This window comes from Panthera tigris, chromosome B4, assembly GCF_018350195.1.
Source record: "Panthera tigris isolate Pti1 chromosome B4, P.tigris_Pti1_mat1.1, whole genome shotgun sequence".
In the NCBI taxonomy this organism is placed as follows: Eukaryota; Metazoa; Chordata; class Mammalia; order Carnivora; family Felidae; genus Panthera; species Panthera tigris.
The window spans coordinates 33,587,726-33,648,673 of record NC_056666.1 but is presented as its reverse complement, the minus strand read 5'-3'; the positions used below and the strand labels follow the sequence as shown (position 1 = coordinate 33,648,673).

The following is a 60,948-nucleotide window of genomic DNA, read 5'->3' as shown; positions in this document are numbered from 1 at the left end:
AAGTGCCCCTATGCATCAGCATTCCTGTATCCCTTGGGTAAATTCCTAGCAGTGCTATTGCTGGGTTATAGGCTAGATCTATTAATTTTCTGAGGAACCTCCACATTGTTTTCCAGAGTGGCTGCACCAGTTTGCATTCCCACCAATAGTGCAAGAGGGTTCCCGTTTCTCCACATCCTCTCCAGCATGTATAGTCCCCTGATTTGTACATTTTAGCCACTCTGACTGGTGTGAGGTGGTATCTCAGTGTGGTTTTGATTGGTATTTCCCTGATGAGGAGCGATGTTGAGGATCTTTTCATGTGCCTGTTGGCCATCTGGATGTCTTCTTTAGAGAAGTGTCTATTCATGTTTTCTGGCCATTTCTTCACTGGATTATTTTTTTCGGGTGTGGAGTTTGGTGAGTTCTTTATAGATTTTGGATACTAGGCCTTTGTCCCATATGTCATTTGCAAATATCTTTTCCCATTCCGTTGGTTGCCTTTTAGTTTTGTTGATTGTTTCCTTTGCTGTGCAGAAGCTTTTATCTTCATGAGGTCCCAATAGTTCATTTTTGCTTTTAATTCCCTTGCCTTTGGGGATGTGTCAAGTAAGAAATTACTGCAGCTGAAGTCAGAGAGGTTTTTTTCCTGCTTTCTCCTCTAGGGTTTTGATGGTTTCCCGTCTCATATTCAGGTCCTTTATCCATTTTGAGTTTATTTTTGTGAATGGTGTAAGCAAGTGGTCTACTTTCATTCTTCTGCATGTTGCTGTCCAGTTCTCCCAGCACCATTTGTTAAAGAGACTTTTTTCCAATGGATATTCTTTCCTGCTTTGTCAAAGATTAGTTGGCTATACATTTTTGGGTCCAATTCTGGGTTCTCTATTCTATTTCATTGGTCTATGTGTCTGTTTTTGTGCCAATACTATGCTGTCTTGATGATTACAGCTTTGTAGTGGAGGCTAAAGTCTGGGATTGTGATGCCTCCCGCTTTGGTCTTCTTCTTCAAAATTACTTTGGCTAATCAGGGTCTTTTGTGGTTCCATACAAAATTTAGGATTGCTTGTTCTAGCTTCGAGAAGAATGCTTGTGCAATTTTGATTGGTATTGCATTGAATGTGTAGATAGCTTTGGGTAGTATTGACATTTTAATATGTATTCTTCCAATCCATGAGCGCAGAATGCTTTTCCATTTCTTTGTACCTTCTTCAATTTCCTTCATCAGCTTTCTATAGTTTTCAGCATACAGATCTTTTACATTTTGGCTAGGTTGATTCCTAGGTATTTTATGGTTCTTGGTGCAATTGTGAATGGGATCAGTTTCTTTATTTGTCTTTCTGTTGCTTATTAGTGTATAGGAATGCAACTGATTTCTGTACATTGATTTTTGTATCATGCGACTTTGCCAAATTCATGTATCAGTACTAGCAGAATTTTGGTGGAGTCTCTCGGGTTTTCCATGTATAATATCGTGTCATCTGCAAAAAGTGAAAGCTTGACTTCACCTTTGCCAATTTTGATGCCTTTGATTTCCTTTTGTTGTCTGATTGCTGATGCTAGATCTTCCAACACTATGTTAAACAACAGCGGTGAGAGTGGACATCCCTGTCGTGTTCCTGATCTCAGGGGGAAAGCTGTCAGTTTTTCCCCATTGAGGATGATTTTAGCTGTGGGCTTTTCATAAATGGCTTTTATGATGTTTAAGTATGTTCCTTCTATCCCGCCTTTCTCGAGGGTTTTTATTAAGAAATGATGCTGAATTTTGTCAAATGCTTTTTCTGCATCAATTGACAGGATCATATGGGTCTTATCTTTTATTAATGTGATATATCACATTGACTGATTGCGAATATTGAACGAGTCCTGCATCCCAGGAATGAATCCCACTTGATCATGGTGAATAATTCTTTTTATATGCTGTTGAATTCGATTTGCTAGTATTTTATTGAGAATTTTTGCATCCATATTCATCAGGGATATTGGCCTGTAGTTTTCTTTTTTTTACTGGGTCTCTGGTTTAGGAATCAAAGTAATGCTGGCTTCATAGAATGAGTCTGGAAGTTTTCCTTCCCTTTCTATTTTTTGGGACAGCTTGAGAAGGATAGGTATTATCTCTGCTTTAAATGTCTGGTAGAATTCCCCAGGGAAGCCATCTGGTCCTGGACTCTTATTTGTTGGGAGATTTTTGATAACTGATTCAATTTCTTCACTGGTTATGGGTCTGTTCAAGTTTTCTATTTCTTCCTGTTTGAGTTTTGGAAGTGTGTGGGTGCTTAGGAATTTGTCCACTTCTTCCAAGTTGTTCAGTTTGTTGGCATATAATTTTTCATAGTATTCCCTGATAATTGCTTGTATTTCTGAGGGATTGGTTGTAATAATTCTATTTTCATTCATGGTTTTATCTATTTGGGTCCTCTCCCCCCCCTTTTTTTTTTTGAGAAGCCTGGCTAGAGGTTTATCAATTTTGTTTATTTTTTCAAAAAACCAACTCTTGGTTTCATTGATCTGCTCTACATTTTTTTAGATTCTATCTTGTTTATTTCTGCTCTGATCTTTCTTATTTCTCTTCTTCTGTTGGGTCTGGGGTGTCTTTGCTGTTCTGCTTCTAGTTCCTTTAGGTGTGCTGTTATATTTGGGTATTTGGTATATTGGGTATTTGGGTATTTGGTATTTGGTATATTGGGTATTTGGTATTTGGTATATTGGGTATTTGGGTATTTGGGATTTTTCTTGTTTCTTGAGATAGGCCTGGATTGCAATGTATTTTCCTCTCAGGACTGCCTTCGCTGCATCCCAAAGTGTTTGGGTTGTTGTATTTTCATTTTCATTTGTTTCCGTATATTTTTAAATTTATTCTCTAATTTCCTGGTTGACCCATTCATTGTTTAGTAGATGTTCTTTAACCTCCATGTATTTGGAGGTTTTCCAGACTTTTTCCTGTGGTTGATTTCAAGCTTCATAGCACTGTGGTCTGAAAGTGTGCATGGTATGATCTCAATTGTTTCATACTTATGAAGGGCTGTTTTGTGACCCAGTGTGTGATCTATCTTGGAGAATGTTCCATGTGCACTCGAGAAGAAAGTATATTCTGTTGCTTTGGGATACGGAGTTCTAAATATATCTGTCAAGTCCATCTGATCCAATGTATCATTCAGGGCCCTTGTTTCTTTATTGATCCTGTGTCTAGATGATCTATCTATTGTTGTAAGTGGAGTATTAAAGTCCCCTGCAATTACCACATTCTTATCAATAAGGTTGCTTATGTTTGTGATTAATTGTTTTATATATTTGGGGGCTCCATATTCTGCGCATAGACATTTATAATTGTTAGCTCTTCCTGATGGATAGTCCCTCTGATTATTATATAATGCCCTTCTTCATCTCTTGTTACAGCCTTTAATTTAAAGTCCAGTTTGTCTGATGTAAGTATGGCTACTCCAGCTTTCTTTTGGCTCCCAGTAGCATGAAAGATAGTTCTCCATCCCCTCACTTTCAATCTGGAGGTGTCCTCAGGTCTAAAATGAGTCCCTTGTAGGCAGCAAATAGATGGACCTTGTTTTTATCCATTCTGATACCCTATGTCTTTGGTTGGTGCATTTAGTCCCTTTACATTCAGTGTTACTATTGAAAGATAATAGAGTCATTGTGTTTAGAGTCATTGTGATGTCTGTAGGTTTCATGCTTGTAGCGCCGTCTCTGGTACTTTGTGGTCCTTGCAACATTTCTCTCACAGAATCTCCCTTAGGATCTCTTGTAGGGCTGGTTTAGTGGTGATGAATTCCTTCAGTTTTTGTTTGTTTGGGAAGACCTTTATCTCTCCTGTTTTGAATGACAGACTTGCTGGATAAAGGATTCTCAACTGCACATTTTTCCTATTAATCACATTGAAGATTTCCTGCCCTTCCTTTGTGGCCTGCCAAGTTTCAGTAGATAGGTCTGCCACTAGTCTTATGGGTCTCCCTTTTTAGGTTAGAACCTGTTTATCCCTAGCTCCTTTCATAATTTTCTCTTTATCCTTGTATTTTGCCAGTTTCACTATAATATGTCGTGCAGAAGATCGATTCAAGGTACGTCTGAAGGGACTTCTCTGTGCCTCTTGGATTTCAGTACCTTTTTCCTTCCCCAGATCAGGGAAGTTCTTGGCTATGATTTGTTCAAGTACACCTTCAGCCCCTTTCTCTCTCTCTGCCTCTTCTGGAATTCCTATTATATGGATATTGTTCCATTTGATTGCATCACCTAGTTCTCTAATTCTCCCCTCATATGCCTGAATTTTTTTATCTCTCTTTTTTCACAGCTTCCTCTTTTTCCATAATTTTATCTTCTAATTCACCTATTCTCTCCTCTGCCTCTTCAATCCGTGCTGTGGTCGCCTCCATTTTATTTTGCACCTCATTTATAGCATTTTTTAGTTTCTCATGACTATTTCTTAGTCCTTTGATCTCTGCAGCAATAGATTCTCTGCTGTCCTCTATACTTTTTTCAAGCCCAGCAATTGATTTTATGACTATTATTCTAAATTCTTTTTCTGTTATATTGCTTAAATCATTTTTTGACCAATTCGTTAGCTGTCAAGTTTCTTGGAAAGACATGAAGTGCCAGAGGGCATCAGATGGGGGTCCAGCTGAGAGTTGTGTGTGGAGAAGCTTAGGCAGATATATAAGCCAGAAGCTTGTTCCCTTGCTGGGACTCGTGGAAATGAAGATAAAGATCTCCATCCCACATTGATCACATTCCCATTGGATGGAAATATTGAATGCCCTTTGGTCCTGGCTGCAGCCATCTCTTCTGACTCCCTGTTGATTCGTCCTTAGGAGGCTTGGAGCTGACACTTAGCAGGCACCCATGGGCAGGCATAGGGTTCTTACTCTGTCCCTTGCTTATTTAGAGCTATCAGCATCAGATATCCCAAAAGATAATATTCTTCATATCCGTGGCCCTACTGGTTGCCTGTTTGTAACAAAGGGTGGGGGGAGTGGAGCCAGATCGCCTCCTTGCGCTGCCTGATTGAAGTGCCTTCCTTCTGAAAAGCAGTTCACACAGGAGCATTAGGCTCCAGAAGTTGGTCAGCACAAAGACCCGGTTACAGGAAGAGGGCAGCAAAAAGCCCGTCTCCACACTTTGGGACCACAGCTTGGGGCACCTCCCAGCTACAGCACTGTCACTGCTCACTCCATTCAATGATGTGAATAGCAACAAGAGCCAACCAAGTCCCAGGGCCCTCTAGGTCTCTCTGAAGGAAGACAGCAGGCCTGGAGCTGACAGGGCTCCCAGATGGAGACTTGAGAAGGTGTTTTTGCCGAAGCATTCTAGTGTTCTCCTTCTAACCGCCAGGTTGCCAGGAACAGGCTCTGGGCATTCCCACATCCATAGAATTTCTCTTCCATGCCCTTAGAGCTCTGGCCGTCCTTATTCACCTTGACCTCTTGGGAAAACATGGTTCTTCCCGCAATCCATTCAGAATCAGTGTTTCAAGAGTCCTATCCTCTGCCTTCCATCTGGTAGTGTGGTCCAGTCCTTGTGATGGGGGTGTGTGAGATTTTGCCACAGGGCTCCTTCAATAATTCTTTTTGTTTCAGAAGTATGAGGCCATTCTTGTGCCTTCAATGCTGAGGGCATTTGAAGGACCCCAGCAGAGGATATTTGGTTTGTAGGCAGGGCCAGAGATTTGGGCAGGGAGCTGGCCTCATTCTGTGCCAAGGACATCCCCATTCCCACTGGAATTGCTGAGTTTGGGCCATCCTGGTGCCCACTTCTTTTCCCTTGCTGTGTGTCTCCCAAAGCATATGTTTTCTCCCTTAGGGGCCATGGAGCCATCACTCACTCAATTGGCAAACCTGGTTTGGCTGCAATCTCACACTCTGTTCCTGGGCTCAGTGAAAGCTACCAGGCTCCACTCTACCAAAGGAAAGGCCTTTAGACCCTGCATATTGGGGCTTGGCCTGCTGTGCTATGGAGGGTAAAGGGGAGCCAGCTGGCCTCACTGTCCTGGATGACTGAGGTGCCTTCATCCTGAGAAGCAGTTTGCACATGGACAGTAGGAACCAGGAGGGGCTCTGCAGTGGAAGAGCCCCTGCCAGGAATGAGGGAACCAAGGTAGTGTAGCAGATTCCTGAGCAAGACCCCTCAGGTCCCCATAGTTACAGCACAAACACTGCTGCCTCCCTCACCTAATGGAGAAAATGGCACGGATAGTCCAAGCCAGAAATCCCTGGCTCCTAAAGAAAGTCGGCTGGGTACTTGCTGACAGAGCACCCAGGTGGTGTCCTTCAGAGGGCTCCCTAGGCCTAAGCCCACGGGTGTTTCTTATTCCGGATTCTCAACTTTCTCCAAATCTCATGTGTGGTGATGATTTCTGGCAGTGTGTGTCTCCATCACCACTCTTGAGCTTTTTTGATGAAAGAGGGTTTGCATGGACACTATTCAGGGACAGTGTCTCAGAGTAACATTCACTTGTTTCAGCTTGGGTGTTTGCTGGTGTTTGTAATAATGATAGAGGTATTATTGCATTGGGCCCTTCTCAATTTGGCTTCAGAAAGATGTGGCCCTGCCCATACCCAGAGTGTGTGAAGATGTCCAGGGAGAATCCTCATGGGTAGGCAAAGCCTGTGGCTGGGGGTGAATCACGCCTCCTGTGTGGGACAAGGAGAAGAGAAAGTCATGGTCTCTTTCCTCATTTTTCCCCATGCCTGTTTGAACGCACAGAGTTGGCTCACCTTGTAGTCGTTCCTGTCCCATTGTTGCTTTGCTAACTTGGTCTCAGTTCACACACGGTTACCCTAATCTGTGTATGTCTCTTACACCAACCGAGGTCCCAGTTGAGGAGTGATTTTCCAAGCCTTTCCTGACCCAATGCAGGGCTCCCAGAGGTGATGTCCCAGAGGACAGGTAGCCCACTGTCCCTGAACCCCTGGTGGGGGGCAAGCTACAGTATCATGCAAATGGGTACCACATGGACCCCTGTCCCTAATGGATGGAACTACCCTCAAAGGAAATAACAGACAGTTTGTGCATACACACCATGATCCTGGACCTCACCAGTGCACCAAAATGCTTTTGAATAAATAGAGTACCAAGGCCTCGTTCCCACAATCATTTCATCACATGTAAGCACATTCTTCATATGTCCCAGCCAACATTGCCCCTCTCTACTAATATGGGCAGAAGCACACCAGAACCAACGTTCCGCTCTATTTCCTTTTTAAAAAGTTTTTGTACATTTATTTGTTTTAGAGAGACAGAGTGAGAAAGAGCACAAGCTGGGGAGGGGCAGAGAGAGAAGCAGACACACAGGCTCCTGGCTCAGAGGAAGCGTTCAGCACAGAGCCCGATGCGGGGCTCCAACACACAAACAGCAAGATCATGACCTGAGTGACAGTTGGTCACCCAACCGACTGAGACACCCAGACTCCACCCGCCTCTATTTCTTCAGTGAGAACGTGGACTTCTCATTCACAAGGGGCATCCTGTGGAGAACTCCTGTAACCAAAGGTCCCAAGGGCACTTGTGATTCCTTACCAAGGCACATTATGAATACATTGTGTTGATCAGGTTCTTCTGATCATGAAGAACTCTGGCCCTCAGTGCATCCACTTTCATGATATTGCCTTATCATGCATCAGGGTTTATCTTCGGGTCCATAAAAACTCAGTCTTTCAGAGTACTGTGTCCGGCTGTAGATGACCAATGAGGCCAGTACTTGTGACTTTGGGACAGGTGGAACCAAAGGGTCCCTGGCCTTTTGGTTTGGGGATTACATGGACATCCAGAGCAGTAGGGCTTTGGAAGGGGTCCAGTCAATAGCTGTTTGTGTGGAAGTTGGGCCAGACATGTTAGCAGGAATCTGGCCCTTTTGGTGGTCCCAGGGGGAAATGAAGATAAACATCCCCATTCCACATGACTGCATTCACATATGGTGGAAATATTGAATGCCCTTTGGATCTGGCTGCAGCCATACCCTCTCCCTTCCTGTGTTTCTTACTGCCTCTTCATTCACTCTTAGGAGCCTTGGAGCTGGCATTCACTAGGCAGGAACCCAGGGACAGGTGTCGGCTTCTCCATCCCGTGCTCAGTACCAGCCATGAGCATTGGATATCACAAAAGAAGAATAGCCCTCCTATCCCTGGGCTTGGTGCTTGGCTGTTTGTAGCCAGGGGCAGGGGGGAGGGGGCAAGCTCACTTCCTTGATCTGCCTGATTGAGATGCCTTCCTTCTGAAAAGCACACAGTTCACACAGGAGCAGTAGGCTTCAGAAGCTGGTCACACAAAACAAGGCTTGTACTGAAGAGGAACCAATGGCCCTCCCCACACTTTGGAGCCACAGCTCTGGGAACTTCCAAGCTACAACACTGTCCCTGTTCACTCCAATGATGGGAAAAGCAACAAACCAAGTCCCAGTGTTCTATATGTCCTTCTGAAGGAAGAAAGCTGTCCTGTTGCTAACAGAAGTCCCAGAAAGAGACTCTAGAAGACACTTTTGCCTAAGCCTTCTGTTGTTTCTTCTCACAGCCAGCCAGGTTACCAGGAGTTGGTGCTGGGCACTCTCTTCTCCATATAATTCCCCTTACAAGCTCTGAAGCTCTCTGGCCCTCCCTATCTACCTTGACACATCTTTGATCTCTCATAGAAACAAGGCTCTTGTGCAATCCACTCAGAATCAGTGTCTCAAGTGTGGAACCTCTGTCTTCCCCTGGGAGTCTGATCCACTCAGAATCAGTGTCTCAAGTGTGGAACCTCTGTCTTCCCCCTGGGAGTCTGATCCAGTCCTTGTGACTGCAGGAGAGACATTGCCATGGGGCTACTTCATTAATTTATGGGAATTAAGAAGTAAGTATACAGCCATTCAGAGCTCGGGGATTTGAAGGGCACCAGAGGAGGAGGTCTGGTGTTTAGGTTAGCCCGGAGATTTGGGCAGAGAGCGGGCCTCATTCTGGACAGACGCAAAAGAAGCAAAAACATAGTTCCAACTGGATCCCTATTCCCACCATAAATGTCGAGCTTTGGTCCACCCGGTGTCCATTTCCTTTCCTGGCCGTGTGTCCGACATTTTTCTTCTACCTTAGGCACCATGGAACCATCACTCACTCAACTGGCAAACCTGGCTAGGCCACAGTTTCCCACCCTGCTCCAGTGTTCAGTGAGAGCTGTCAGGCTCTGCTCTACCAAAGGAAAGAAGGCCTTGAGTCCCTGGGTGCTTGGTGCTTGGACAGTTATTATATGGAGGGTGAAGGGGAGCAAGCTTGCCTCACAGACCTGGATGACTGAGTTGCCTTTATTCTGAGAAACTGTTTGAACATGGAGATGTAGGAACTGGGAGGAGCGGGGCTAAGCATTGAAAGAGCCCTTGCCAGAAATTAGGGAACAAAGTCCTTGTAGATTCCTGAGAAAGAGCCCTCAGAACTCCATAGCTACAGCTCAAACACTGCAGCCTCCCTTCCTGATGGGAAACGTGGCAGGTATAGACCAAGCTAGAAATCCCTGGCTCCTTAAGAAGGAAGGCAGGCTTCTTGCTGACAGGGCTCCCAGGTGGAGTTCTTCAGGGGGTTCCCTTTGGCCTAATCCCACAGGCCTATCTTATTCTGGTTATGGCCTGGTTGATAGGAGACTGCATTGGGTACTTCATTCTTGTCTTTCTCCAAATCTCATGTGTGGTGAAGAACTCTAACAGTGTATGTCTCCATCACCACTCCTGAACTTTCCCGATGACAGGGGGTTTGCATGGACACTATTCAGGGACAGTGTCTCAGAATAACATCCACTTGTTTCAGCTTAGGTGTTTGGTAGTGTGTTGATGGTGATAGAGGTATTGCATTGGGCCCTTCTCAATTTGGTTTCAGAATTATATGACCCTGCCCATACCCACGGTGTGTGAAGGTGCCCTGGGAGAATGCTCGTGGCTAAACCTGAACCGACATGGCTCATAGGCTAAACCTGAACTTGGGAATGGATCCCACCTGCTGTGTGGGTCAAGGGGTAGGGAAAGTCAGGGTGTCTTTCCTCGGAGTACCCCGTGCCTATTTGAAGGCACAGCTTTGACTCACCCTGGAGTCATTCCTTTCCCATTGCTGCTTTCCTAACTTGTTCTCGGTTCACACATGGAGAACCTGTGTCTCTCCCCTGTAACAACCGAGATCCCCGATTTGAGGGTGAGTTTCCAGCCTTTCCTGACCTGAGAGCATGGCTCTCAGAGTCTCATGTCTCACAAGACTATTCCCCCATGTCCTAGAACCCTTGTTGGTGGGCAATTTACAGTATCACTGGAATGGGTAGCCACCTGGACCCCCATTCCTAATGGATGAAGCCACCATTAACGGAAAGAACAGACAGTCTGGCAAAGTACAGCATGCTTCACAACCTGATCAGTGCACAAAAGGCCCTTTGAATAAATAGTGCACCAAGACCTCATTCCTACTTCTTGCTCATTGCATGGAAGCCCATTCTTCATCTCTCAGATCCACTCCTGACCCTCTCGATGGTTATGATGGGAGAAACCCACTAGAAGCCAAAGTTTCCTCTGTTTCTTAAGGGACAATGTGGGTCTCCTGCTCACAGGTTCCAACGGTTATCTTTTGCAGAACTCCTGGAGTCAAAGCCCATAAAATGTGCTTGGGATTCCTGAGCAAGCCAGCTTGTGAATACATTGTTCTAGTCAGGTCCTTCTAAACATGAAGATCTCTGGCCCTCGTTTCCAGTTTCATGACATTGCTTTATCATCTGTCAAGGTTCATCTTGGGGTCCAAGCTCATGCAGACTTTTAGAGTGCTATTACTGACTTGCAAATACCATACAGGGATCGGCCCTTGCGACTGTGGGACAGGTGGAGCTAAAGTGGCCTTGGCATTTAGGTTTCCGGTCTACGTGGACATCCAACGACCTAAGGGCATTGGAAGGGGTCCAGCCAAGAGCTGTGTGTGCGGACGCTGGGCCAGATATATTAGCAGCGAGCTGTGCCCCTTGCTGGGCCTAGTGGGAATGAGGAAAATCATCTTCATTCCACACTGATCGCATTCCCACTGGATGGAAATATTGAATGCTCGTTAGTCCTGGCTGTAGCTCTATCCTCTCCCTTCTTGTGTTTCTGCCTGCCTCCTCATCCACAGGAGTGTTAGAGGTAGCACTCAGCAGGCAACCTTGGATGGGCATCGGGTTCCCACTCAGTTGCATGCTCAGTTATAGCCATCAGCATCTGATAGATATCCCAAAGGAGAATGAGCCTCCATACCCTGACCTTGGTGATTGGCTGTAGGCAGGGGTGGGGGGAGTGGGGCCACCTCGCCTCTCTGTTCTGCCTGATTGAAGTGACATCCTTCTGAAATGGAGACCACACAGGAGCTGAAGTTTCCAAGAGATGGTCAGCACAGAAAGAGGCTCTTACGGTAAGAGGGCACCACTGCCCCTCTCCACACATTGGACCCACCTTCCAGCTATAGCACTGTCACTGCTCACTCCATTCAATGTTGCAAAAAGAAACAAAAGCCCAAGCAGGCCAAGGGTGCCCTAGGTCCTTCTGAAGAAAGAAAGCAGGCCTGGTCCTGACACAACTCCCAGATAGAGACACTAGATGGCGCTTTTCATAAGCTCTCTGGTGTTTCTTCTTATAGCCAGGTAGGTTGCCAGGAGCTGGTGCAGGGAAGTGCCTTCTCCATAGAATTCCCTTTTCAAGCTCTGAAGAGCTCAGGCCCTCCTCATCCACTTTGAGGCATCGTTGCTCTCTTGTGGCAACCAGGTTTTTCTCAAACTCTGTTCAGAATTAGTGTTTGAAGAGTCCTGTCTTCAATCTTCCCAGTCCTTGCGATTGGCCCAGTCCTTGCGATTGTGGGAGAGTTTTTGCCACAGGGCCTCTTCATGAAATCACTGGGTTCCAGAAGTATGTGTCCATTCTGATGCCCAGGGCATTTGAAAGGACCCAGTAGAAGATGTTTGGTGTGTATACTGGCCAGAGATTAGGGCAGGGAGCTGGTCACCTTCTGGGCCGAGGGCAAATGAAACAAAACAGCATTCCAAGTGGATCCCTTTTCCCAGTTGAAATGGTGAGTTTGGCCCACCTGGCGCCCATTCCCGTCCCCTTGCTGTGTTTTTGAGAATGCATTTTTTTCTCCGTTATGCACCATGGAACCATCCCTCAGTCATTTGACACCCCTGGGTACGCCACAAATTCTCTGTTTCACCACAGTGTTGTCTCACAGAAGTGAGTGTATGGCACTTTCTTCATAGGCCCAGCATAGGTTTTCAAACACTTCCAACTGAGCCAGTGAGTTTCAAATGCACAAAGTTTTATAGGGGTCTAGGGGCAGTTGGTGAGGTAATGACGGGTGGCTTCAGCCAATTGGCTGGGGAAGGGTCGTGGCCTCGGCTGATTGGCTGGGGAAGGATCGAGGCCTCAGCCGATTGGCCAGAGAAGGGTTGGAGTCCCGTTTCGCAGGTTGCCGGGTGTGATTTGATCGGGAAGTTTGAACGGGTGAGCGGGAGATTACTCAATGGGAGGAGGCGTGGTCTGAGGTTTCTGTGATTTTCCCGGAAAGGGGCCATGTCAGGGACATAGTCACTCAAGGTAGAGGACACAGAACAAGATGGAGTCGGCGGGCGTAGGTCCGCTCTTTCAATCCCACTTGCCCCTGTGACGTTCCTGCCTTCTGAGAAGATCAAAGTTCATGACCACTGTTCTTCCTTATATAGTCAGCGGACTCTGGAAACAGAACCCAATTCCACAGACATGGCTGCTAGCCAGCACAAAGAAGCCAACATTTAGGTAGATCGCGAGTGCCTCTACCCACTGAATGGAAGAGTAAGGCAAGAGCAAGAAGCCTTCCTGCCCAATCTTGGTCAGGATGCAGTGTTCTTGTGACTGGTGCTTCTTTTCATTCCAACCCCCCAGGTGTTTCCTTATTCTCAGGACAGCAAGCTTGCCTAGGAAATGGTACTCCTGTCAGCAGTCACAACCTCCCTCCATTTTCACCTGAAGTGAACAACTTTGACCCTCAGTGTTTTTCTTCTGATTTATTGTTGTTAATGTGATTATTATCCTTATTAATGTGAAGAAAGCCTGTTTGTATACCAAGGGTTTGGGCAAAAGGTAAACTCAAGTGTCAAGTTGACAAGGAGACTCATATGCTAAGGACTCACAGATTACAGGAGGCCTATTGTCAAGCTAAAGTGGTTTTTCCCTCTAGCAAAACATTTACATTAAGACAGAAGGCAGTTCTTGGAGACCCTTTGACTCAGCCAGCCTCAAGTATTTGCCAATGGGCTGCAGGGAACAAGGAAATGAAGTTTTCTTTTTTTTAATGTTTATTTATTTTTTTTTTATTTTTTTATTTTTTTGATTTATGATTTGCAAATATTTTCTCTCATTTTGTGGATTGCTTTTTCACTTTATTTTTTTTTATTTTTATTTATTTATTTATTTATTTTTTAATATATGAAATTTACTGTCAAATTGGTTTCCATACAACACCCAGTGCTCATCCCAAAAGGTGCCCTCCTCAATACCCATCACCCACCCTGCCCTCCCTCCCACCCCCCATCAACCCTCAGTTTGTTCTCAGTTTTTAACAGTCTCTTATGCTTTGGCTCTCTCCCACTCTAACCTCTTTTTTTTTTTTTTTTTTCCTTCCCCTCCCCCATGGGTTTCTGTTATGTTTCTCAGGATCCACATAAGAGTGAAACCATATGGTATCTGTCTTTCTCTGTATGGCTTATTTCACTTAGCATCACACTCTCCAGTTCCATCCATGTTGCTACAAAAGGCCATATTTCATTTTTTCTCATTGCCACGTAGTATTCCATTGTGTATATAAACCACAATTTCTTTATCCATTCATCAGTTGATGGACATTTAGGCTCTTTCCATAATTTGGCTATTGTTGAGAGTGCTGCTATAAACATTGGGGTACAAGTGCCCCTATGCATCAGTACTCCTGTATCCCTTGGATAAATTCCTAGCAGTGCTATTGCTGGGTCATAGGGTAGGTCTATTTTTAATTTTCTGAGGAACCTCCACACTGCTTTCCAGAGCGGCTGCACCAATTTGCATTCCCACCAACAGTGCAAGAGGGTTCCTGTTTCTCCACATCCTCTCCAGCATCTATAGTCTCCTGATTTCTTCATTTTGGCCACTCTGACTGGCGTGAGGTGATATCTGAGTGTGGTTTTGATTTGTATTTCCCTGATAAGGAGCGACGTTGAACATCTTTTCATGTGCCTGTTGGCCATCCGGATGTCTTCTTTAGAGAAGTGTCTATTCATGTTTTCTGCCCATTTCTTCACTGGGTTGTTTTTCGGGTGTGGAGTTTGATGAGCTCTTTATAGATTTTGGATACTAGCCCTTTGTCCGATGTGTCATTTGCAAATATCTTTTCCCATTCCGTTGGTTGCCTTTTCGTTTTGTTGGTTGTTTCCTTTGCTGTGCAGAAGCTTTTTATCTTCATAAGGTCCCAGTAATTCACTTTTGCTTTTAATTCCCTTGCCTTTGGGGATGTGTCGAGTAAGAGATTGCTACGGCTGAGGTCAGAGAGGTCTTTTCCTGCTTTCTCCTCTAAGGTTTTGATGGTTTCCTGTCTCACATTCAGGTCCTTTATCCATTTTGAGTTTATTTTTGTGAATGGTGTGAGAAAGTGGTCTAGTTTCAACCTTCTGCATGTTGCTGTCCAGTTCTCCCAGCACCATTTGTTAAAGAGACTGTCTTTTTTCCATTGGATGTTCTTTCCTACTTTGTCAAAGATGAGTTGGCCATACGTTTGTGGGTCTAGTTCTGGGGTTTCTATTCTATTCCATTGGTCTATGTGTCTGTTTTTATGCCAATACCATGCTGTCTTGATGATTACAGCTTTGTAGTAGAGGCTAAAGTCTGGGATTGTGATGCCTCCTGCTTTGGTCTTCTTCTTCAAAATTACTTTAGCTATTCGGGGCCTTTTGTGGTTCCATATGAATTTCAGGATTGCTTGTTCTAGTTTCGAGAAGAATGCTGGTGCAATTTTGATTGGGATTGCATTGAATGTGTAGATAGCTTTGGGTAGTATTGACATTTTGACAATATTTATTCTTCCAATCCATGAGCAGGGAATGTCTTTCCATTTCTTTATATCTTCTTCAATTACCTGCATAAGCTTTCTATAGTTTTCAGCATACAGATCTTGTACATCTTTGGTTAGATTTATTCCTAGGTATTTTATGCTTCTTGGTGCAATTGTGAATGGGATCAGTTTCTTCATTTGTCTTTCTGTTGCTTCATTGTTAGTGTATAAGAATGCACCTGATTTCTGCACATTGATTTTGTATCCTGCAACTTTGCTGAATTCATGTATCAGTTCTAGCAGACTTTTGGTGGAGTCTATCGGATTTTCCATGTATAATATCATGTCATCTGCAAAAAGCGAAAGCTTGACCTCATCTTTGCCAATTTTGATGCCTTTGATTTCCTTTTGTTGTCTGCTGATGCTAGAACTTCCAGCACTATATTAAACAACAGCGGTGAGAGTGGGCATCCCTGTCGTGTTCCTGATCTCAGGGAAAAAGCTCTCAGTTTTTCCCCGTTGAGGATGATGTTAGCTGTGGGCTTTTCATAAATGGCCTTTATGATCTTTAAGTATGTTCCTTCTATCCCGACTTTCTCCAGGGTTTTTATTAAGAAAGGGTGCTGGATTTTGTCAAAGGCCTTTTCTGCATCGATTGACAGGATCACATGGTTCTTCTCTTTTTTTTTGTTAATGTGATGTATCACGTTGATCGATTTGCGAATGTTGAACCAGCCCTGCATCCCAGGAATGAATCCCACTTGATCATGGTGAATAATTCTTTTTATATGCTGTTGAATTCGATTTGCTAGTATCTTATTGAGAATTTTTGCATCCATATTCATCAGAGATATTGGCCTGTAGTTCTCTTTTTTTACTGGGTCTCTGTCTGGTTTAGGAATCAAAGTAATACTGGCTTCATAGAATGAGTCTGGAAGTTTTCCTTCCCTTTCTATTTCTTGGAATAGCTTGAGGAGGATAGGTATTATCTCTGCTTTAAACGTCTGGTAGAACTCCCCTGGGAAGCCATCTGGTCCTGGACTCTTATTTGTTGGGAGATTTTGGTAACTGATTCAATTTCTTCGCTGGTTTTGGGTCTGTTCAAGCTTTCTATTTCCTCCTGATTGAGTTTTGGAAGAGTGTGGGTGTTTAGGAATTTGTCCATTTCTTCCAGGTTGTCCAATTTGTTGGCATATAATTTTTCATAGTATTCCCTGATAATTGTTTGTATCTCTGAGGGATTGGTTGTAATAATTCCATTTTCATTCATGATTTTATCTATTTGGGTCATCTCCCTTTTCTTTTTGAGAAGCCTGGCTAGAGGTTTGTCAATTTTGTTTATTTTTTCAAAAAACCAACTCTTGGTTTCGTTGATCTGCTCTACAGTTTTTTTAGATTCTATATTGTTTATTTCTGCTCTGATCTTTATTATTTCTCTTCTTCTGCTGGGTTTAGGCTGCCTTTGCTGTTCTGCTTCTATTTCCTTTAGGTGTGCTGTTACATTTTGTATTTGGGATTTTTCTTGTTTCTTGAGATAGGCCTGGATTGCAATGTATTTTCCTCTCAGGACTGCCTTCGCTGCATCCCAAAGCGTTTGGATTGTTGTATTTTCATTTTAGTTTGTTTCCATATATTTTTTAATTTCTTCTCTAATTGCCTGGTTGACCCACTCATTCGTTAGTAGGGTGTTCTTTAACCTCCATGTTTTTGGAGGTTTTCCAGACTTTTTCCTGTGGTTGATTTCAAGCTTCATAGCATTGTGGTCTGAAAGTATGCATGGTATAATTTCAATTCTTGTATACTTATGAAGGGCTGTTTTGTGACCCAGTATATGATCTATCTTGGAGAATGTTCCATGTGCACTCGAGAAGAAAGTATATTCTGTTGCTTTGGGATGCAGAGTTCTAAATATATCTGTCAAGTCCATCTGATCCAATGTATCATTCAGGGCCCTTGTTTCTTTATTGACTGTGTGTCTAGATGATCTATCCATTTCTGTAAGTGGGGTGTTAAAGTCCCCTGCAATGACCACATTCTTATCCATAAGGTTGCTTATGTTTATGAGTAATTGTTTTATATATCTGGGGGCTCTGGTATTTGGCGCATAGACATTTATAATAGTTAGCTCTTCCTGATGGATAGATCCTGTGATTATTATATAATGCCCTTCTTCATCTCTTGTTACAGCCTTTAATTTAAAGTCTAGTTTGTCTGATATAAGTATGGCTACTCCAGCTTTCTTTTGGCTTCCAGTAGCATGATAAATAGTTCTCCATCCCCTCACTCTCAATCTAAAGGTGTCCTCAGATCTAAAATGAGTCTCTTGTAGACAGCAAATAGATGGGTCTTGTTTTTTTATCCATTCTGATACCCTATGTCTTTTAGTTGGCGCATTTAATCCATTTACATTCAGTGTTATTATAGAAAGATACGGGTTTAGAGTCATTGTGATGTCTGTATGTTTTATGCTTGTAGTGATGTCTCTGGTACTTTGTCTCACAGGATCCCCCTTAGGATCTCTTGTAGGGCTGGTTTCATGGTGACAAATTCCTTCAGTTTTTGTTTGTTTGGGGAGACCTTTATCTCTCCTTCTATTCTAAATGACAGACTTGCTGGATAAAGGATTCTAGGCTGCATATTTTTTCTGTTTAGCACACTGTAGATATCGTGCCAAGCCTTTCTGGCCTGCCAAGTTTCAAAGGAGAGATCAGTCACGAGTCTTATAGGTCTCCCTTTATATGTGAGGGCACGTTTATCCCTTGCTGCTTTCAGAATTTTCTCTTTATCCTTGTATTTTGCCAGTTTCACTATGATATGTCGTGCAGAAGATCGATTCAAGTTACGTCTGAAGGGAGTTCTCTGTGCCTCTTGAATTTCAATGCCTTTTTCCTTCCCCAGTTCAGGGAAGTTCTCAGCTATAATTTCTTCAAGTACCCCTTCAGCACCTTTCCCTCTCTCTTCCTCCTCTGGGATACCAATTATGCGTATATTATTTCTTTTTAGTGTATCACTTAGTTCTCTAATTTTCCCCTCATACTCCTGAATTTTTTTATCTCTCTTTCTTTCAGCTTCCTCTTTCTCCATAACTTTATCTTCTAGTTCACCTATTCTCTCCTCTGCCTCTTCAAGCGGAGCCGTTGTGGTTTCCATTTTGTTTTGCATTTCGTTTAAAGCGTTTTTCAACTCCTCGTGACTGTTCCTTAGTCCCTTGATCTCTGTGGCAAGAGATTCTCTGCTGTCCTGTATACTGTTTTCAAGCCCAGCGATTAATTTTATGACTATTATTCTAAATTCACTTTCTGTTATATTATTTAAATCCTTTTTGATCAGTTCATTAGCTGTTGTTATTTCCTGGAGATTCTTCTGAGGGGAATTCTTCCGTTTGGTCATTTTGGATAGTTCCTGGAGTGGTGAGGACCTGCAGGGCACTTCCCCTGTGCTGTGGTGTATAACTGGAGTTGGTGGGCGGGGCCGCAGTCTGACCTGATGTCTGCCCCCAGCCCACCGCTGGGGACACAGTCAGACTGGTGTGTGCCTTCTCTTCCCCTCTCCTAGGGGCGGGATTCACTGTGGGGTGGCGTGGCCCGTCTGGGCTACTTGCACACTGCCAGGCTTGTGGTGCTGGGGATCTGGCGTATTAGCTGGGGTGGGTAGGCAAGGTGCACGGGGGGCAGGAGGGGCAGGCTTAGCTCGCTTCTCCTTAGGTGATCCACTTCAGAAGGGGCCCTGTGGCAGCGGGAGGGAGTCAGATCCGCTGCCAGAGGTTTGGCTCCGCAGAAGCACAGAGTTGGGTGTTTGCGCTGCGCGAGCAAGTTCCCTGGCAGGAACTGGTTCCCTTTGGGATTTTGGCTGGGGGATGGGCTGGGGAGATGGCGCTGGCGAGCGCCTTTGTTCCCCGCCAAGCTGAGCTCTGCCGTCCGGGGGCTCAGCAGCTCTCCCTCCCTTTGTCCTCCAGCCTTCCCGCTTTCTGAGCAGAGCTGTTAACTTATGACCTCCCAGACGCTAAGTCGCGCTTGCTGTCGGAACACAGTCCGTCAGGCCCCTCCGCTTTTGCCAGCCAGACTCGGGGGCTCCGCTTGGCCGGCGAGCCGCCCCTCCGCCCCGGCTCCCTCCCGCAAGTCCGTGGAGCGCGCACCGCCTCGTAGCCCTTCCTACCCTCTTCCGTGGGCCTCTCGTCTGCGCTTGGCTCCGGAGACTCCGTTCTGCTAATCCTCTGGCGGTTTTCTGGGTTCTTTAGGCAGGTGTAGGTGGAATCTAAGTGATCAGCAGGACGCGCGGTGAGCCCAGCGTCCTCCTACGCCGCCATCTTCCTGGTCTCCCTCTAATGTTTATTTTTTGAGAGGGAGAGCAGAGAGGAGGAGAGAGAGAGAAAGAGAAAGAGAGAGACAGAGAGAGGAGGAGAGACAGAAGGGCGAGAGAGAGGAAAGAGAGAGGAGAGAGAGAATTTTCTCGAGGAGAGGGGCAGAGAGAGAGGGAGATACAGTATCAGAAGCAGGCTCCAGACTCTGAGCTGTCAACACACAGAAACTGTGAGGTTGTGACCTGAGTGAAAGTCTGAGGCTTAAGGGACTCAGCCAGCAAGTTACCCCAGGAAATTCAGTTTTATATGTATGACATTTCCTTCTTGCCTTTGCTCTATACATCACTGTGGAGGGCAGGGTGATGTTGGGGCTCCAGGACTCTGAGTCTATAGGATTCTGGAGATCAGACCCCTGCCTTTTACTTGTAATTTATGGTTGGAGGCTCTATCACTTTAACCATTTGTTTTCTGTGATTCCCTTTGCCCTTGGGCAGCCAGGAGTGTCTGAAGAATGTCATCCATATCCCACCCGGGGTGGTCAGGTAATGCTAGTTTGTGTTTGGCCCTCAGCTTTCCCTCTGCCCCCTCATGAAGCAGATGGGTGATTCCCATTTACCCAGCCCATGGGTGCTTGTTCTTTCTGAAAACAGCAAGCTTGGCAGCAGATTGTGCTCTTCTCTTTATTCCCAGAACTATCCCATTCTCATCTGAAATGAAGATCTTTAGCTTTGTGTGTATCCCTTCCCATCCCCTTGCTCTTTTTTTAAAGTCCCTACTGTGGGGATTGCAAGGCCAGAACTAAAGAGAAATGTCCCTTCATGTTAATTGGGGAACCTGAGCAAGTCATCCTGACTCTGGCATAGATAGGTTGGGCAAAAGGCCCTTGGGACTTGCCTTTAAGGAATACTTTGTGAATGGGGCATCTGGGTAGCTCAGTTGGTTAAGCATCTGACTTCCGCTCGGCTCAGGTCGTGATCTCACAATTTGTGAGTTCGAGCCCCAAGTCAGGCTCTGTGCTGACAGTTCAGAGCCTGGAGCCTGCTTCAGAGTCTATGTCTCCTCTCTCTTCCCCTCCCCTACTTGTGCTCTCTCTCTCTCAAAAATAAATAAATAAATATAAAACTTTTTGAGGAATACTTTGACAAAAAAAAAATAGGGCACTTGAACTTGCCAGAAAAATTGTTGTTGTATAGGCAAAGCCAGAGATTTGGGAGGAAGCATCGTCAATTGTGGGGAGAAGAGCAACAGAGCTTGTTTGTTTCTTCTCAGATTTTCTGGTATCCCCAATGATAACCTGTGACTGACCTTGTGGGGTTTTGCATTGATAGTTACCCAAGCTGCCTCCCTCTCCTGGCTTCTTGAGATGACTTCATCTGGAAAAACAAATGGTGCCCAGATGGGAATTTAACTTCCAAGAAGTGGTCAGGGCTTTGCCTCTTCAAGCAATACTTCCACAGAGCCTGATTCCAAACACCTAAATGTCAAAACCCATTACACCAAAACCACTGGTGACTATCCATTGTAGGTCAGAAGAAATCCACTCGGTGCCACAAGATTCTCATCCCTTTCTCAAGTCCCAAAGGAAGAATTCTTGCAAGACTGGTTGCCAGGGCAGGCAGTGGAGGGTTCCTTTGCCCCAGCCAAGAGGTGTTTCTCATTCCCAAGACAGCTTGCCAAGAGAGTGTGCTGGTCACTTCCTTCTCAGATTTCTTCTATTCTTTGATAATGAGAACTTAGGCAATCCATGTATCCCTCTCTATCATTTTGCCCTTTTTCAAACGAGGTCTTCCCTGTGAGACATTCACAGCCAGTGTCCAAGAGAGATCTCCTCTTTGGACTGGGCAGTGGCATTGAGCTCAGCTTCCTCAGGGATAGGTTGAACAACGGGGCCCCTTGAGACTTGCCTTTCCTAACTACTGACAAAAGCAGGCCCAAGAGATTGCAAGGTGCCGAGTACAGAATTTTTACCCATAGGCCAAGACCAGAGGAGCTGGGAGGGAGCTGGCCTCCCTTGGGTGGCCAGAAGGAGCTTAGCTACTCATTTCACTCTCAGCATTAAGCTGTCTTCATCTGCAGTGAAGACCTTGGGCCATTCGGGTCTGCATTCCCATCCCTTGGCACTCTACCTAGGCATTCACTGTGGGGATTCAAGGTCAGAATTTAAGGGCCACATCCTCTCTCAAGTGGGGAGTCAGGCCACATCCTCCCTACCTGGAGAAAAGCTGGGCAACATGGACCCACAGGCCTTGCTTTTCAGCCTTACCTTTGGCCACAAAAGTTTGACATAGGACATTGGAGGGAGCCGAACACAGAATGTTTGCATGTAGGCAGGGACAGAACAGTGGGATGCAGCCAGCCTCAGTTCTGCAGAAAGGGGAAATGAAGCTAGGCACCTCATTCTATGTTATATCTTGTATCTCTCCAAACATAAAGAATTCTGAGCCTCCATATGTTCCATACCTTTGCAGATGTTCTAACGAGGTTTAGGGTCACAGGAGAAATGGGTCCTCACTCACATAAAAATCCCTCAGGGATGAATGGAGACCTCCCTGTCACTGCCTGCGCTAACCAAGAGCAATCAGTTTCTGACATCCCAAGAGAAAATTGCTCTCCTTGGAAAGTGTGGTGCTTCACAAGCTGCAGGTGGCATAGGGATGTTTACGCTGATTGTGTCCCTCACCGGGATCATTGATCTGCCTTCATTCTGAAAAGCAGAAGCCTCTCACATGGGCAGTTTGCTCCCAGACATGGGCCAGTGTAGAAAGAGCCCAAAGTCTCCTGCCCCAGAGCCTGGTTCCAAACACCTGAAGCTCCGCAGTGAGACTGACCTTGAATCACTGAAGGCATATTGCACCTAGGCTTGATGGAAAGGGTCCGAGAAACTACCATGGCCAGAAGAATTCCTGGCTTCCCTACCTTCTGGGTGAACTTGTTTGGCACTAAGGGGTGTCAGATGTAGTCAGTGGACATTTCTCTGGGCCCAACCCATTAGGTGTGTCTTACACTGGAGATTATGTTGTCAGTTTGTTCTTTGCTTTATCCTATTCTCCTCTATAAGAAAGAACTTTGGGTCTGTGTGTATGCGTGACCAATTTTGGTCTTTTTGTCCAACTAGGTTTCCTATTTGTAAACATTTGGTGCCAGAGTTTAAGACCAATGCAGTCTCAGTTTAACTGAGGGCTCGGGTCAAGTTCTCTGGACTCTAGGATACTTGGGGCTATGGGGTCTCTCACCACGTGTATTTTAGGACCATGCATACATCAGGAAACCTAGCATACTTGAGGGGCCCAGCATGGAATGTGTGCATGTAGGCAGGCCCAGAGGAGTTAGCAGAAAACTGGTCGTTTTTCTGCAACAAGAAAATCTGAGCCAAACACTTTCAGTTGTATCCCATTCTCAATGGAATTCCAGATTAAGGTTTCCTCTGGCCTGGGCTTCCAGGCAAAACCAGTGGTGTTTTCCCCTTTACCCAGTGCAGAGGGGTTTCCTCTTCTTAAGACAGCCAGCTTCAAGTAGATTATACTAGTCACTCTATTCTCTGCTGGATACATTTCTCACATGAAAGGAGTGATTTTGAGTCTCCATTCGCTCACTGGTTCTTATTCTTTTTATAAACCTGTTTTTAAATATTTCTCATTTTTGAGTGTGAGAGAGAGACAGAGAGAGCCAGCATGGGTGGGGGAGGGCAGAAAGAGGGAGACACAGGATCTGATGCAGGCTCCATGGTGTGAGCACAAACCAGATGGGGGGCCTGACCTCACAACCATGAGAACGTGACCTGAGCTGAAATCAAGAGTCAGCCACTTACCCACTGCCCCCTCTCTTGTGAATTATCTCTTTATATCTTGGTTCCCACTAGGCATAGTGGGCCTGTCAGTTAATTCAGTCAAACCCAGGGATTGGGGGAAAGTTGCCATGCTGCTCCCATGTTAACTGAAAGCATGCAGTTTCTGATACATAAAAGGATCAACTGACCCCCACCCTCCCCGTCACTGATGACTTGGTGCTTGAAAGGCTGGAGCTGGCATGGGAGTAGTTGGGCAGCAGAACTCCAACCACTGGCTGCTAGAGATGCCTTCATTCTGTAGAGCAGACAGTTCACCCATTTGCAGTATTCTTCAGGACCTGCAGGATGTGCAGAAACAGCCCATTCAAGGACCATTGCAACAGAGCCCCTGTGGAAATACTTGAGGGTCAGCCACAAGCCAGAAACTGCTAGCTGTGTAGCTTGACTGCCTCCAAGGACAGGGCAAAAAAAACCAATGCCAGAAAGTTTCCCTCTCCTTCTGAAGGGACACTGCAGGAAGTTTCCCTTTGTCCTAGCCCACAAATTGTTCTTACTCCAGAGACAACCATCTTGCCAGGAGATTGTGCTAGTCACTTCATTTATTTTTTTATTTTTTATTTTTTTGCCATATGCCATTCTTTGGTGTTCATTAAAACTTTGGCCTTCTGTGTCTTCTCGTCCACCCTGTTGCTTTTTTTCCAGCTCACTTCTCCCTGTTGTCCATTCAGGCACAGCATCTCAGAGCCATTTCTTCTTTTCACTAGGGAGTATGGCCAAATTCTTGTCACTCTGGGATACGCTGGGTCACGGGGTCCCTCCAAACTTGCTTTTCAGTACTCTGTTGACAAAGCCAAGTCCAGGGCATTTCAGGGTACCCGGCAGGAATGCTTGTGTGTAGTCAGGGTCAGAGGTATCAAGAGGGAGCTATCCTCACTTCTGGGACAAGAGGAACATGGAGCAGGACAATTCATTCTCAACTTTACCCCATTCTCAGCTGAAATGAAACCCTTTGGCCCTTGGGCAACCACCATTGCAATTCCTTGGCTGTAGTGATCACTATGTTATGGGTCCCAGGCAAGGCTAAATGAGGCTGTCCCCCACATAGTGAGTGCCCTGCCTTTCCTAATGAGCTCTGACTCTGGTCTCTGCTAACCAAGTGCAATCATTTCCTGATACCCCAAAGGAATGATTGCCTTCCTGGGAGTACTGGGTGTTTGGCTGGCTGAGAAAAGAAATGATGGTTAACCAAACTGTTTCCCGCCCTGGCTGCGAAAGATGCTTTCACTCTGAAGAGCAGACGGTTCACCTGTGGGCAGTCTTCTCGAGAAACTGCTGAAAGAGGTCTTTCTCACTGAAAAAGACCATTCAAGAACTACTGTAGGGATGGGGGCGGCTCTGCCAGGCGCTCGGGCAGTAAGGGAGGCGATCGAAGACGTGCCATTTTTAAAGGAGCCTGAAACAAGGCTACAGGCTGCTGATGGGCAGGAAGAAAATGAGGGAGTCTTTGGTGGTTTGTGATGTTGCTGAAGATTTAGTGGAAAAGCTGAGAAAATTTGGTTTTCATAAAGAAACAATGCTGCCATCATAAGATTGGTAAGGACAAACGCCTGGTGGTACTGGATGAAGAGCTGTAGGGCTTTTCACCTGATGAACTTAATGACAAACTGCTTGAATGGCAACCACATTCACGGTGTATAGTTATAAATACCAACATGATGATGGAAGAGGTTCGTATCCTCTGCCTTATTTTCTCCAGCCCTGTTGGATGTAAGCCTCAACAACTGCTGGAAGCCGAGCTATCCCAGCCTGAGTGGCAGGGCCCCGGCTGTGGGTGGATTGGTGACTGCAGGGCGGCCGGCCGACAGTGAAGCTTCTTGTACTCCCGCTTTTAGGTAATTTGGCCTTATTAAAACTACCTGGGGTATTGTCTGTTGGGGAATTGCCCTCGGCAGGCCCCCTGGGAAAAAACTATTAGGAAGAAAATAAGGTTCCGCAAGAAATTGTGCGGCCTTACGTTTAGCCCTTGCCATCCTCTATGGAGACTCCTCTACTTACAGGAAGGATAGCCTCATGCATTTGCCAGCAAAGAGGGTCTGTATAGGAGAGACATATGGATTTGAAAGCCCCACTCCGGCAACTAAGTAGTGTATTTCTGGGCACAGGTGACTTCAACCCCTAGGCCCACCTGGCCCCCTGGAGGCATTCCAGATGATGACTGAACCTGGTCGGTTATAGTAGAGAATGGTTCATTGGTTCCTAGGTGCATTGTCTCTCTGAGAATGTATGAGGCATGGGTTTCTAAGGCTTTTTCAGCCCCTTTCTGGCACCTCGGACCAAGGCAAACACATTGTTCTGGCCTCATGTGGTTAGGAGGTCATGTCCCTGTAACAGTTCCACTTGAGGTGTTGAGAAATAGAGGGCCTTTCACTAGAACAGCAAAGCAAATACTGTGTAGATTATACATAAATGCAGATGCATAATGGAATGTAAGAAATTAATCTATAATCAAAGGGTATGCGGGAAATTTCTTAATAAGTTTCTTATTTCTTAAAGGTTGTTTATACATAGGAACGTTTTCACAATTAGGTGTTAGAAAAACATAGTTGATGTACAAGGAAATCACTAGTATATATAATGCCACGTTTACTGCAAGAAATTGGCCAGTTCAACACACTGCTGTTGTCTGTGTCCATTTTTATTTTGGTATTTTTATTTTAGCCTTTTATTTTTGTTTTAGTTTTGTTTTATTTTCACTTTTTCACTGACGCCGTTCATCCTTCGGGAACCCCTGGACCTGCTGGGGCTAGGACTCCGGCAAACAACAAATGATGTATGCTGGGAGTAAGAATAAGTTAGTCCCGACAGCGGAACTACCCACGGTATTTGAAATAAGAAACACTGAAGAATGGCTACGTGAGAAACTTGGATTTTTCCACTAATGTGAACTTGTCTGTTTCTAAAGTATTTAAGTATTAAGCTGACCATATTGGAACCAGACATAAGTATTTATGCCTAAAACTGCACTGTTCCTCCCAGTTCGTTTCCTGCAGTAAAGAAAAATTCTTCATTTTGTTCAAAGTTTGAACAAAGGAGAAATCATCTTCATAGTAATGAAACTTTGTAAAATATTTCCTTATGTTTGGAAATGTTAGGTGGGCTACTTCTCTCCAAGGACTTTTTGCACTCTTGCGACTAATTTTGGTAACTTATGGTTTAGAATTTGTTACTATTTGCAGACACTTGGCAAGTGGGTATTGGATTGTGACAGGCCACAGTTGCCTCTTTTTGACAAATACTGGATTATTAGCCGTTCATAGATGAAAATATCGTACTATCACTTGTCAAATCTTTGAAATTAATTTGGGGTAAAAGACAAATGACCCAGTTTTGAGCCATGAAAAGTAATTTTTGGTGGTGTAATCTATATTACAAGTACATTTTTCATCAACTCCATGCCTTCTTTGTTTTTCTATACCTTTTTAATCAAGTCCAGAAATTTTTTTCCTCAGTCATTCATTCTTAAGGTCTGGGAGTGAAATGTTATAATAGGTATGACTGTTAGGGTCTCTTCTGAGTAGAAAATAGCATCTTATTCTTGGAAATTGATAGGTTGGAACTAATCAAGAGCTTCATTCCTGGTTGTGTCATACTAGGTAGTTTTGGATCTAGGTTGAAAACACTATGTAATTATAAAACACCTCTCAGTGCTGTCCTGTGAACACTAGCCATTTTAAGTGTGTTGATACTGTGTCTCTGGTTTGTTAGCTTTGAAGTTAAAGACTTTTATACTGCCAGTGTTCCAGATTTGGTGAAATTAATACTTTTGTAAAGGGTCCAAGTGAAACAATTTTGTAATGTGTTTATCTGAAGTTTGCAATAAAGTCAACTTCATATTTCTAAAGTTCCAAGTATCTGCTTGCATTGGTGAGTATATGGCGGTTGAGAAGTATATTTATGATCAGTTTGTGCCATGGGAAAAAATTATTTCAAAACCTTAGCCAGTGTTAATAACATTAACACATCATTAGAAATTGCACCTTGTATTCTAAATGTCAGAAGATATTCTAAACCATACATCTGTCTTGGCATCGTTGGCATAGAGCAAGGATTCTAATATATAGTATATTTTAACATATAAATATTTAACTTAATTTGACAAATGTCTTGAGACTCCAAAGACTAATCAAATTTGGCGAGCAAATTCTTATGTTAAGAATATCTTAGGGGCACCCGGGTGGCTCAGTCAGTTGAGCCTCCAACTTTGGCTCAGATCATCATCTCACAGCTCGTTCAACCCCTGCGTCGGGCTCTGTGCTGCCAGCTCAGAACCTGGAAACTGCTTCTGATTCTGTGTCTCCCTCTCTCTCTGCCCCATTCCCACTCATGCTCTATGTCTTAAAAATACATGAAACATTAAAAAAGTATTTTAAAAAAAGAATAGCTTAGTCATTTCAAAACTAGAAAGGCATTTTTTCATGTTGGACTATTTTCCATTCATCTATTCTTTGCATTATTTTTGAGAGTTCTGTGCCAGCGTTAATAAAGAGGTGAAGATAGTTGGAATTTTCACAATTTTGAATCTTCTGTTGCCAACACTGTTTGGCTTCACTAATCTAAAAAAAACAGGAAGCAATAGGAAGAAAGTTTGAGATGAGGAAGTGCTAGAGTGGGTATTTTTTTGGTTAATGAATGCGAGGGATGCATTATTCCAATTTCCAGAGCGAGAGAGACAGAGACAGAGACAGAGAGAGAGAAAACTTTACCCAGGAAGTTTATGAATTCTTGAAACAGGTGTTTTGATATTGGAGAATTAATGCTATTTCTGCAGAAATGCAGATATAACCCAAGTGAATGGAGAGTGTTTTTAATGTTTTTCAATGAAGGAAATGAGATTCGTTTCACCTGGTTTACAGCAATAAGAGAAACTAGTGCTGCAAGAATGTATTTTTTAATGAGGTTCCTTTTTTTCTTGTCTTGCTTGTTTTTGTTTTTTGTTTTTTAAATGGAAAATCCTCTATAATGTCAGACAATACTTCCATAAAGAGAACTTAGTTCTGTTCTTTAAGAGTGGCAAAGAGCTGTGATAATTCATGCTTTTTTTTTTTTGTACCTCGTTTGATTCCTTATCTATAACATGTATTTATAAGACAGTAAATTAGGACTAGGGAAGCAGTAGAACATGCTTTTACTCCCTCTGTCCTATAGGGAGACTTCCAAATTCTATGCTCTAGAGTGTTCTCAGACTTTTTAAAAATTTCCTTCCCATCTAATCAAATTTTTGCATTGTTATTTTCCGGTATATTCTAATTTTTCTTTTTTTTCTGCCTTCTCTCCAACAGTAACTCCAGGGTTGACCATTGCAGTCTTGACGTTCCATAACTTTCTGGTGCAGCTATTCTCATTCACAAGCCTATATGGCCAAAAACCTGAGTCCAGGAGGACTCATGCAGAGATGAACAAGTTTACAGGGAAGTCTATCCTGCTGAAGAGCAAGGGTCCATTTTGTCCAACATATACCACAGTCACAATGAACAGAACAGAATCCTCAGTGGAGAGCCCAGGACATGACTATAAGACAATCACATGGAATGGACTGCTGCGAGGTCTCAGAGTAAAAATAGAGTGAATAGGGTGAAAATGGAGAGGGAGAGCCAGAGTTATTCTTATCTGCATCAGAGATAAGAATAATATAATGCAGAGAGTGATGTGACTAGTACAGTCTTCCCCAGCTCACTGACTCAGGAAAGAGAAACACCAGTGGGCTTTGGCAAATGGTGCCATCTATAAATTCCACCTAAAAGCCCTGTCAGCAAGAAACCTGCCCAAATTCTTTCTTTAGAATCAGAAGGAAAGACCTGGCTCTAGTTACGTGTTTTGCCCTTGTCTTCAGTACATAGGGACAGCAGTGATACAGCTGTAGCAAGGATATGCTCCCAGACAATGGGTACGTGTTTGGAAAGGGGAGATTTGACAGGTTTCTACCTAAAGGTACTTTACACTCTGACCAGATCCTGGAACATCTTGCCCACATGAAAACTTCTTGTTCTTCAAAATGAAGGAATCTCCATTAGTGAGGGGAGGGGAGTCCAACTGGATGTCATTCTTGTTCATACCCTAGCCAGCTAAGCAATACCATGTGCTCAGAGACAGAAGGGTCAGGTTTCCTCTGGGATATTAGACCACATACCTTCAATTTCCTCAGTAACTGACTGGGAAACTGGCACCATTCATACACCCATGGCTCCTGGACATGAACAGAAACCTAGATAGAGAAGCAGCAATGAGATTTACATAGTACAAGAAGTACAAAGAGTGACAAAGTTCTGCATCTCCAAAGGGAATAGCATCCATCTGCTAAGTATATATTTTTCTTAACTCGATACAGAGAGTAGGACCACTCCCTTCCTAAAACCTCTGGTTAAGCCTACACACAAGCATTCTCCAGTGGGCACCTTTGGATGCTCTAGGCCTACTGATATCCATAGATTCTGAATTCCAACTTCAGGGCCCCTGTGACAAAACCTTTGCAAAACTCACCAAAATTGTACAAAACTCCCTGCTTCATAGGAAAAGATATGACTGTGAGACACTGGTTCTGAAAGGATTCCAGGTAATCTCTTGCTTCAAAAGAAGAGCAATTATTTACTATGGCTATAAAAGCCTGCTAAGTAAGAAAACCTTAAGGACATAAAGTTCAGTTGTAATCTAGGACATCAGACTCTGAGAGCAGTCCACTGGCTCAGGAACTGACTGAAACTCACTTCCAATCCTTGGAACATCGTTGTGTACAGACAGCCACATGGTCTTGCTGTGTGAATGGAGACCAAGTTTGAAAAACAGCAATGGGAGAGGAATGACTACAAGGACAGTCTAAGTTCTCCATTCAAATGGGCACAGGTCTAATCAAGGAAGGAGATATCTCTAACAACCCTTCCTCTTGTCCCACACAGGAGGCATGATCCTCCCCTAAACACCTGCTTTCACTACCCTCAAGGATTCTCCTTGGGCATCTTTACACCCCTTAGGTTTGGGGATGGCCATATAATTCTTAAATGAAATTAAGAAGGGCCCAATGCAATAACTATATCAACATCACAAGGACACCACTAAATTCCCAAGTTGAAACAAGAGGCTATTGCTATAAGAAACTTGTTCTGAATAAATTCTATTCAGAATCTTTCTTCACAAAAAGGGCTAGGTTATGGAAATGGAGACACAAACTGCTAGAGTTCTTCATCACATATGAGGTTTGGAGAATGTTTCAAATGAAGCACCCAGTGCAGTGTCCTCTCAACTAGGTTATATCCAGAATAAGAAATACCTGTGGGCTTAAGGCATGGGAAACTTCTGAAGGACTATACCTGGGAGCCATGACAGCAAGGAGCCTGCATTTTCCCACAGGAACCAGTGAATTCTGGATTTGTCTATCCCTTTCCCTTTTTTAATAAGTTGAGAAAAGCAGCAGTGTTTGAGCTATAGCTATTGGGTTCTGCTGGATCTTGCTCAGGATTCTGGAACAAGGACTTGTTTCCTTACACTTTGGCAAGGGCTCTTCCAGTGCTCATCCCCTCCCATTAATGCTTCCCATGTGGTAACTTTCTGCTTCTCAGGATGAAGGCAACTCAATCATCCAGGTAAATCAGGTAAGCTGGCTCCCCTTCACTTCCCATAGCACAGCAGGCCAAGCACCAATCACCAAGGAACTAAAGGCCTTCTTTCCTTTGGTAGAGCAGAGCCTGACAGCTCTCACTGAGCACAGGAGCAGAGTGGGAGTTTGTGGCCTACCCAGAGGTGGCTGCTGAATGAATGATGGCCCCATGGCTCCTAAGGGAGAAAAAAAATGTCAAAATACAACAAGGAGAAGGAAATGGGCGCAAGGAGGGCCAGAACTCGACATTTCCAGTGGGAATGGGAATCCACATGGTATGAAGATGTGCTTCATTTGCCCTTGACCCAGAAGGATACCAGCTCCCTGCCCATATCTCTGGCCCAGACTACATATGAAACATTCTCTGCTGGGCCTCTAAAAATGCCCTGGGCCCCTGAATGGCTGCATCCTTCTGAAAGCCAGTGAATTAATGAAGAGGAGACCTGTGGCAAAATCTCTCCCCCAGTCACAAGGACTGGACCAGACTCCAAGGTGGAAGGCAGAGGATAGGACTCGGAGATATTGACTTTGAATGGATTGCAGGAAGAACCTTGTGTTTAGATAAGGAGCCAAGATGTGTAAAGTTGGATAAGGAAAACCAGATCTCTTCAGAGATTGGAAGGGGAATTCTATGGAGGAGTGAGTGCCCAGCATAGCCCTGCCAACCTTGCTGTGGGAAGAAGAAACACTAGAAGGCTTAGGAAAATGTGCCTTCTAGAATCTCTGGGAACTGTGTCAGCAGCACCAGCCCTGTGTTCTTCATTCAGAAGGACGTAGAGAGCCTGGGACTCGGTCGGCTTTTCTTGATTTTTCCATCATTGAATGGAGTGAGCTGTGACAGTGCTCTAGCTGGGAGATACCCCCAGCTCTGGCTCCAAAGTGTGGTGAGGGACATTGGTGCCGACTTCCTGTAAATGTCACTTTCTGGGCTGACCAGCTTCTGAAGCCTACTGCTCCTGTGTGAACTGTCCGCATTTCAGGAAGAAGGCACGTCAATCAGGCTGAGCAATGGGTCAAGCTGGCTCCACTCCCCCACCCCTTGCTACAAACAGCCAAGCAACATGCTCAGGGGTAGGAGGGCTGTTCTCTTTTGGGATAGCCGATGCTGATGGCTGTTATTGAGCACGGGACTGCATGGAAACACAACACTTTTCCATGGGAGCACGCTGATTGCCAGCTCCATGGCTCTTAAGCATGAATAAACGCAGAGTCAGAAACACAGTAAGGGAGATGGAATGGCCACAGCCATGACAAAAAGGTTTTCACTATTTCCACAATTGGAATGAAACCAATGTGGCATGGAGATGTGTTTCTTAATTTCCCCTAGGTCCAGCAATGAGGCCAGCTCCCCTGGGACCTGGGACCTGGGACCAGAGTTCATTAAAGATGAGAATTGGATTATATTTACAAAAAATGCTGAGCATGGGACTCAAAATCGGCCATCCCATGCACTCAAGCCTTATGCTTCTCCCGCACTCTACCAGGCACTGTCAATTCAACCTTCCAGAGAGATCTGTGCACTGGTATCAGTCCTGTCCCTGAAATCTCCTATGACCTAACCCTGACCCTAGCCAAGGATCTTTCCCTATGGGGGAGGGGGACAATTTGCACGTCTGAGAGGAATGGATATGGGGCCCATAATTGGTGTTGGGTTGTTCAGCACCAGCTGCTGGATGTTGTGAAATCACCATGCCATGTCCAAGTTAAGGATGGAGCTGCACATACGAGATCCTGAAGCCCGACCTGAACTTGGCCCACACCATAGACTGGTCCTTGCACCCAAAGATTAAGCCTGACCCGCAGCCTCCCTTGCACCCTAACTCATCCCTCCAGTGAATTCAAGGCACTGTTCATGGTTGTGCCTCTGGCACTTCCTGGGAGCCAACCTTAACCCTAGCCATATCTCTATTTATAAGAAGGATCACCTCCTAGGTCCAAGAAAAGAATAGATGTGGGACTCATCAAAGGCGCTGAAAGACTGGGTGAAGTACGCTGCGTTTAACCATGGGATTTCCAGAGCCTGAATGGAGCTTCAAAGGGTTTCCGGTGCCTAAAACTAAGCCTGGAACACACAATTGGTTGTCCACTGCACCCAATCCCTATGTCTGACCCACAGACTAACAAGTGCACTCAACTCAACCTTCCAGGGATAACACTGGACTGTTGTCAGTTATGACCCTAAAATTTCCTGGGACCTAACCCTGACTCTAGCCAAGGCTCTTTTTGGGTACCAATTCGTAAGTCTGAGAACAGAAAACGGATTTGTCCATAACTGGTGCAAGATTATTCAGCATGGAGCATGTAAAATCACCAATTTCCAAAACAGGGAAGGAGCTTCCCAAGGGGAATCCTGAGGCCAAAGCTAAGCTTGGCACACACCATAGGCCAGTCCTTGAAAACAAAGGCAAAATCTGACTCGCACCATAACATGCACCCTCAACTTCAGCTCCCCAGGGATAACTGTGCCCTGCTTTGGTTTCAGCCCCTGGAGTATTCTGGGATCAAACAAGAACCCTAGCCAGGGCTCTGGCCCTAAGGAGGCCTACTATGAATGTCTGAAAAAAGAACAGATTTGGGTTAAGTGACCAATGGGTAATACCTTAGTGAAGCCAGACATTTCCTATGACATTTCCACAGCCAGGATGGAGCTATACGAGGGGATCCTGAGATTGTGCCTAACTCTGCCCAATCCTGAGATTTTGTGCCCACAAAATCTTCTGGTGCTTGATTCAAGCACTAAATCAGGCCCACACCTGACCATGCACCCTCAACTCAGACGTCCAGGCAGATCATAGCACTGTTGGTGGTTGTAGTCTTGGCACTTCCTGGGAGCCAACCCTAATCCTTGCCAAGGCTCAGCTTGCTAGGGGGACAATTCCTAAACTGAGAAAAGAACAGACTTGGGGCCCAAAGCGTGCTGAAATATTCAGCAAGGAACCCTGCAGTTTCCCACAAGATTTTGAGGGCCTGAATATCACTTCAAAGTGATCTGGGGCCAAAATCTAAGCCTGAAACACAGAATCAGTCATCCACTGTACCTAATCCCTATGCCTGTCTGCACCCTAACAGGGGCACTCAAATCACCCCATCAGAGAGATCTTTGGACTTCTGTTGTTTCTGTTCCTGAAATTTCCAGGGACCTGGGTTCAACTGCTGGTGCCTCCTGGGACCTGTCCTTAACCTAGTCAGGGCTCTGGCCCTAAGGAGACCCACCATGAAAGTTTGAAAAAAGAATCGATTTGGATCCAATGACCAATGGGGGAACATCTCAGCGTTGAAGACAAAATTTTGCCCTGATATTTCCTCAGCAGGAATGGAGATAAAGGGAGCGACCCTGAGACCTTGCCTAACACTGATCCACACAATATTTCAGGCTCATGAATCCAAACCCTGAACTTGACCCCCACCAGACCATGCGTGCTTATCTCAGTCCTCCAAGGATATCACAGCTCTGTAGGTGATTGTGCCCCAGGCAATTCCAGGGAGCCAACCTTCACCCTAACCATGGCTCTGCCTCTAAGGGGGCCCACCTCCTAGGTCTGAGGAAAAGAACAGGCTTGAGGCCCAGGATAGGTGCTGAAATATTTGGCAAGGGCTCCTGGAGTTGACCATGAAATATACAGGTCCTGAATGGAGGTTCAGAAAAGGACACAGGGCCAAAGCTGAAACCTGGAACCCACAATCAGCCATCCACTGCACCTGAACCCTAGGCCTGTCCTGCACCCTAACGGATGCCCTCCACTCACTCTTCCAGGTAGATCACTGAACTGCTGTTGGTTCTGCACTTGAAGCCTCCCAGGACCTAACTGGATGCCTGGTCAGACTCTTTCCCTATGGGGGCCCAATTCCCAGTTCTGAGATCAGAACAGATATGGGGCCAATAAGCAGCACAGTATTATTCAGCATGGAACTTGGACTATCACCATGCCATTTCCAAAGCCTCAATGGAGCTGTGTGAGGGGCAACCTGAGGCCAAACCTAAGCTTGGCTCACAACTTAGGCCAGACCTTGAACCCAAATTCAAAGCCTGACCCACTCCCTCTCAGGTGCGCTCAACTCAGCCCTCCAGGAAGGCCATGGGACTGTTGAGAGTTTAGCTCCTTGAGTACGTTGGTAACTAACCCTAATCCTAGCCAGGGTTCTGGCCCTAAGATGGCCCATCATGGATATCTGAAGAAAGAATAGATTTGGATCAATGACCAAAGGTCAGTATCCCTGTGTGGAAGCCATATTTTTGCCATGACACTTTCACAGTCAAGATGGAGCTATAGGACGGGATCATGATACCTTGCTTAACCCTGGCCCACACAATCTTTTGGTTCATGTTTATAAACCCTAACCCTGACCTGTACCCGATCTAAGGCCTTCCATTCGGGCCTCCAAGGACATCACTCCACTGTTGGTGGTTGTGCCCAAGGTACTTCCTTGGAGTGAACCCTAACCCTAGCCATGTCCCTGCTTCTAAGAGGGATCACCTTCTTGGTCTGATGAAAGAACAGATTTTGGACTTATCATGGAAACTGAAAGACTGAGCAAGTACACTGCGTTTGACCATGGGATTTCCGGGGCCTGAATGGAACTTCAAAGGGGATCCGGTGCCCAAACCTAAGCCTGGAACACACAACTGGCTGTCCACTGAATCAAAGCCCTATGTCTATCCCGCAACCTAACAGGGGCACTAACACCTTTTCTGGGAGATCCCTGTACTAGTGTAGGTTCTGTCCAAGAAATTTTCTGGACCTAACCCTGACCCTAGTCAAGGTTTTTTCCTTATGGGGGAACAATTTGTATGTCTGAAAATAGAAAACGGGTTTGGTACCCATAACCAGTGCCAGATTATTCAGTATGGAACTTGTAAAATCACTATACCATTTCAAAGCAGGGATGGAGACTTCGGAGGGGGATCCTGAGGCCAAGGTTAAGTTTGGCACACACTCTAGGCCAGTCCTTGAATAAAGACAAAACCTGACTCGCATCCTACCATGCACCCTCAACTCAGTTCTCCAGGGAGAACTGTGCCCTGCTTTGCTTTCAGCCCCTGGAGTATCCTGGAACCAAACAAGAACCCTAGCCAGGGCTCTGGCCATAAGGGAGCCCACCATGGATGTGTGCAAAATGAACCGATTTGGGTTAAATGGCCAATGGGGAATACCTCAACATGAAAGCCAGAATATCACCATAACATTTCCAAGGGAGGGATGGATCTGCACGACGGGATACTTAGACCTTGCCTAACTTTGGCCCCAAAACCTCCTGGCTCCTGTATTTAAACCCAAAGGTTGACTTGCACCCAACCATGTGCCCTCAACTCAGCTCTCAAGGCAGATTACCACAGTATTGGTGTTTGTGCTGCTGGCACTTCCTGGGAGCCATCTTTAAACTTAACATGTTTCTGCTTCTAAGAGGGCCAACCTTTTGTCAAAAGTACAGATTTGGACCACATGATGGATGCTGAAATATTCAGTGAGGAATCCTGGAGTTGACCATGGAATTTCTAAAGCCTGAAAGGAACTTCAGAAGGGGATCTGGGGCCAAGAGCTAAGCATATAATACATAATGGGCCATCCACTGCACTCAAATCCTATGCATGTTCAGCACACTAACAGTCACACTCAAATCTGCCCTCCTGGGAGATCACTGGACTGGTATTGTTCTGTACCTGAAAACTCCCAGTACTTAAACATAACCCTAGCAAATGCTCTTTCCTGATGGAGGTAAAATTCCTTGGTCTGAGAGCAGAATGGTTTTGGGGCCCATAACCAGTGCAGGAATATTCAGCATGGTATTTGGAAAATCGCTATGCAATTTCCAAAGCAGGGAAGGAACTACTCACAGGGGATCATGAAGACAAATTTTAAGCTTTGCCACACACAAGGCCTGCCCTTGAACCCAAAGAGTAAGACTGACCCACACCTTACCATGCACTCTCAGGTCAGTCCTCTGGGGAGACCACTGCATTGCTGGGCATTCAGGCCCTGGAGCCTCCTGGGACCTAACCCGAACACTTGGCAGTGCTCTGGTCCTATGGACGCCCACATGGAGGTTTGAAAAAAAGAGATTTTGTCCCAGTGGCCAGTGGGGAATATCTCAGTTTGAAAGTCAGAATATCACCATGATATTGCCACGGCCAGAATAGAGCTACAGAAGGGGACCCTGAAAACATGCCTAACTTGGCCCCCATAATCCTGTGGCTCTTGAATCCAAACCCTATGCCTGACTGGATCAGACCATGTGGTCTCAACCCGTCCCAACTGGGAGACAACTGTGCTGCTGGTGGTTCAGCCTCTGGTGCCTCCTGGGTCCTATTCTTAACCCTAGCCAGGCCCCCTAAGTGGGCCTATCATCGAGTTCTGAAAAAAGAATCCATTTGTCCCAGTGGACAATGGGGAATATCTCAGTGTGGAAGCCAGAATTTTACCATGACTTTTCCACAACCAGGAGGGAGCTGTGGGAAGATATCCTGTGTCCTTGCCTAATGTTGACACACTCTATCTTGTGGATCCTCAATCCAAACCCTAGCAGCTTAAGCAAACCAGGTTACATTTGCCAGTAGCTTACTGTGCTATTTGGAAAGGCAAAATAAGGATAATGAAGAAAATAAAAATCCTAGAATTCAAAGACAATCACAGCCTATGCATTTTTTTCTACATATGAGCATTATTTTCACAGAGTGGAATCACAAAGTGGTTTCAGTTATTTGTTTGGCTAAACTGCTTTTTGTGTTTGTGTGTATGTGTGTGTCTGTGTTTTATTGTCTTGTTTTCATTTTAATGGGGCAAATGTAAGTCCATGTCTTTAAATATCCTTTTATATTGGTTTTCCACCTTTTTTACTCTACTTATCATAGGGAATAATCTTCATATGCTGATAGTACCCTAAATAGTACAAATAAATGAGAAAAACAAGTAAACATAGAAGGAATTGTTGCTAACTTTTTCCTTAAAAAAATAACGGAGTGGCTGCACCAGTTTGCCTTCCAACCCACAGTACAAGAGTGTTTCTTTTTCTTCATATCCTCAGCAATAGCTGTTGTTTCTTCTGTTAATTTTAACGATTCTAACAAGTATGAGGTGATATCTCATCATGGTTTTGTTTATATTCCCTAATAATGAGTGATGTTGAGCATTTTTCCATGTTTCTGCTGGCCATCTGGAAGACTTCTTTGGAAAAGTGTCTATTCATATCTTCTGCCCATTTCATAACTGGATTGTTGGCTTTTTAGGTATTGAGTTTGATAAGTCGTTCTTAGATTTTGGATCCTAACCCTTATCAGGTATGTCGTTTGAAAACACCTTCTCCCATTCTGTTGGCTTCTTTTAGTTTTGTTTATTTTTTTTCCTTCAGTGTGCAGAAACTTTTTATCTTAATGAGACTCTTCCTCCGCCAACAGAAAGCATGGAGTCTTGCCATTTGCAACTACATGGATAGAACTAGAATGTATTATGCTAAGCGAAATGAGTCCCACTGCAAAAGACAAATATATGATTTCACTCATATGTGGAATTTAACATACAGGAAGGTGGGGAAGAGTAGAAAGGGAAACTTTTAACAATAGAGAACAAACTGAGGGCTGATGGAGGGAGGTGAGTGAGAGATGAGTCTGATGAGTGATGGTTATTAAGAAGGGCACTGATGATGAGCCCTGCATGTTATATGTAAGGGATGAATCACTGAATTCTCCTTCTGAAACCAGCATATTTACAAACTAAAATTTTTATTAAAAAATTTAAAAAACTTAATGGCCCTCTCACTTGGTCATGGCCTATTAAAAGTTTTTGACAAAGGTGTAAGACATTCTTTCTGACACCATCATTTTAAATGGCTGCCTGATGGTCCTGTTGTCAGAGGAAACGGATGCTCTCTAAGAAGGAGGTGTCCCATTCAGGGCTCTGAGAGTCAAAGCAAAGATGACTCATGCCTACATGAATTTTTTGTGCAAATCACCAACCACTCTTTTTGGTTTATAAAAGCAGACCCCTCCCCAAGGGAATCAAAGGTGATGGCAGCTGAAATCATGGCAAAAATCACCTTCAGTGTAAGAGGTGAGGTCCCTCACATTATTTCGTGCCCTTATCTTTAGTGCACAACAAGGGGTTTACTTTCATGGATTTGGTGAAATATTTTTGCTGGTTTGGTGGATGAGAAATGACTACAAATCCATTATCCTATGTTCACTTTTCTAATAATGCATGAGGCCGGACGTTCATTACTTACAGCCATTTCTAAAATGTAACCATTGTTCTCAGTTCTGGGGTGAGCTTGCTGAACTCCTGGAATTCTCCAGGGGAGGCAGACTGTGATCCATGTCCTGTCAGGAAACTTCACTTCTTGTGAAACCACTAAGCTATTAGTGACTGTCTTCTAACTAGCGGAACAGACCTGGAGTCACGGGAGGTCAGTTTCAAGATTTCATGGCAAAAATTCAGTCTCTTTCTTCTTAATTTGTCCTGAGTTTGTTCCATCTCTCTCTATGTCTCTCTACTGTAGAACACTCATTCTAGATTTTGATCAGCATATTTTTGTGGAGATGACTGCTGGTAATGGGAGATTACTGTTGTATCTGAGGCAGTGGCCATCCAGAATGACTACTGCATGACTATTCCCTTGTCCAGCTCCTCCATCAAAACTCGGTGGACACCACTGACACAGGAGGCTGCCTGTTCCCTGGTGTCCAGCACTAGCCTGGAGCCACAGGCACTAAAGCCTGGCTGACATGAAGGCAGTGACCCTTTAAGGTCCAAGGATGAAGTTCAGGACCTATAGGCTACAGAGCTGTGCAAGTGATCTCAAGCTTCTGCCATTCTCCTTTCTTCAGCACCAGTGTATGCTCTTCACTCATGAGGCTTCCTCATGTCAGCCAGGATAACGATGCCCTTATGATTTCCAAAAGAAGACCCTGAGGGTCCAAAAGGTCTGGTATTGTACTTTGACTCTAGACTCTGTGTACAGAGCTCTGACGTGTCCTTCCCTATCCAAAGTCCTCATCAACACAAGTCCCCAAGCTTCTCTAGGCTCTCAAAGACTTCCAGCATGTATAAAGCATTTCTCTAGTATATCAGAATACAGTGAGTCACTGATGGAAAGCCAAGGCCAATTGACGCTTTAAGATATTATGGAACTCTGGAGAAACCCACTGATAACAAAATACAGGAGAACATTTTCTTCTTAGTTATTGTGTAACCTAAGAGGAGTTACCTCATCATAATTCTAGGTACCCACAGAGTTGAAATGCAATATCCAATTCCTTCCCTCTGGATGCTGGTCCAAGGATGACCCTGGGTCCAGAAGAAACCTCCAAACATTAGTAATTCTTTGCCTGTCTATGGGCCTTTGAGCATGAAGCTAAGAAAATGGATGCTGCTGCCTGCCCCATGGCAGAGCTGTCTCTAACCTCTTTCTTAATTCTCTCTTGTCACTTCCCCAGTGTCTGCTCTTTAACAAAACTTCACTATGTGTGTCCCAGTGTATATGTGGGGATTTAGATAGTAAAATGACCTCAAATGGAGAGCAAGTGGGCATGATACCTCCAAGAATTGTAGAGTCTCTTATTTCTAAAGCAAGCTTGATGGGAGGGCTTTGCACCATGGCCTAAAGTCAGAGCCCAGCCTTATCGTCTGGACTCTTCCCATCTCCTGTGATCTGGGCCAGTCCTAGCCTCTTGATGAGATGAGTCACTCCACTGTACAGTGAAGCTTGTACAGAATTACAAAAGCCAGTTCTCAAGAGGATGTGATGCTAGGCTCCATTAACACTGTATCGGGTGCCAAGTTGGGAGTTCTCAGCCACACTTGTATATTAAGTATACTGGTTTACTTGATAGAGGCATAAAACAGGCAAAAGTGTGGAGCCAGTGAAGGAAAATAAGGTCTATGTCCACCACCAGGTACCCAGGACATCACTAACCCAACAGTGCATTGAGTGTGATCCCTGTCTTATGAGCTATGGTAATGCAGCAAATATTCTTCTCAAGAAGTATGTCTTAATCAACCACCCACCCCACTACCACCTACTGTTTTCAGTAGAGAGGGAATGGATATCAACCAGGCAGAAGCACTCCATCTCGGAATTAGTCCATTTCCACAGCTTCCTCTGCTACCAGGCATACAGAGATATGTCTTTCAGAATGACATAGACCCTTTTCAAAGTCACACAGTGCTCCAATTGTGAAGTTCATGCTTTGGTTAGGGTGAGATTTGGGCACCTGTAGTAGATGTCAAAGTAACAGTGGCAAAAACAAGCTACAGATGTGCTACTGCTTCATATAAATGAAACCTGGACATTAGCTAGTCTATAACTGAATATGGATTGCCCACCATGGGAGATCAAATATCATTGATATCCCTGCTCTAACATGTCAGTATAGGATTTCCTTTTTTAAAATTAAAAAAAGCAGAACCTATAGTTAATGCATTGTGGTGTGGCTAGAGCATCAAGTCACTTATGCAACAATTAATTCATCCTGAACAATGTTTTCTTAATAAATTCAGATAATGTAGAACTCGTAAGTTTAGCTATACTTTTTGAAATTGATCAAGTAATTGAAATATTTTATTATTTTTTTCCTGAAAACACTTTATCCAAAGACATCCTATGTTCATATATTTCTGATTTCAAAGTTTACTAAGCACAGCAGCAAAACAAAAAGGTTCATGTGTGTGAGCAAAGTTCTCCTAGATAAAATATCTGAGTCTGGATGACAGAGTCAAATTGGAGGTGTAAAAATAGCAAGACCAAATCATCTGCTCATTCCCCCCCACCCCAGGTTTTGTTTACAAATTTTTATTTAAATTCTTGTTAGTTAACATACAGTGTAATCTTAGTTTCAGGATTAGAATTCAGTGATTTCTCAACTACAGACAACCCCCATTGTTCATCATATCGGCTGCTCTCCTCAATACCCTTCACCCATCTATCCCATCCCTTACCCATCCAGAAAAATGAATCAATGAATTTATCCCATTGACCACTGAACTAAATATACTGTGAAATCAACCTAACCAAAGAGTTATAAGATCTGTACTCTGAAAACTTATGAAGGAAAAGGAAGGGACACAAAGAAATGGGAAAACATTCCATGCTCATACTTCGGAAGTACACTGTTAAAATGTATATACTATCCAAAGTAATCTACACATTTAAGGCTATCCTTATTGAAATACTACCAGCACCTTTCACACAGAACAATCTGAAAATTTCTATGGAGTCACAAAAGATCCCGAATAGCCAATGCCATTCTGAAAAATAAAATCAAAGCTGGAGGCATCATTGTTCACATATTCCAGAAGAACAAAAAACAAAACAAAAAAAACAAAGAAACAAAAAACAAAAAAAAGGAAAAGAAAAAGGGGAAAAATGCCAAATTATTTATTGTGATTGACTCAATTATTCCAAGAATGCTTGTGTTCAATCTTTCTTTATGCTTATAGTTCAACGCTAATATAATAAAATCAAATTCTTGCCACTCAGATGTTCAGAATAAATGGAGAAAAAGGTGAGAGCAGAATGTGTTTTCATGAAGTTTCAATGTTTACGGCATTTCTTCTCAGTAGTGTTTCACAATATGCAAACTCCTCATTTCAAGGTGATAGTAGAATCTGGCAAAATCCAGAAGCCACAAATGACAGACTGCCTTGCAAGTGAATTTAGATATGTCTATATTTGTGTCCAGTATCAGTTACCTGTTTGGAGATCACCAGAATTACTCAAAGTTCAGTCTCTGGAAGGCTTCCCACTCAAATAGGTTGTGATATCTATAGTCGAAGTCACAAAAACAGTGATGTGTCCCTGTGTGTTTAATGCAAAGAAACGTACCATGCTGCAAAGCAATCAGGTTAGCTTTTCAATAGAATAGAGAATATAAAACCCAAACGCACTTCATTGCAGGTGGTACTGGAAAGGGCCCACCGCATTGCAGTGGCAAAAAGAGACAGATAAGGGATAAGAGACAGGAGCAACTGGTCAATCCTCAGTGATAAGAAACTCTAGGCAAGCTCCCAGTCCAGTGGTGTGCTACCACACAGCAATTAGTTTTTGATTTGGGGGAAGAAAGTTTGTCCTGCTGTTACTGAGAACTCAGTGTTTGGCAGGAAGGTGTTGGCCCAGATGGTCACTTCCTGCTTTCTACCCATCTCTTGGAATGCCTGAACTTCCCTTATTCTGAGATACCCATGGTATGTCCATGCAAAGTCCACACCTTGAAGAGGTAAGGATATAAAAAAGTAAAGTCAATAACTAAAAGACCAGAGCCCATTTCCACAGACTTGGGTATGTGCCAGGAGCCAGAATAGAGCTCCCAAATTACCACTACTCTATCATTAAAGGAAAGGAATGGAAAAGAGTGACAGTCCTTTTTCACACAGGGCTCCTAAGTGTAGCTAAGGTCTGGCCCACTCATGTTGGTGATGACAACCTTGCCTAGGAAAAAGTGCTGGTAACTTCTTTTGAAGCTTTCTACTATTTTCATCTGAGATGAAGACATTTGGCCCTTGGTGTGTGCCTTCAAATTCCCTTGCTCTTTCATTATCCCTTAATGAGGATTTCATTAAGGAACATCCACAGACATAACCGGGGACCATTTTCTGATGTTAATCATGGACTTCTGACTAGTTCCCAGTAATCTGGGATCACCTGGGCAACGAGCCCATGGGACTCCTCTGCAAGACCTACCTTGGCAGAAGAAACACAGGGCCTTTGAAACTGTTCAGAAGAAGAGGTTTGCATGTGCACTGGGGCAGATGATGTTGGGAAGGATCCTAACTCATGTCAGGGGCAAGGGCTTAGGGTCAAATTCAGGACCTACAGTGCTGTCACTCAGAAAACACCCAGTAGTTCCTGGGGAACCTGTACTCACACCCGTGTGTCATCACATAGCAATTAATTTCTGAAATCAAAAAGTAAAGGTTGACCTGCTGCCTGTGTGGTCTCTGAACTCTGACCTCCTGCCTGTGTGAGTCTGAGAACTCTGTGTTTGGCAGGTTTCTGTTGGCATAGGGCCATTGCCTTGCTCTCTGTCCACCCTTTTCAGAAAATCCTTAACTACCTATCTCCTGAGACATTCAGGGTTCATACATATAAAGTCCATTCATAGGGCAGGTTGGGGCACAAATTACTCAAAATTAAAACACCGGAACCCGAATCCACAGACTTGCCATGAGCTAGATCCTACCTTGTAAGCCACAATTGCCTCTAACCACAGATAGGAAAGCCTTGAAAGTTGGTGATAGCTTGACACATTCCTGACCTTATTGAAGTTGTGGTGCATGACTTTTGTGCACAGAACTCCCTGGTATAGCTAGTGGATTTTCCACTTCTCTTCAGGCAACAGGTCTTTCTTACTCCTTGTACTCCAAACCTGCCCAGGGAATTGTGCTAGTAACATTATCTACAGTTTCATTCTATTGTCATCTGAGATGAAAAACTTGAGCCATAAGTGTATCATTTTCAATTCCCTTACACTGATTCTGACTGTGTGTTCACTGTGAGACATTCAGTGCCAGAGTCTGGTAGCTATTTTCTCAAATTTTAATTGTGGAGTCATGGCAAGTTTCCATCAATTTGGATTACTTTGAACATAGGTGCCCCAGGGTGTCTGTCAGATCTACCTTGGTAACAGGAGGTATTGGGGACTTGAATGTGTTAAGCACAAGAGGATTGCTTGTGGGTAGGGGCAGGTATTGTGGGAGACAGTTGGCCTCATTTCTGTGGCAAAAGATGATGGATATGTGGCCTCTTCTGGGCCACAGTCAGAAGCCAAAAAAAGGGTCACACCCATAAGACTGATTAACTACCAGTGAGCATAATGAAGGTTGTTTTATACCACTGCAACAACTAATTTCTGATATCAAGGGGGAAAAATTACCCTCCTAAAAACTGGAGTCATTTAAGTCTTATGTTTGTGCAGTGACTACTACTGTGTCTGTGCCCCTGTCAATGACTGCCTGAATATCCTGCTTTCTGAGAGTCTAAGGGTTTCTGTATGCTCAATCTGTTTCCACAACAGGTGAAGGTAGAAACTACTGAAAAACTAAAAACTCAGAACCCAGTCTCACAGACTTGGGCATCAATCCATATTGAGACTCTGCCTTTCAAATCATACTGCTTTTACTCACTGGCAGGAAAAACTACAAAGCTGGCACGTTCCCCAAGCCCTCCTACATGATTTGAGGTCAAATATAGGGGTTTTATGCTACATCAGGACTCCCAAGTGTAGCTAAAATATGTTCCATTTCTCTAGAAACCACAGTTTTCCCACAGTCGTAGGACACCCAGTCTATGGGTGAGGAATTGTTCAAGTCACTTCATTCACAGCTTTATTCCATTATCAGGTGAGATAAAGAATTTGGACCCAAGCGCATCCCTTCCAATTATCTTGATCTTCTTCTCCGCAGGTTTTCCTATGAAAGATTGAGAGTCAGAGCCTGGAAGTATTTCTTTCCAATTTTATTTGTGGAGTCCTGCTACGTTCCCCTAAATCCAGTGTAACTTGGGCAATGTGTTCTCCATGGGCTCATCTGTGAGACCTATCTTGGCAACAGAAGGCAAAAGTCTTGGAAAGGGGCAATTGTTATTGAGAGGGAGTCATCCTCGCTTGTGTGCAAGGGGAGATGGGAATTAGAGGTCAGAGTCTGGAACCATAAGCCTGTTACCCAGAGTGTGCCCAGCATTCCTGACCAGTTAACATATGGAGATTACTAAGGACATATTGCCCTCCTTTACTGAGACCTCTGTGTTTGTCAGGCTTCTGTTAGGCTGACGGGAGTTGGTTACCCTGTTCCCACTTGCCTCTGTGATGTTTCTGCATTCTGAGAAGATCGGTTTCAGCCTAAGTATTGTTCTTCCCCAGATGGTCAGGGCAGAGTTCATTCAAGGACTGTGGAACCAGAACCCAATTCCACGACATGGCTGCCAGGCACCACAATGAAGCCAATATTCAGATAGATCACCAGTGACTCTGCCCACTGAATGGAAGAGTAAGACAAGAGCCAGAAGCTTTCCTTCCCTATCAAGATCAGAATGCAGTGTCCCTGTGGCTGGTGCTTCCTTTCCTCTGAATCCCACAGGTGTTTCCTTGTTACTCTCAGAGCACCAAGCATGACTAGGAAATGGTGCTCATGTGACCAGCCAAAATTCATTCTATTTTCATTTGATGTGAACAGCCCTCAGTATGTTTCTTCTGTTTTATTATTTTTTATTATTTTGTTATTAATAATGTGAAGCAAGAGTAGTTATATACTATGTGCTTTGGGAAGGTAAAGTCAAATGATTAGTTTCCAAGGAGACTTTCATATGTTAAAGACTCACAGATTACTGGAGGTCTATTGTCAAGCCAAGGTTGTTTTCCATCTGGCAAAACATTAACAGTCAGTAGGGAGTTCCTGGAGAAACATTTTACTCTGCCAGGGTCAAGTATTTATCAATGGGCTGAAGGTGACAGGGAAATTCAGTTTTTTAAAATGTTTATTTTTTGAGAAAGGGAGAGAGAGAGGGAGAGATAGAGGAAGAGAGAAAGCGAGAATATGTTCTGGGGAAGGGGCCAGAGAGAGGGAAACACAGAATCAGTGCTTGCTGCTTGGCCAGCCCTGGTAAGTACAGTGAAGGGTAGAGATGTCTTCATTTTGTGTCAAAGACAGTTCACACCTGCACACTATGCTTCAGGGCCTGGTCAACACAGAAGGGGCCCTTTCAAGAACTAGTGCATCAGGTCCAGGTTACAAACGATCATTAGCTGGGAGCAAGAACCCTTTGCCTGTAAGTCAAGGCTGCATCTATTTCCTGATGGGAAAGACAGGAAAAACTGACAAATACAGTTTTCTCTGTTTATGAAGGAAGAATACAGACCTGAAAAATTTCACTCTCAGATGTAGCCAATGGAGATTTCTTCTTACACCAGCCCTCAGGTGTTCCTTACTACCCAGACAGCCAGTCTGTCAGGAGATAGGAGTAGGCACTTTACTCCAACTTTAGCCCATTCTCTTGTGTAATGAAGAAATTTAGTCCTCTGGGTGCCTATTTGCATTTTATTGTTATTTTGTCCAAACTAGGTTCTACCTGGGAGCAATTCAGAGCAAGAGCCTCAGAAGAATATATTTGGTTTCAACTAGAACATTCCAGGATCCATGGGGCTGTGTCAGGAACACATCCTGGGTCCAAAAACTGGTATGGGATTTCACAGTCAATTCCTGAGCCAATTGACAGCACTCACTGAAAACAGGCCCCTCTGTCCCTAGGGGCTTGGTGTTTAGCTAGAGTAATTGCAGGGATGGGTAGCCAGCTGATTTCCCTCCACTGGCGGATGGAGGTGCCTTCATCTTGCAGACTAGATGGTTCACGCATGTGCACTAGGCTCCAGGCACTGGTCAATGCACAAAGGGACCTTGAAGGGAATACTCTACCCAGGCTGGATTCTAACTACTTGACCATCAGCTGGGAGCCCCGAACAGCTACTAATGGATCACTGCTGCCCCTACCTACTAATGGGAAAGGGCAGGAAACAGTCTCAAAGCTAGGGCTTTCCCTCTCTTTCTGAAGGAAGAATGCAAACTTCTTGCTGACGGGGTTCCCATGTGTAGCAATAAAAGGCACGCCTCACTGAAGCCCACAAGTGTTGCTTATTCCTGAGGAAGCCAGCTTGCTAGGAGATGGTACTAGTCACTTCATTCTCCACATATTCCATTCTCACTCCTAGCAACTAATTCTGGTGCTGCATAGATTCATTTTCAACCCTTTGCTCTATTTTCAAACTAGGTCCTCCCTGGGAAGCATTCCATATATTCTCTCAGAGGAATATCCCTGCTGTTCAGCTGGTGATCCTAGTCCAGTCCTTGTGAATGTGCAAAAGGTTTGGCCACAGGGCCCCTGGAATGTTAGTATCAAAGCCATGCAGTCATTCAGAGTCCTGGGGGCATTGGGAGGGCACAGAAAAGATCTTTTGCACTTCGGCTGGGCCAGAAGGCTGGGAAGGGAGCTGGCCTACTTTCTTGGCTGAGAGGACAAGAAATTACACAGCCCCTTTCCAGATAGATCCCATTCCCATTGGAAATATTAAATTTGGCCCTCTTTATGGTAACTTCCTTCCCATGCCTCTATTTCTAACTTGTCCCCATTTAGACTTAGGAGCCATGTAGCTGTCACTCACTCAGCCCATACCCTGGGATAGATTTGCACACAAGCCTCTGCATGTTGGAGGTGGGTCCCACCTAATCAGGTTTGGATTTACCTTCCATCTGGGGAACAGAGAGGCCAGTGGGCCACAAGCATAGGTGGTGGGTGCAGGACACCACCACAAGGAATTTTCTGGTTTTACTTGCGTTTGTGGAGGAGTGCGTATGTGAGGAGTCTGTGGAGTATCTGTTTTGTGTGCGATGATGGTATATTTATGGCTTTTTTTTGCTTGAAAAAGGTTTATTACATTAAAAATACATCACTGGGCCTTAGGTACTCAGGGCTCGGACCCATGTGGCCACCACTTCTGGGCTCAGGAACCACCCAGAACACGTGGAAGCGGCAGCGGCGGAGTCGCCAACTCGGGTTTTGGCTGTCCCCACGTTGCTGGCAAACTCCTGTACACCCTGAAAAACCCTGTTTAAATGTCTTGTCTTGGGCAGAGGCTGCTGGCTCTCTGTGGTCGCAGGGCACACTCCTTCTCACGGATGAGGAAGCCCGCGGGGAGCTCTGCCAGTGCCCGGCACGGGCCAGGTACGCAGTGTGCACAGGGAATGTCTGCTGATGTCCATACTTGGACTAGGCGAGGGGTCATGGGGCTGGGTCACCTTCCTTACATCCTCTTCCTCATCTTGCCCTTCTTGGAGCGCTCGTCCAGGCCAAAGGCGCCCTGCTGCAGCTCCTGGGCTCGGTGTCGGTTTCAGGCAGAGTGCTGCTTGAGCCCCCACGCTGCAGGATGCGCAAATTCTGGGCTTGGCACCGCTGCTTCAGAATCTGCTGCTTGGTCTTGAGCTCTGAGTGCACTCGGCCTGCAGTGTGTGTTTGTGTGTGTGTGTGTGATCTGTGTCTTTGGTGTCTGTTCTGCATGAGTGGTGTGATTGTGAGAGATGTATGTGTGGTTGTGTGGTGTATGTTATGTGTGTGGTGTATCATTGGTGTGTGTTTGCTTAGTAGTTTTGTGATGAGTGTGGTGTTTATGTGTTGTGAGTGGAGTGTCTTTGATGTTTGTGTGTTACATATGTGGTTAGTGCTTGTGTATGTATGGTATGCATTGTGTGGGGATGGTGTGTGTGCTAAGTACATTTCCATGTGCTTTATAGGTTGTGTCGGGTTTGTGTGTGTAGTATAGGTGTTTATGTGTGTGTGATGTGTGTGTGGAGTGAGCGTGGTTTATGTGGTATTTGTGAGACACAATTGTGGTTTACCTGTCATATATGTGTTTGAGTGGCGATTGTGTGGCATGTATTAGGTATATGTGTATTGTATGTGCGGTATATGCATGTTGTATGTGAGGTGTGTGTGACATGTGTGGTCTGTGTGGTGTATATGAGGTGTGTGTATGCTACCTGTGTGTAGTATATTTTTGGTTAATAACTGGCCTATGTTTTGTGTGTGGTGTACTTATGGGTGCAGCGTATGTGTCACGTATTTGTGTGTCTTCTATGTGTCGTGTGTCTTATGGGTGTGGTGTGTGTGGTGATTGTGTGGTGTATGTATTTGTGTTGTGTGAGATGCGTGTGGGTAATTTATGCCTGCTGTAGGTGTGGTGTCCATGTGGTGTATGTGTAGAGTTTGGTTGGTTATGTGTAGTTTGTGGTGGCAAATATGTGTGGGAGTTTGTGTGGAATATGTGTGCTGTGTATGGTGAGTGTGGTTTGTATTCCAGAATTATGTAATCATCCCCAAAGCAAGGTTGTGTGGTGTACAGGTAGAATGTTTGTGGGTAGTCTCAGCCAGAGAATTGGGGTGGTTCCTGACTCATGTGTGGGACGAAGGGCAGGGAAGATAGATATCTCCTTCCTCGATTTGACCCATGCCCGTTGGAATGCAGAACTTTGACTCACTTACTAGTCATTTTTATCCCATTGCTACTTTCCTGAATGGGTGTCCATTCTCTCACAGCAAGACCATGTGCCTCTCTCATGTACAACAAAGTTCCCAGGATTAGAGGTGTGTTTCTAGGCAGTTCCTGAGCCAATGCAGGGCTCCAAGAGTCTGATATCTGAGAGAACAGACAGCACTCCTGACCTTAAGGCTTCGGTGCTTTGCAGGATGCAGTAATTATGGGAAGGGTAGCCACATGGACTCCCACCCCTAATTGATGGACAATACCGTCCCTTGGAAGAACAGTCTGTGCATGTGCAGTATGCTCCATGACCTGATCTGGTCACAAAAAGCCTTTTGAACAAAATTGCACCAAGGCCTCTTTCCTATCTCTAGATCATCACTTGGAAACACATTCTTCATCAAAGTCCCTGCCCCCTTATCTACTGATACAGGTGGGCACAAATGCACCAAAATTCCAAGTTTTCCTCTCTTTCTTAAGGGAGCATGTAGGTCTCTTGCTCACAGGGCGTCTATAGCCAAAGCCCACAAAAGGTTCTTCTGACTCCTGAGCGGGCCAGTGTGCTACTGTATTAAGCTGGTCAGTCTCTTCTAAATGTGACCCAATCGTCATCTTTATTGAAGTTTTCTGACCCTCGGTGCATCAAATTTCATTATATTGCTTTCTTACCCATCAATGTTTGTTATGGGGTCCATACATATTCAGTCATTCAGGGTTATAGCTCCATGTGGCAAATGCCCAATATGGAACAACCTTATGGCTGTGGGACAGGTTGAGCCAAGGGGCCTGGGTATTTTCGTTTCAGGACCACATGGGCATATAGAGCCTTAGGGCATCAGAAGGGGTTCAGCCAAGAGTTGTGTGTGGGGAAGCTGGGCCAGACGTTTTAGGGGGGAGCTTGCTTCCATGCTGGGCCTAGGGGAAACAAAATGTGTGACCAATGTGTCCCTTCCGTATTGATCACATTCCCATAGGTTGGAAATATTGAATGCAGTTTCAAGCTGGCTGTAGCCATTCCCTTTTGATTACTGTATCTTTGACTCAGTGTTTCTTCACCCTTAGGAGCCATGGACCTGGCACTTAGTGGGCACAAATGGCAGCATCCCCTACCTTCTGAAAGGCAGTAGCAGTGGCTATGGGAGCAGTAGGCTCCAGAAGATAGTCGGCACAGAAAGAGCCTTTTATAGGCAGATGGCACCAATGACCCGTTCCACACTTTAGAGCAACAGCTGGGGACATCTCAATACTGCATTGTCACTGCTCACTCCATTTAGTGAAAGAAAGAGCAACAAAAGCAGACAATATCCAGGGTTCTCTGGGTCCTTCTGAAGGAAGAGGCAGGCCGTTGATGACAGGGCTTCCAGATGCAGAAATTAGAGGACACATTTGCCTAAGCCCTCTGATGTTTCCTCCCCTCCTCCTCCTCCTTCACCTCTTCCTTGCCTCCCTCCTTCTTCTTCCTCCTCCTCTGCATCTCCTTCTCCTTCTCCTTTTCTTCCCTTCTCCCTCTCCTCCTTCTCCTTCTCCTCCACCTCCTTCTCCTCATTCCCCTCGGTCTTCATATTCTTAGTCTTCTTCATCTCCTTCTTCTTTTTCTTTTTCTATTTCTTCTTATTCTTCTTGTCTTTGATGTAAATTTGGGTTGTTTAAGATTTTTCTTGTTTCTCAGGGTAGGCATTTATCACCATGACTTCTCATCCTTGCAATTTTGCTGCATCCAATAAATTTTGGTATATTGTATTCCACATTTACTTGTATCATTACTTTTTATTTATTCATTTGTCTATTAGATGTTCAGTAGTATAGGGTTTAATCTGCACATATTTTGAAATTTTCCAGTTTTCTTTTTCCATCTTTTCATTCCAATGTGTTCATAAAATATGATTGATATCATTTTAATCCTTTCAAATTAATTGTATTTGTTTTTTTCACTAACATATGATCAATTCTAGAGAAGTTTCATGTGAGGTTGAGAATGTGTATTCTGTTGCTTTCGGATGAAAGGTTCTGTAACTGTTCACTGTATGTGGTCTAATGTGTTATTTAAGGGCCATGTGTCCTTAATGATTTTCTGTCTGGATTATCTGTATTTTACAAAATTGGAGTACTGTAGAGTTGGACACTTAACCCACTGAGCCACCCAGACACCCCGTAAGCAGAATACATCTTTTAAAATTCCATCCAGGCACAGTATAACTTTTGATTGGAGGATTTATTCCATTTACATTTAGAGTAATTATTGATAGGTCAGGACTTACTAATGTCTTCTTATTAAAACTTTTCTGTCTGCTTTCAAGTCCTTGTTCATTTCTTCTCTTGTTACCTTTCTTTTTGAAAAGATGGTTTTCTGTATTGTTATACGCTTCTAAAACTTTTCTGTCTGCTTTCAAGTCTTGTTCATTTCTTCTCTTGTTACCTTTCTTTTTGAATAGATGGTTTTCTGTATTGTTATATGCTTGTTTTCTTCTCTTTATCTTTTGTGAGTTTACTGTATTTGTGGTTTTTATGAGCCTTACATAAAAGGTCTTATAAATAAAGCGTTTCATGGTTGGTGATAACTAAACTGCAACTACATACAAAAGTATGCTCCTTTGCTCCCCCCTCTCATATTCTTGATGCCATGATTTATATAATTTTAAAATGTATTCATTTAAAAATTGTAGAAATAAATCCATAATTTTATGCTTAAACTTTGACAAAGGAGGGAGGAATATATGGTGGAAAGACAGCCTTTTCAACAGATGCTGTTGGGAAAACTGGACAGCTCCATGCAAAGGAATGAAACTGGACCACTTTCTCCCACCATACATAAAAATATATTAAAAATGGGTTAAGAACCCAAATGTGACATCTGAACCAATAAAAATCCTAGAAGAAAGCACAGATAGTAATTTCTGTGACATCGAACATAGAAAACATAGCAAAATTTTTCTAGATAAGTCTCCTGAGGTATAAGAAACAAAAGCAAAAATAAACTATTGGGAGTTAGTCAAAAGAAAAAGTTTCTGCACAGTAAAGTAAATAATAAACAAAACTGAAATACCACCTACTGATTGGGAGAAGTTATTCACAAATGATATATCTTATAATGGGTTAGAATTCAAAGTATAAAAATAGCTTATACATCTCAACACCAAAAACCCCCCAAAATGTCCAATTTAAAAATGGGCAGAAGACAAACATTTTCCAAAGAAGACATACAGATGACCAATAGACATGAAAGAATGCTCAAATCACTCATCATCAGTGTGCATTATCAGGTTTTGCAAATCAAAACCAATGAGTTATTATCTCACACTAGTCACAATCACTAAAATAAAAAACACAACAAATGCTGGTGAGGATATGGAGAAAAAGGGACCCTTTTTTATTAGTGGGAATGCATACTGGTGCAGTCACTGTAGAAGCGGTATAGCACTTTCTCAAAAAATTGGAATTTGAATTACCATATGATACAGTAACTGCACTAGTGGGTATTTAACCAAAGAATATGAAAATAATAATTTGAGAAAGTATATGTTTATTGAAGTATATTTACCATAGCCAAATTATGGAAGTAAACCTTTGTCCATCGATAGATGAATGGATATAGAAGTGGTGTATATATGCAACAAAACAGCCATAAAAAAATTAAATCTTGGCATTTGCAATAACTTGGATAGATCTAGAGAGTATAATGCTAAATTAAATAAGTCAGTCACAGAAAAACAAATGCCATATAAATTCACTCATCTATGGAATTTAAGAAATAAAACAGGGGCACCTGGGTGGCTCAGTTAAGCGTCTGACTTCGGCCAGGTCATGATCTCATGGTTCGTGGGTTCGAGCCTTGCATGGGGCTTTGTGCTGGTGGTTCAGAGCCTGGAGCCTGTTTCTGATTCTGTAAATCCCTCTCTCTCTGCCCCTCTGCTGCTCTCTCTCTCCTCCTCAAAAATAAATAAGAAAAACATTAAAAAATTTTAAAAAAGGAACAACAAAAAGAGACAAACCAAGAAACAAACACTTAACTATAGAGAACAAACTGATGATAATTGGAGGAGAGGTGGGTGGGAGGATGCATTAAATACATAAAGGAAATTCAGAGTACACTTATGATGAAAACTGAGTGATGTATAGAAGTATGGATCACTATATTTTACACCTGAAAATACTAAAACACTGTATGTTAACTATGCTGGAATTTTTCAAAAGGGAAGAAAACTAAGTAAATAACTGCTTTTTGTAGATACATAGTATCATTTTGGACTTTATGTCAGGATCATAAACAGGGAGTTTTGGCTATGATAGCATTGAAAAGTACTGTTTAATGATTTCTTGACCACAACCTTTCACTCCCCAAGTCTTCTCCTTTGAGAACTTTTCTACTAATCTATGGTGCTAAGACCCCAGAGCAGCATTTACATTGCATGATTGTTTCTAAATATAATTTGTGAAACTGAGATATAATGAAACTAAAGCAAGACCAGCTAAAAACTTTCTTCCTTTAATTTGGATTTGTATTTCATATACTATTCAGTGTCTATAGATAACATGAACTGGTTTTCTTAAAGACTCACAAAGAGAACAATTTAGTTCATTTTGACTCATACCAAAAATGAGTGAAAATGGTTTTCAGGAAGAGATAAAAATGCAGGAAAAAGAGCAATGAGAGCCTTGTTGCCATCAGTTGTGATGTTTACAAACACTGTTCTCTCTCCCAGGAGGACCAGCTTCTTGGCTTTTGCATATCTTTAGATGTCCAAAATCTTTACAAATATCACCAAATGTCTTACTTGTTAGCTCACTACGGTTTTGTTATTTGTAACAATGAAAACTTGAAAATGGACTTTTTCTTACACCACACACAAAAATAAGAATAAAAACTGTAAAACCAAAATTTTACAATTTAACATCTACAAAAATAATCCAATAAAAAAATGGACAGAAGTCATAAAAAGATAATTCTCCAAAGCAGACATCCAGATGGCTAACAGACACATGAAAAAAGTGCTCATTATTACTATTAGGGAAATGTAAAACAAAACTACAATGAGATATCACCTCACACCTGTCAAAATGGCTACAATCAACATCACACACGCAAAAAAACATGTGTTCATAAGGGTGTGGAGAAAGGGAAACCTTCTAACTGTGGAAATGCAAACTGGTGCAAACACTCTGGAAAACAGTGTTGAAGTACCTTAACAAGTTAAAAATAGAACTACCCTATTATGCAGCAATTGCACTGTTAAGATTTACCCAAAGAATACAAAAATACTAATTTTATAGGACACGCGCACCCAGATGTTTATAACAGAATTATCTACAATAGCCAAATTATGGAAAGTGCCCGTGTCCATCGACTGAATGGATAAAGAATATGTGATATATATATGTGGTGGAATGTTATATAGCCATAAAAAAGAATGAAATCTTGTCATGTGCGGACATAGATGGAACTAGAGTATACTAAGATAAGTCACTCAGAGAAAGACAAATACCATATGATACTAGTAATAAATGAACAAACGGGGAAAAATAGAGACAGATCAAGAAATAAAGTAATTATACAGACTAAACTCATTACCAGAAGAGTGGTGGAAGGGTGGTGGATAAAGAGTTGATGGGGATTAAGGAGTGTATTTGTTATTGTGAGCACTCAGTGATGTATGGAATTGTTGGATCACAATATTGAAATCCTGAAATTAATATAACAATGTATGTTACCTAGCTAGAATTAAAATAAAAACTTAAAATGCCAAAATTAAGTAAAAGTGTAAAAAGCGCATAGTAGTAAAAAAAAAATAGCAATGTGCCAATGTGTATGTTATCACTAATTTCTTAAAAGTGGAAAACCTTAAAATTTAACCATTGAAAATCCTTTTTTTGGTCAATTTTTATAATATACTCATCATAAAAATAATTCTAGCAAAGTAAAAACAATGTAAAGTAGTTAAGAAGAAAATATATGACAATGATAGAAGTGTTATATGTTTTGGGTTTGGTATTTATAAATAAACTCCCTATAAACATTCATTTTGCAAATTTACTTGCTATTTTGGTTCCTACCGGTGGTATGATATCTCTATTTACTCAGCATATTTACCTTGCCCAACAAATGAATTTGTACTTTTTTTGTCATTTTGAAAAGTGAGATTTCTTTATAGAGTCTGAGGAATAGTTATGTATTAAGTATATGTTTTGCTCCTGTCTTCTCTTAGTCTGTGGTTTGTTTTGTGTCATTTTATTACCGGTTTCTTTCAATTTACTCAAATTCTTTTTCCTAATTTCAAGTCTAGTGCTCTTGGTATTATAGCAATGAAATCTTTGCAGGTGAAAATAACACAGAGTATTTTTCTGTTAGTTTCCTAGAAATGTATACATTATTTTATGTCTAGGATTATTATTTAACTTTGGTATACTTGCATATAAAAATATGATAAACAAATGTTCACTTCAACCAAGGTAACATGTAATATAACACTTTATAAGCTACACACTATTAACATATTCTGGTTAAATAATTAAAACTTTATCTCAATTAACTCTATGAATATGAAAAGAAAAATGAAAAAGAAAGCACAAAGTCATTAGACAGATTGATTTTCAAATCCTAGATCTTTTGATTACTATGTTATTTTAGCAACACTGAGCATCATTTTGTTACCCTGTAAAATTCAAGTTGTATAGCATATAATATATAATTGACAAATGCAGAGAGTGATTATCAAGAATAAAAGAGTGTGTAAAGGACTTATCTAACAGTAGGAAATAGAATAAGTACATGTTAAAGGGTTTAATTAATTTATTTGAAAGAATTCCTTATGAGATATTTTTAAGGCCTCAGATTATAATAAAAAATTTACAAAAATTTATGAATGCTATGAATAATTTATTATCTAAATCAAATAGTCAAGAAATGCCAAAAGTCAATTTTATAAGGCAGTAATCTCATGTAAGTCTATGTAATTGAGATATTGTGATTATGTGGTAAAACTAAAATGAGGAAATTGAGTAAGATAATTTCTTTTGCTCCTGAAATATCTAAAATTTGGAGCATGAATCACATGCTTAGATTACATGAATAGTTCAAACCCTTTATCACCGTAACACAGCTTTGCATTTTGAAAAATAGCCACAAGAGGGCAAGAAGAACCAGTGAGTAGGGTCCACATGTTTAGATTACCATGAAAGTTTTCAACTAATTGTTATATAATTATTAACAATTACCACAAAATTATTTCTCCTCATTTGTTTACTACATAAATCATGTTACTTACTGATACAGAGTCACAAAATATCCTAAAACTCAGGTGAAGCACTTTATAAATAATACTCTACTTGATTTGCAATTTGTGAATTCACTATTAATAAAATAACTTCTAAAATGGTGTTTATAGAAAACACGATTGTGCTATATTTTTTGCCACCTCAAGGAAATATAAAAAAGCATCTCTCATATTGTTTCATTTATTTACTGTAGAAAATTACAAAAACAAGACATGTATATTATAAAAATTATCTCACATGATACAAATTTTTAAAAATTCAATTCCCTGTTACATTGCTCCATTAAAAAATAATTACTGTTAAGTTTCTCATACACTCCCCAAATGTTCTTATGTATAAAGTCAATGAATATATAAAAGTGTGTATATGTTTGTGCATCTGCATATGCATGTTATGCTCATTAAATCTTGCACCTTGTTTTTGCACTGAGTGTGGGACCCTGGATACTTTATCAGCAAGATAGATGAACCACATGGATTTCACAAGTGGCAGAGTATCCCTTTCTATGGATGTTTCAATAATTTATGTAATTAATCTCTACTTATCCAATCTAAGGCATATAGACAAAATAAATTCCAGTATACAAACCAATATATGTTTATTCCAGTATACAAAACCTAAGTGCATCTTTAAAAAAAATTTTGTCCTTTGAAACAAATTAATTTCAGCCAGTAGGGTAAAAGTTAAATCTCATCACTAAAGTTGAATTATTTTTATTTTTATCTTCTTAGTTATGAAGTTTCTACTGCTTTTGTATCAGACTTGGAACAGAACAACCTCTTGCAGTTTTGGCCCTCTTTGTGGGTCCTGTCCATCAGAGAACAAAACAGCTATCAGGCATAGGAACAATCTTCTTCACCCTCCATACAGCACTTCTAGGTGACAAGGGGAGGCACTACCTCGACCAACGGATCCCCTTTCTAGATCGGGAGTATCCCTTAGTTGTAAAGCTTTTTCTTTACACTCTTGTGTCCAGGACATTTAATGTTCTACTTTGGATAGGCTTATAAGATCTAGGCAAAGGTTTGTCTTCTCGAATTTTTTTTCTAGCCTTTTTTTTCTCTACCCAGATAATTCAGAAAAGAAATTACAAAGCCTAAAATTAGCAAAAAAAAAACCAAAAACCAAAAACCAAAAAACAAAACAAAACAAAAAATGAAATAGGGAAGAAGGAAAAGTAAAAGAAGAGATACATAAATTAATACCTCAAGAAGGGGCCTTGCCACAAACATTTAGTTTAGTTCTAGGGTTTTGCTCTATTTCATGCAAAGTTGCAATGAAGAAAAATGGCTACATCATAGGTAAGTAAATTAAAAGTTTTGCAATTATTAAGTTACCATCCAAAGATGCTGCATCAAGGTGTGTTCTCAAAAGTAACGCACAAAGCCCTTTACCTCCACATTCTCATGTGCATAGGGTAAAACTAAAAATTATTAGTATGTAAACTATTTTACTATAGTCAAAAGATTTAAATATTTTATAATTGATGTCAGTATATTTTTTCATGTGGTTGTTAATATATTTGCTATTCATATTAATATCCCTCTCTTTTGTGTTTTTTTGTAAGATTTCCACAAGAAATTGGAGGTGGTCTGTAAGAAGACATAACAGGTTAGTTAAAATTAATATTTTCCTAAAATTTTCAAATCATTTGGAGAAAAGATAATATTCTAGAAAGCTAGAATTAAATGTGTTATCAACTTTGCTGTAAAACATAAAAGTTGATATGTTGATAGTATTTGATATCTGATATCAGCTATTAAAAAGCTTTTCTGTAGTATTGTAAAGAAAAAGAAAACACTCTTCTTAAGGCATAAATTCACAAATAATTATCTTGTAATCCTAAAATGTGGGTTATATTTCCTGGTAAACCAATAAACAACAAAAACAAAGCAGTAGTAAAGATAAATTAAGAGATGTGGGATTTTCCATACCTAAAGAATATTTGCAATAAAGACGTGAGTGCATCAAAATTCATAAGACTGAAATAAATTATATAATAGAGTAATATCAACATAATGGTAATATACTGTCTCTCCTTTTTACTCCCCCTTTTAACAACTGGCATTTAGCACATATTCATGAATAAAAGTGCCTTGTGAGATCCAGTACTATAGGTAAGAGTCTCAGGAGAAGTCTCCCTACTTGTGCATCAGTAAATATTCAGACACATCTCAGGACAGGTTATAGAACCAATAGGTTAGGAAATCAGCCCCTTCGGACCATGGCTGAGAAAAACTGGTAAGTGGTTACTTAGGCACACACCCAAGAGTGAAATCTACTGGGAAAGTAAATGTCTTGACACACAGGAGAGGGTAAGAGTAACTTTGTCAGTGTTGACCCTCCTTAAGATAGAACAGAGGTGAGCTGAAAAAGTTGACAGAGAACTGTCCCATAAAAAATGGAGAATGGTAAGGGCCCAGTTTCCAAACTATGCACAATTCTGGAGAAACCAATCTCCCCTCCCACAGTACCCAGAGTATTGAGGAAGACTTCCATGTTGAGCAAAATGGACAAAATCAGGAAAGAGGTAAATAATATCACAACACATTAAAAGAATGTGGTTCCTGTTGAATGTTGTCAGAACTATAGCAAGAAAGCCAATCCACAAGATACTGGGTAAACCTTACCCAAATCCTTCCCAATTTGCCTGCAACAATGCAACAATTTAATGCACCAAGTTAAAACCACTTTGCAACCAGCTCTCTGTGCATTCTCATAAGGGTAAGAGCAAGAGTGAGCTCTAGTATACAGAGAGTTCATGCAGAAAATAAGCCAGGGTCTGTAGGCAAGAGAGAACTACAAACTTGAGCTGTAGTGACTCCTTATGGAAAATAAAAGAGGTTTTCAGCAGCCATCCTGGTTAATTGTAAGATCCAGAAAAGACATACAAGTGTAAGAATTGTACTAAAAAGAGGAGCAAGAAGTCTAGAGCAATTGTATCTATATAAACTTGGAGAAAGCCCCAGATACAAGGACATACAAGTATGTAGGACATACAAGTAGGACATACAGAAAGTATATTCCATCTGAAGGCAGCTAGCAAAAATTGTAGGAAGTGATGGCAAACTGAAATGTAAAAATAACCATGCAAACTCTAAGGAACATGAAAAATCAAGGAAAAATAATATCACCCACCCACCCAAATCTCAATATTCCACCAGTAATCTAGGTCAAACTCATGCAATTCTATGATTTACATAATAAAGAATTCAAAAGAGCTATTAGGAGTAAAATTAATGAGCCAGAAGAAAACATTGGCAATTCAACAAAATCAACAAAATAATACATCAACAAAATAACAAATAGAAACCGCAAAAAAGAAAGAGAAGATCTAGAGCTGAAGAATTCAATGAATGAAATGGATAATGTAACACAGAGAATCGATAGCAGAGCAAACCAAATAGAAGAGTCAGTGAGCTAGAGAATAAGAACTTTGAAATAATTCTCTCCTATAGGAGAGAAGGCAGGGCAAACAGTCCTCAAATACACTGTGGAAATATCTAGAAAGAGCATGGGACACACAGTGGGGAGGTTATTTACTCCTCTTGGAGCATGTTCCAGAGAGTCAGTATGCATGGAGAGGTCCTTCTAAGAACAAAGGAACTGATAGGCACCATTTCTCTTCCCTGACCTTTAGCATAATCACAGAACCACCAGCAAAAAAATGGTAGCATTGATACTCTTGCTTACACCAAACATTGCCTCCCACCCCTGTGCTCTCATGGAAACACACTTCTCAGTCAGAAATTTTTTTTTGATAAATAATATGTGAAAACTTCCCTAATTTGGGGACAGAAACAAATATCCAGACGCAGGAGAAACAGAAAACACCCACCAAAATCAATAAAAGCAGAACTATACCATTACATTCTGTAATTAAATTAACAAAACATAGTGATAAAGTAAAAAGTTAAAAAGTAGCAAGACAAATGAAGATAGTAAATT

At 42.7% G+C, this 60,948-nt stretch overlaps 1 pseudogene; it reads left to right on the top strand.

Annotated features, from left to right (window-relative positions):
- The first annotated feature begins 24,569 nt into the window (after window positions 1-24,569).
- Window positions 24,570-26,016, top strand: LOC102950623 (annotated as a pseudogene).
- The last annotated feature ends 34,932 nt before the right edge of the window (window positions 26,017-60,948 follow it).